Below are 60,948 nucleotides of genomic sequence, written 5' to 3'. Positions count from 1 at the left end.
TTCTCCATGGTTTTATCCTCAAGTAGCACCAACCATTTAAAATTTTCATCTTTCATATATATATACACACGCACCTTTTAATATTTTTCTATATATACACACATATATGTGGCATCAGTACGTTCACCACAAGAGAAACTTATATACAATTAGTTGGAAAAATTAAATTTTATCGAGTTACAGTATACCAAAACAAAATTGGCATTTGTGCTTTCTGTTAGTACAGGAGTCATTTTTGTAATTTCAAAAAAAGTGTATATTTTTTATTTGCATCAAGATATGTCATATGATGAAAAATGTTAGAAAAAGCTAGGATTGAGAATTACAGAGCATCGATTTTCCTCATATGCCCCAGTAAGTCTACAGAAAACTTTCTATAAAAATTCTCCATTCAAACACCTATGTGGTTACCCAAGCTTGCCTGAGTATCTTCTTAATAAATAACACACAGCAGAACCATGCATCCTGTCTTGCACTATGCACATTCACAAGATAAGTTTCTGCTTTCACTGAGTAACAGGTTATTAAAACAGCACTTAATCTTCACTTTTTACTCCGGACTTCAAAGTGCTTTTAAAAAGAAGGAAGTACCCCCATTCTACACGGTGGTTAAGAGGCACAAGGAATAAGGCTTGAATTACTGTCTTCAGACACTGACCAGGCCGTGGAAACCAAGGGTTTAAACTCCAGATTCTCCCCAATCTGTTTACTGGATTGCAGAATCCCATTTTTTCAGGTAATCTCTACTCTTGGATGTAGACGCTTGTTTATAATCTGTAACATGAACTAAAAAACCAGCAGCTCCACAGCCCAAACAGGCCCAGCTATACTTCAGTAAAGGTACTTTTCTCTTGAAAGCATGAAATAGTTTCATAAGAAAGCTGTTTAATTAAAAACAGAGCTAAGTTTAACCTTCACAGTGAGTTAGTAAATACAGGTCGTCTGATACAGCAGGCTGTGAGTACCTCTTTGACTGGGCTAACAAGTATTTTCTGGCCAATCATAATTTCTGCATGGGGCTACATAAAAGTGACCACCTGCCTCATCTGTTTACGCTTCAGTAACCACTGCAGGCCAAAAAATTTTTGCTAAAGATATACAACATTAAATAATCATTAAAAACTAATGGTAAACTTTATTTTGGAAGGGTTTTTTAAATACCAAACCTGTCAGGCTGGGTGCTGCAGACTGCTGCCATCCACTTCAGGAACTAAAATATACAGCACATGTGCTGTTACTTTGCAAGCACTTCAATTATTTTATGAGTAAGAGATCTTCTGTGTCCTAATAGGAAGTCAGAGCATTCACATTCATTTCAGGAAACATTCACCTCTGCTAAACCACAAATAACTCTTCCTTTAGCCGTTACCTATATGCACATCAGCAATGCTTTTCCACAGGCTTCCTGTAAATGGAGGTCTCTTCTAGTCCTCCATTTTGACAAACTACACTCTCAGAGATGGCTGCAGGATCCCTTTTTCAATAAGGTGAGATTTCAGGGTTTTATACACACTTAATTGTTGCTCAGGCTGAAGTATCAACAGCTGTTTCAGTAATTTGCTGGGATTTGGACCCCTGTCAATGAAAAAAGAAATTTTTTTGTGAGCAGCAGCTCTAAAGAAACTTTGACAGCTTTCCATTTTCCTCTTGCTGCACTAACAAATCCATCCATTTTGGGGGGACACCAGGTTATGGATTTCTCCCAGTCTATCTCCTCAGGATGCATGGCCAAGCATTACTGGCAAAGCATACTCCTCAGCTCAATCTGAACAGAAACTAAAATGCATTCCTTGTATTTGCTGTCAAATGTGGATATTAAGAAGGCTTATGACAAATAAAATTCACTGATTCATACTTAATCACTGTAATCAGCATTTTTCATCAGCAGATATTTTTTTTTAATTTAGCCTCTGTTGCCAGATAAGTTGTGTACTACTGAACTAAATGGAAAGTTGGCCATGTTGGTAAAGAAAACCGTAAATTAAACCACGCTTTTTTAAACAACAGCCTCATTTTTAGCTTGTCACTTATTTATAGTCTGCTTCTGAGACGGACTGAATAAAAGGCAAAGAATCTGTTGCTGATTAGGTATCTAATAACTATTGATCCATAAGCATTTACAAAACTAAAGGCATGTATCAGTTTGGACACCTACAGCCTCTTGATCCCTCCCTGCCTCAGGAACTGAAATGAACGTAAGACAATTGTCATTTCCAGGATTTCTTCTTGAAAGCTAGTGTGGTTGAGGGAAAATTGTTATTTTTAAGAAGTTGTCTCCTCTCTAACTACAGTGTTTTCATCTCAAACAGAAAATCCCAAGAAATATTGAAACGTACAGGAAGAACTGCAGTCCTGCAGCCTACAGGCTCTCCAGGAACCACACAGGGAAAGCAGATGCTGCTGCAACCCTCCTGCCCCAAACCCCGTCCTCACACCTCTGTGTCACCAGTAAATTCTAGTAAAACTTCTAAGAGTTTGCTACACAAAACTTGCTGGTATTTAGGGCACACAGGTTATTTTAACAGCAGTCACAGAAACATTAAGGCGTAGCTTGAATCTGACACAAATCCTAGGCAGGCATATATTTTCTTAGTAGTTCTGTATTTGAAATCATTGCATAGATCAGAAACAGAAACCTGTAATCTCCGCTGTGCTAACAGTGCAGAACATAACTCGTACAAAGTCACTACGGTACAGCTCATTAAGTAGTTAATATTGTAAAAAGCCCATACCTTATGAAACTGGTGATATAGACATGAACGAAAGTGGCCATCAGGTACTGACAATCAAAGCGATCCATTATCCCACCATGCCCGGGGATTGTGTCTGCGAAATCCTTTTGGTGTGAAGGATGGAAAGGGGAGAAAAAAACCAAAACAAACAACCAACAAAAAGTCATGGTCAGTGATTCCAACCACACACACTAATGACGCGTCTATCACTTGAGAGCAGCACATTAAGGCTGCAATTAAGCTACGGTTTCACTGCACTGAGCCAAAAGTTAGCCAGAGCCTCCTTTGCTAAAGGAGTTTTTAACTGCAAAGGTGAGCCAAGGGATGAGAAGAAAAATAAGACATGAAGCAACTCGTCCACAGTATCACACAAGAGGACAGCAGTAAGTCAGGTGCTGGTTTGCCAGTACCGAGTACACTTGCATGCCTATACATACTTCATTTTGTAGCCAGCCTCTTCAGCTAATGGCTGTCATTTCTTGCCTCTGCAGAATATAATTCTCCTCTTTAATTCTTTCATTGCTCTACAGCTGCTGCTGAAACATTTGTAACCAGGGGATATATATTTGCTGCAAGAGAAGCAGTAACCTGAGGACTCTTTCCATTGCCTAACACCGGCTTTGCAAGTCAGACTGCCCATTTACCTGCTGTTTTTTCTCATTGGGTTCTTGGTAACCACAGTTAAAAACCGTAATGTCTGCATACCATACAAATTTATTTAAGAAGTTATATATTATTAATAAAAATAAATTTATTTTTATTTATTTAATCAAAAAAACCTGTAGTGAAAAAATTATCATTACTTCAAAAAAAAAATTTCTGATGCAAACAAAACTCTATACACTACCTTTGTATTACCTGACCTTGTCTACCCAACAGAACAGCTTTATCAGTCAAACTATCTTCATATATCCTTTCTGTCAGCCACACTCACTTGTGTACTCGCTGGGTGAAAACCCTGACCTTAGACATGTGGGGCAACTGCCAGCAAGTTAAACCAGCCCCGTGCCAGTGCCACTCCAGCCCTGGGTAGGCATGGAGTGTATCACCTAACCCGTGCTGTCTTCCCGACAACCCTTTGGCCACCACCTTGGGGCCCAGAAGTATTTAAAAAAAAACAACACAAAAAAACCCCAAACCAGCTACTTTTTCACACTCTACTTTAAGAGGAAGTGCTGCTTTTTAGAAGCATTTTTCTCCCAAAAGCTTTTCTTCACAGAGTCTTTTGCTACGTGGATGTACAGGTACGACAGCGCACGAGGCTGTCACTAGCTAAGTGCTGAACAAGCTGCTCGGGCTGGCATGAGGAGGGGTAAGTCCAAGCACACGTACAGGAGATCAGCACAAACAGGTCCGTATGCTTCTGTGCAATGCCCACGCCAAAACAGGGAACAACAACAAGCAACAGGGTAAGAATTACAGCAGTCCTAGCAAGACATAAAGAAGGTCAGGTGAAAATCTGGGGCTGCCCTCTGCCCGTACTCCTGCTGCCGCTTAATACCAGCCAGGGTCAACACTGCCACAAGCGACAGCGCACACCTTGCAATAAACAGAGGTTAGCACATCACAGCATCTGTATTGTCAGGTGGCACCGTATGGGCAAAGGCAGCCAAACATCTCATGCTTTGGTGAACCTGACATGTCAGCATCTGTGTACGACACAAATACTACAGGTAAAATGGAGCCAGCCGCACTCTGAAGCGTATGCCACCATCAGTGCTTCCCAGGCATCTACAGATTGCCTTCAATATCAAGTATAATATCTCCTATCTTGCTCGTCTAACCCATTTCTGCAATGTGACTTGAAAAAGTAATTACCAACCAAAATATAAAACCAAATTATTCTTTGACTTCCAACACTAAAGTACATTGATTACACAAAGTTTTAAGAATAACACATACATATATCTGATAAAACTAAGTACGCTGCCGATGCTCAAACATCACAGCACGTTAGTAGAAACACTAGGTACTACAACAAACGATTAAAAAAATAACCAAACCAAACGAAATCCACCAATTTATCTAACGCAAAGAGAAAACCAAAACAAAACTGGCTTCTGGTAGCCATCACACACCTTGATTTTGAAAGCTCTTTTAAATCCACTGGCGAAGAATCCTCCAAATGGCCCAATTAACGAGGCAAACGTTGACAATGCAATGCTGTGCATCTGAAATGGGTACATATTCACAGTTTCCTACAAGAAAAATAATTAGCAATTTCAATATGTTTGATGGTAGGCATTTTAAGCTTTACTATTTTAAAATGGGGGTGTTAGCAAATATCAACAAAGCTCTAGTTTTCCTTACACAAATACTGTAAAGAAAGGAAAAGTAGACACACTGTAGAAAGCTGCTGAAAGGTCTGACCACGTGAACAGGATGAAGTATCAGGGGTTGCTAGAGCAGTTAACATTAACAAACTATGTGGTTTTCAGCCAATCGCTTAGTTGATCATAAGGAATGTAACTACTAATTCCATAATGTACCATGGTACTCTTTCATCTTTCCTGGCTCTGCTTTTCCAGCTCCATTTCCAGAAAAAAAGGAGCTTTCCACAAATTCCTAGTATCGCCCCAGTAAGTGGCCCAATGCTCTCCACCTTCATGCAATTCACTGTCACTTCTTTCAAGTGCTCTCACAAGACAGCTATGAAATTTGCACTGATCTGTCATACTGTCACCTTTGTGTACATATGGCAATAATAGGAGATTAGAGATTAAACTTTTCGGTTTGCATTTAAACAGATATGGGTCCCTTCAGCCTGTCCACAGACATTTTTTTGAGCCGTTCAAGTTCTTACAGATAAGAGAGACTTTGCTGGCAACAGGTACCTGTTTTCCTTCTTGACACAGACTAGAAAAAAGGGGGGGGTTTGGTTGGTTGGTTGGGGTGTTTGGGGTTTGTTGCGTCTTTTTGATTGGGATTTTTTGGGGGAAAATGGTTTTTGGGGTTGTGGTTTGTTGGTAGGGGTTTTCTGTAACTTAGCTTTGAGCACTTTCAAGTCAATGGTATAAGCTGCAGCCTCTGAGGGAATGCTATGCTGGCCTCATCCCTGCGAGAAGAGCATACCTCCCCTGGCAAGTCTTGATCAACACCATCTGTAGCTGAAAAATCCTGTACCTTGTGTTTCTGAATGGCATCACAGCTGGCCAACACCAATCTTGACTACTTTGTGCAGTTTCTGAAGACACCTTTCTTTTAGGATAAGCTATTCAATTTGTCAAACAGTAAAGTTTATGAGTTGGAATTAAGTCAGTTTTTGCTGGGAGAACACAAGGCTCCATATCTTTTGACATCCAGCAAATGTCTTCCAAACATAACACCTGGTCATATTTCTGAGAGAGAACATCAGGAATTGACTAACAGAAGGAAAATCCAAAAGAGGCTGTTGCCTGAACAAGTAGATTCAATTTGACTTTCTACAACGAGCCCTAAAGCTAATTCTCTCTTCAAAAGGCTTGTTAGAGCCTGGCAAAAATACTCCGGAAGAGCCCATGGAACTACTACCTCTTTTCAGGGTTAACTGATAGCTCTCTATCAGACTGGCACAGAGCTGGGCATTCCCATCTCCTTGCCCTTTACTAAAATACACAATATAGCTGGACACAGTAAGATTTGTCCCTGCTCATTCCACATTGTGTTTTTGTGCAGAAAAATCCTTATTAAATTTGCAATCAACCCCACAGTCCCTGAAGCAACAGTACATTCATTTGGTACGAAAAATATCAGAGCTCCTTCTAGATGCGATCTCGCTTTTCTGAGTACCAACCGTAGCCATTAATTACTTTTAGTCTTAGGTTTGGTTGCTACAGTTTTCAGTTTGTGCTTCCTTCTGGTAACCACATCAACTCTTCTCCTTCCCCTTACACCCATGTAAACATAGGCAAAGCCTGCTGCCTTCCCTCACGCTGTGCAGTCACCCTCTGTGCTGAGCCACAGCACAGGTGAGAGCAGCACTGCGGAACTTGCTGCTTCTCCATTTATCCCCATCACCTCCTCTTTGCCCTAAAGGAAAGACAATGACTGCTTTGTTTCTATCCAATATTCTCTCCCTGTTGGAGTGCGCCTGGAGCCTGGTGACTTCGGAGCACTGTTTTATACAGTAGAATAACTGATGACCTATTTCCTGACAGGTGAAGATACAACAGCTCACTTACACAAATTTCCAGGCTGGGCGTGAGGAAAAGGGTCAGTGACTACATTGCGTGGAACTATTACTGGTACTCCTTTTTCACTCAGCATGGAAGTAATGGCACTAATGTGCAAGATGCTATGTGGTGAAGAAAGTAGACATCCAATCCTAGCAACAGTTACACCCCAGCTGAAAATGGAATGAAGTTCTAGAAGAGTACTTAAGTTTGCTACTAATTGGGGCCATAACAAGCCTTTGTTCACTTTCCACAAAAATGTAAAGGTTGCTCTTCAACAACAATTTGCCTGCAAAATGCTGATGTGACATCCACTTCCAGCACAAAGAGAGCAGAGGCCACAAGAACACAGGTGGCTGTCCTTGGGTGACTCCAGCAAAGCATTTCAGTTCTGCTTGGGCGACCACCTCCCCTGTCTGAGCAACGGAGGAGCTCACAGCATCCATTTGGTTCTTACCCTTCAAGCCTTACCAGCATTCATACACCTTTCTAAAAGGTTTAGAAAACCATTCAGTCTGAGAAGCACACTTTCTACTTTATGCAAAGCCTTGGTTTTTTTCCTTACCCATCCCAACACAGCCTGAAGCAACGGTGGCACAGAGTACTTCGTCATCTGAAAGAGCTCTGAAGGTTCACACTCTGTCACAAATCTGTTGGTTTCACTGTTATATTCCACGGGGCAGACAAAGTATTGATGTTGAGCCAAAAAATAGGAAAACTGAAAAGCAAAACAAAGACTCCTGAAATAGGCACTTGTTGTTAAAGTCAAAAATCATACTGTAATGGATGGCTTTGTCATTGCACACTGAGGATAATGAAGATGTTTTTAGTAACAAAGAGACCCAGAATGGAGTAAAATTGGCCTGTTGGCCAAGTTGGAGAACGCCTCAACAAGGCAGACAAATGGGGACATTCAATGGACTTAGTGATGATTTCCTAACTTGTTTTCCTTTTCATCTCTCTCAGGTTCACATCTACTGGACGTTTTTGCATTAAAAAATCCTCAAAATGTTAGCCACTCATCGTTTCTTTGCAGTTCACTTCTCCACTGAAACTTGAACTATTGCTTCTACCAAGTTTGGCAGTTACAAGTTCTGCTGACCTTGGTGATCTATTACTTATCAGACCAGTTACTGTATGCTGGTATTACCATCCATGCATATCATCAGTATAAACTACTTCTCAGGAGAAATGTCATTATACAGTATGTAATACAAAAGTATTACTATAAAAAGCATAAATAATGCTATCAATAAACTTCAATTTCCAAAAAGAGATGCAACTAATAGATAAAACAATTCCAGAGATAGTAACAGTAATGACAAAAATAGTCAATATGACCTACTCAGGAGAGGTGCGAGCCGTGCCTGACCTGTCCAGCAGAATTCTCTAACCAAAACCCTAACTCTTAGACTTTCAGCAGTTTGAGATGAGCAAATTTGTCAGTAATTTCACTTCAAGTGAAAACAAGAAGTTGAAGACTGAACCTATACAAGGAAAGTCCTGTGGTTACTTACAATAAATCCAAATACAACTGTGGAAAAGAAGCCTCCAATGAACCCTTCCCAGGTCTTCTTGGGAGACAGCTAGGCACAAAACAGATAGCATTAGCCTCATCATTGCATCATTGAACCCTTTTTACTGGAACTCATTTGTGAAAATGAACTTTCTACTTGGGTTTTTCAGATGTGTGAAATACCGAGTGTCAGCAGCTGCAGCCACTGAGCAAGATACACAGAGGAGTATGGCTAGGGCCTGTCCCAGGCAAGGAGGGAAAGTGCCACAGCTTGGTTAGTGCCACTGGGCAGCTTGAGGGAATGGAGGGCTCCCTTTCCATCCTCTGCTGCTGCTGTCCTGAGGCTGCTGCCTGCCCCTGGGTAACGCGCTGAGCTCCTCCAAGCAGAAGGCTCGGAAACCTGCACAAGTGCGTGATGGCTCTGCAGGGGACCTCTGCTAGCAACTGCACACTTAGATAGCAACGGAAGCCTGGGTGTTAGATCACTGCTGCTGGGGATGCTCCTCGGGAGACACTAGCTTCCTACATACAGACTGGCAAAACAATACAGTAAGTAACTGCAGGCCTGGAAAGGCCAGTGTAGCAAGCTATTTTCTTCATCAAATTCTATCACGTTTTCAATTTAGGAGCAGTTTAATATCAGAACCAACCAAATACCCAAAAGTTAATATTGCAACATCATGAAAATAATAATTTGTGGCTTTTTGTGGAGTCTGGTATATTTTAGCAGAATAGGAAGATTACTGCTTGAGACCCTGGTGCTACCTCCACGAGACCAAACGAGGCATAGGTATATATGACCTAGCAGCTTATTTCAAATTACAGTTTTTGTACAGTAAGCATGCAGTTAAACCAGCATATACCATCCAAAAAGGAAGCAATTATGATGTAATAGGCTTGAACTGTATTATACTGTAATGTCAATATCACATATACATTAATCCCAGTTTCCACGTACAAATCTTCAGACATAGGATAGTCAATTGTTTTTTCTAGCAAAGATGTGCATCACGCAGCACAGCGGAAAGTATTTTTTCCATGAACGTGTTTCTGAACAAGTATCAAAAATGCTATAAATTGTAAAAGCTTGTTAGTGAGGAAGTGCCTAAGTACCTACCTTAATTAATGGTGTTCTGCCAAAGAAAAATCCAAAAATGTAAGCAGTAATATCGTTGCAGATGACACTTGAAATTGGAACCAGAAACCTACAGAAAGACATTAAAAGTTTCACGGAGAAAAAGAAAAGCTGCCCAACCTAAACATAGGACAGAAACTGAAACAGCAGCATTTGTTTCTGGGAATTTTTTCTGTAGTATTTAGAAGGAATTATGTTTCATAATGTGTTCAGCTAGTTCCTGCATGAACAGCATATTTAGCTATACTGGTTTTAGTCTTCAGCCAATCCAGACCATTACAGATCCATGTTAGTTCAAGTTAAAATATGATTTTGGTGCATGAGATTAAAATGTGAGCGGGCTGTTTTTTTCCTATCAGGCTTGAAGACTGGTACCACAGTTAAGAAGAAATCAACAAATATAAACATGTTAATGTTTCTGGTAACATCAAAGCAAGCAAATTCCTTGTAAAGTGTAATGATACCTAAATTAAAAAAAAAAAAAGTTTCCTTTTTTTTTCCCCCCTCTTGTCAGCTTGGAGCAGTCTGGTTTAGCTTTCTAAGTGCTCTCTGCATGCAGACAGCATCTGTATTTGTTACTCAAGCCTGTTAACCTCTATTTTTTACCCTTTTCAAAGCAGAGATGTATTAATAAGCTAAAAGTCAGATTTTGCAACCATCTGAAAAATTGCCTAGCACCAGTGGAAATATAAAACAGGCTAGCAAGGCAATTAGGTTCAGATTTTGGCACATGATCACCATCACTATGAAAAAAATTTGTTTGCACAAACTTTGTCAAAGGCTTTGGGGTTTTTTTTCTATGAGCGCATCTTTTCTGCAGTAATCTCCCCCACTGTAAATATATTAGGAAAAGTAACAGGACAACATGCAGTTTTATGTCCTTAGAAGGACACAGATTATCTTCCATGTGCTTCTTCCTTCTTTCTCAACTTGTAATTTACCTTGTCCCTAAAGAGGTGCAGGGTGGGAAAACACACCCTCTCTTTGAGGAGCAGTTCTAAGTAATTGAGTTTAACTGCATCATCATAATTTAATATATCGCTGGAAATGGGGCATTAAGATGATCCAACAATATCCAATATTTAAACTCTTAAAATACTTTAAGTAATCTGAATTTATCTGAACAGGGAAGGTGACCAGACTGGGGATTTCAAATTAAATAGTCCAACTTCTATAGCTCTGAGCAACCTTAAGCTCCCAAGTAATTGAAAAATAACTGCTGGATAGTCATCCATTCAGCAAAATGCTATGGAAACTATTTCACCAAGCATGCAAACAATCCTCCTTTCAAGTAAATTAAGCGGTTGTTCAAAACTATCACACTTGTGGCTGCCAACCTAGTTAGAGGTTTCTGCTTCCTCTCCTGTATCCTTTACCTCATTGCTCCCAATTCCTCTGATTCCCCTTCCAACTAGACATTAATGCTCCTTCAATTTGTGCTCTTTGAACTGTTTCCACAATTATTGCTTAACCAGTTCTATGTAAAAGAACCAACCTTTCAATGCAACAGTTACAAACCAGTTTATTACTGTCCCCTTACCAGATCATGCCTTCAAAGAGATTTTGGATGACAAGATGAGATTGAGTTACAGTGATCAGCAAAGTGACATGAGTCCATGCGAACTGTTAACAATGCAACAACACAACAGTTAGTGAAAACACTGACCCGTACACCTCGGCAAATACTGGCTAAAGGAGATAGTTAGGAGTTCACAGGGAAGACCAGTTCTAGTGATAATGCAAGAGATGTGTGCATACAGTATATCACAAGTTAGCTGCCTTTCTGAAGCAAGTACTGAAACTTTAACAGGTTTCCCCATCACTTACCTCCACCCAGAAAGTTTTAACATGCAGTTTAACATCTGATTTAATAAAACATACACCTTCAGCGTGAAAGCAGCAAAGAAATGTAAGCAACGTGATATTCTGTATATACATGTAACAGACATGTTAGAACTGTAACGATAAAATGGCAATGAACTACTTATGAAAGAGTTATGTTACACAGATGTAGATATCTCTCATAACAGAATACCAGTCCTCTTATGAAACATGAATATTCTCAGGATTAGTGAAAACACAGTGTTAATTTTTACACACATGGTCATTCCAACAGTTGTTCTCCTCAGTATTACTGTATGTACTTGGTGTTTATTCTGTAGCACCAGTGCACAATAAAGTGGTTTCCAAACAGTTTACCAGTAAAGATTCTACAATAAGTTTTATTTTCCAAAAAGTTTTAAATCAAGAACTGGTAGTTTTTCCATGAAACACCAACTTTAAGCACTCTAAATGTCCTACTTCTTTCGATCTGTTATCACACGTGTTTTCCTATGGCAGCCAGCATCTCCTTCCAGTTAAGGCAACTCAAGAAGGCTGAAAGGGGGTGTGCAAGAACTGCCTAAGGTTTCTGAAAATATTACCTGCTGGTTAATTAAAGCGTCTTTGGAGCAAAATTTTTAGTATGTGTACAGTGATACTGGAACACCACCTAAAACCAAATGGCTAATCTTGTCTGCCCAAACACTGTGTTGTGTGGCTTCCATCTTTTTACTGCAATTCTTAAGTGGTCACACGTTAATGTTTTCTGGGCAGGCACCAAGTTTTTCTGCCTTCTTTCCAGCAGGGGGAAAAAATCATGGAAAATTAATATATTTACCTTGTGCCAATCTGATGATAAGGATTTTTACTGCAGATTAGAAGATAAAGACCACCTCTCCTAGAAAAGCTGCATCTCCCTGTCAGACAAGTTCTCCCACACACAGTAATTTTTTTGAGTAAAAGTGGTTTTTTACATGCTCATACAGGGCTCAGCTAAGTACGAGTCTAGAATTAGCGTTCCTCAATGGTGAAGTGCTACCTAAAGCACTGTATACACAGAGGGGTTAACTGCATCCCCAGAGCTTTAGGAAATCTTTAAGGTTGTGCAGTGCCCTGACTGCTCAAGTTCTTTAAAGACAGAAGCTGCATTACTGTTTTGTGTTGCTTCTTATCATTCCTATATTAAAGGGGGGGGAGGGGGTGTCTGTGGGGTTTTGGGGGTTTCTTTTTAGGTGTTTTTTTGGTTTTGTTTTTTTTACCGATGATGTTACAAAATTAGGGTTTGGCCTATAAGAAAAAGGTTCACACTCTTTGATTAGCTACTATGATGTTTATTAGGTGGACAAATAACAGGAGATGAGAACACTGGTCTCTTTTAATGGATTAATGATCTATGGAGGCACAGCAGAGCAGAAGACCAGAACTGCTTTTAAATGTCACAGAATAAACCTTCCACATAGGGGTTAAGATCAAGTTCCCATCACAGTACTTCAGTGGGCCCTCTAAGTAAGTACGTACTAAGTAACACTTGAGTCACAAGAACCACTTCCCACCTATGCTGAACTGTTTGGCTTCAGACCGGGGAGACGCACACCCCTTTCTCCAGGAATCTCTTTCACACCAGCCTCTCACCAAGGGAAACGTATCAGGCTGTACATGCACAAGGCCTCTCCAGTGACAGCCTGCACTGACTGAAAGGCCACATCCCATAATATAACAACAAGCTGCAAAGTGAACAGATGCTGAACAGGCCAACATGATGTGATTTCACATTACTGTCTGTTTAAGTGCATTTTCCACACCCCTCTTCCAAGCTATTTTACAAGCATAGGGACACGACTGCTTCTAGTGACATTCATAACATGAGTGACCACAGCAAAGTGGGTAATACACACCATGTAAAACTGCAGACGATAATGTTTCTTCACTAAACTCAAAACAAACATGCAGAAGCCTGTAAAACAAAGCAAGTGTAGTTTGTACCATCTTATATTTCATTACACTGAACTATGATATACCAGTAATTCTCTTCCCTTGAAGCAGTTTTTAATCCCTCTGCTGCTAGGAGTGTTTGCTTGTATTCAGTTAAGTGTGCATATGGAATTATTCTCATCGGAGCACAAGATTTTGTTAACATCAGTAAAGAGCACCCATTTCATTATTTACAAGGTCCCATTGTAGACATCAATTTTTAGGGGAGAAGACCATCATCTTTAAAAAACACACAAAAACCAAGTCAACAAGTGGGTTTTGAAAAATTAGCAGAAATAACCAAAAGGAAAAGACCATCTTGCCCCTTTGCCCCAGACAGCCTTACAGCTGCACACAACACAAGCATGAAGTGCAGGTATGGGAGAATTCAACTGACTAAAAGAAACATTCTGGGTGGCTAAGACAGCATCTCTTCTCCACTAGGGCAACGTCCTGCACCAGCAGGGGTCAGAGGTCCTTAAAAGACCCTTAACCTTGGGGACAGCCCCTCAGTGACCCCACAATCCCAATGTGACAGCCACCACGGGGTTCTGCTACCTTCTGTCACCTGCTTTTGCTTATGACTGGCTTGTCTCATCTCTCCCCTCACCATCCTTCAGCTGGCACGAGGCATTAGCTCAGTTAGTTTCCTCAAGCCAAAGGCAACTGAAAAAGGTCAAGTCTTGCAAAGTCAGTTTCAAGTTTGCAATCTAAGCACAGAGTAGAATTTTTATCTGGTTTAAAAAAAAATAAATTAAGAGTAGACAGACTGACAGTTCATCGTGAAGATCAGGTTTCTTAATATATTTTACAAGTATTTGTAGCATAGCAGTCTCCTGTCCCTTAGGACAATCTGAGTCTTCAATTGATTTAATTTTATGCTAAAGTAATATCAACTGCATCGCTGAAAATACCATGGACATGTGTATCACAAAGCAATACCCACAAGACTGCCAGCTTACATCTTGTCTTCCTAGAGAAGAGGCTTTTAAATATTCTTTGGATAGTGAGGAAAATCTATCCATGAGGAAAGCATCTGAGTATCTTGCATTCAAAATAAACCTTCAGGCATTTTGAATAATCAGTTTAAAATACATTGGTAAATCTTATTGCTGTAGACCTACTAGAACACTTGCAAAATAAAGCATCGGCCCAGCACAGCAATTACACATATAAGTCATCCCCACAGACTGCCAAAATAGTGTTCATGTATTCCAGTACTAGAGCCCCACTTCCTCAGCGATCAAAATTACTTCATGCCAACTTCTCTTGAGCACTATTAGCTCAACTTCCTCCAAATAATCTACTTGTTTAGGCTGCTTTCTTACTCTCGGTGAACACAAAATTAATATTCATCTTTTCACAGGAAAAATGGAACCACAAACACCTCATTTCCTCAAACATCAAGAGGAAAAAGAAATTGAAAGTGCATAAAGCTGGGGAGAAATGATTTTTTTTTAAAAGAAATAAGCAAAGAAACAAATGCAGCACAAAGTTCTTTCATTTTTGAAATTTCCTACACTTACCCGTTAAATAGAGTGCAAAAGATATAAACCTGTGGTAACGAATTAGGAATTGAAGCTGTTCTCTTCTCTGAACAAACGTAGCAAAGTAATCAGCTACAGTCTCTCCGTAAAAGAAGTAGTTCACGCAGAGCAAAAAGTACCTACAACACACAATAACTAGAAGTTATTTTAACAAGATAGTATGTATTTAAGTGTCATTCTTAAAAAGAAAACAAACAAAAAACCACAATAAAACACACCACACAAAAGGAAAACCAGAAGGGAAGAAAAGATGTGATATAAATAAAATTCAAGTATAAACCCAGTCTTATACTTCTGGGTTGGTGTCTCCTCCGACAAGCCAATCTTTGTAATTAATTTTTTCTAAAGCAACTGCACTAGAAAAACAAACACAGCAGGATACAGTTGGAAAATTAATTTCACCCTTAACTACAGTATTGAATACTCCACACCTATGCAAGTCCTTTTCAGATATCCTAAAAGCAAAGAACAAGTACCTGCTATCATCGATACCAACACAAGAAATTCTGCATATGCTTCTCCTGTATCCTAATAAGGATGGTTTGTAATTTCTGCCTTACAAACAAGAAAAAAGGTACTTGCATAACGAAACCGCTGAGGTTGTAACACAGTGCATGTGACAGAGCTGAAGGATCTGAATGTAACTATACTTTTGCCATCTGGCCTGAAGATTCACATCTGAAAGAGTTACTGCTGCATCTCCTGCTCTACTCCACCATGCACTTTGCCTTTTAGCTTTCTTGACCGAGCGTTACTCTGACCGGGTTAAATCCATCAACTAACTAGTAAATGCAGGTATTACTACAACTCTTCCAAAACAATTTTGTGGGACTATGTTCATACCCAAAGTTCAACTGAGGTGAAACGTCACCTTCAGCCATCTCTTTTTGCAAGATCTTCAAAGAAATTCCCTTCAGCCAAAGCAGTCAGTATGCAGTAACGCTGTCACAGGTTTTCATGCAAGTTCAATTACTTGGCTTTCTAAAGTCACAATGGGATCCTCAAATACCAAGGCAGCACTCAGTAAAAACCAATAAATAGCAAATCCGAAATCACTAAGAGATGCACCTCTCTGGGCAACATACTCCTCAGCTTACTACCAAAGTCAGCCACAGAAGATAAAAACTTGTGATAAACTGGATCTCCAGCTAGTCTTCAAGCAATTGGTACTCATCCTTTTCCCCCTAATAGATGTTGACACTCATTTTGCAAGACTTCACATCTCTGAGCCAAACAGTTGATCTTCAGACTACTAACAGGACTCTCTCATCTCATTGAAATGTCTCAGTGGCCAGATGTTGGACTGAAAGGAACTCTGATGTTAACTAGTATAGCAATACAGGGGAGTTGATTGAGCTCCACATATGAAGGTGACAGTGGCCAACTGCCAAAGTAGACTAAGTGGTAGAGTGCCTATATTGTCCTCTAAACATTTTGGTAAGGCTGTAGAATCATTCATGCCTGAGCGCCGTAGCTGTAGATCCAGAAGCTATGGAATAAAGCAGACGGTAGATCATTCCCCTGGATAATCCAGGTGTGACCAGAGGGGAACCGATTAGCACTTACAGAAAAGCCAACAGCAGGAATCGACAACATTACACAGTAAAGTTGCTTCTAGAAGTGAAGAAGCGATGTGATAAGAGACAGGGAATAACACAGATATTTCAATTCCTTAAAAAAGACAAACCCAACACAAATCTGAAACAACACAACACAGGCCATGTCGAAGAATTGTGTCCTTAAGCACCTTAGAGACTACATGCGCCCAACACCTTCCCATAACACTAATGCTAATCAAAAGCTTTTCTTTTTCCTCCCAGAACTCAGAAGAGTTGATTTCCCCAGTTCTATCCAGCCCTATGTAAACTGGACATTGTCACAAGTATCTGGGATTTGCCAGAAAAATTAATCTTATGTTTTGCCTTTCAGAAGATCCCCCAACACTACATGTATGCTGTCCTGTGATTAAATGCATGATTGGAAAGGATTTAAAGCTTGTATGCTATTATTTCAATTCTCTGCGTGCGTGTAGAGGAGCTTTTAAGGTACCTGTTCTATTTATTACTTGTGCAAGGTTAACAGCCAATGTAAAAAAAAAAAAAAAGCAAAGCAGTTCAGGTAATACATATCAGGTGATTATTTGGCTATGCACATTTTTAGATAGCTTACACATGCTCAGTTCTGACTTAAAGCATATACACATGCATACATATATATATTTACATATATATGTATTTCTATCAAGGGAAAAATTGTGATAGTAAAAGGCCAACTAACTTGTCCAAGTTCAGAGGTGGAAGACAGCTACAGAATCCTGTATTAGAGACAGATGTCAAGTTTTGTGTGTGCACATGACATACAAAGCCATCATTCTGCCATGAGAGGACATGAGGAACATGAACATTTAAGTTTCCCATCCCTGCTTATTGATGTTCTTGCTTGCTACTCACCAGCTGAGGGATCTAAACCATGGTAAATCATACGAGTGGTAGACTCTGTAACCTATAGTAATGATTTCGTGGTAACACTTCACTTGGATGCTTAAGACCTAAAATAAGAAATAAAAAACTATGTGAAGATGCTGCAGTTGTTTCTTAAAGGCAGTAAGCAGTACTGCAACCTGCACTAAGGGGAGAAATTATTACAAATTCAAATTCCGCACAGCAAACAGACAGGTTCAAAGCAAAGTCCAAAGAAAACTAAAGCTCTGCTTTAAACCTCCCCCAAAACCCTCAGAATCACTAGGCATGCTGAGAAAAAAATACATGGGGCTACCTACAAGAATACACTCGTGAAACAAAGGAAAGCTGCTGACTTTTACAGTTCGGCAGCAACAGGTCGAAAGCCTTTCCTCTACGGAAGGCACTTCTACTCCTTTTGGCTAAGCTTCATCCTTAAATTTAGCTTAAGAAATATTTTCTAAGACCCAATGGAAAAAACTAGCTGTGCAACACAACTTGGACACCCAGGTCTTCCACTTGCAAGCATCTCATTAAGGGCAATTAGCATTGATGATTAGAAGCAAAGCTTACCTAACCCAGGTCTGAACACAACACCCTCCACCGTTTAATTTTGTTTTGCTGATCTCACTACTCCCATGCTTGCCCGTGCAAGTCTGGTAGTATGTCCTGTCAATCTTTGGGCTCCAAAGGACTCTCCACCAGTTTTGGCTAACCCACCGTCACCAAGCAGGTGGCCCTGCCCAGCTATCAAGTATTGCCAAACACAGGTCACAAGTAACCCTGTGCAGAGGCAGGGGTGAGAACCTGCCCACACCAGCTGCACACGCCAGGTGCCAGGCTTTGCAGTATTCTCTCACCACCTGCATCCATGAATAAATTTTGTCTTGCTCAACAGGTGAATGCAGTTTAAAACAGTCTTACACCACCTCGGCGAGTTAATTTTGAAGCTTCCCTTTCTCGTGCCCTTATGCTTGGCCTACATTATAAAACTGAAATGCTACGTGCAAGAGCAACGTTAAAGGATTGCACCTCACAGTGGAAAAGGACGCTGGGATCCAAAGGCATGGAAGTACCTGTTACCTTAGTAGCAGGCAAACATCAAACATGCCTCCACACTTTTTAGAGCAGTCTCAGGTTTTGTCTTCCAAACTTCACTAGATTACCCTTCTTACAAGAAAATACTCTGGGCATTTTCAGGCTCAGTATTAAGATTTGGTTTTAACATGACAACTCTTGTTTAAATGTAAAGTATTTGATTCCAGTAAAAAGTAATAATTCATGAACAAAACTGGTCTTTCCCTCCATTCTTTTTTACAAAGTCTCAAATGTCAACTGTACGACCTGTTTATCATATTAGAAGACAGCATTATTGCTTTGCAGTACAACAGAGGAAGAACATTATTCCATTTCTATGTTTCATTTATATATCTGTTTTCCAATGAAACAATAAATTACTACTTTATTATGTCATTCACCTGAAAATAGGAAATAAAACTCAGACTAATTCAGATGTAAAGGCTGCAGTGCAGACCATAATACTGGTGAAACAGCATTCCAGTTCTGAAGAAAATACAGGGGAAAAAGGGGAGATTATGACCTGCGGAAGAAGGGGCAGGCAACTCTGGAGGATGACAAGGATGTCATGAGGTTAAGCAGGGAGACAATCAGAAGGGCCAAAGCCCAGCTAGAACTTAGACTGGCTACTGCCAGACAACATAATTAAAATGTTTCTATACATGCATCAGCAATAAAAAGAGGACTAAGGAAAATCCCCATCCTTTACTGGATGTGGGGAGAGACATATCGACAAAGGATGAAGAAAAGGCTGGGGTAATTACTGCCTTCTTTGCCTCAGCCTTTAATAGTAAGACCAGTTGTTCTCCAGGTACGCAGCCCCCTGAGCTGGAAGACAGGGAGGGGGAGCAGAATGAAGCCACCATAATCCAAGGGGAAATGGTCAGTGACCTGCTACACCACTTCAACACACACACAAGTCTATGGGGCAGGATGGGACCACCGAGGGTACTGAGGGAGCTGGGGAAACACTCACTCAGCCACTTGCCATCATTTACCAGCAGACCTGGCGAAACAGGGAGGTTCCAGTAGAGCAGAGGTTACCAAATGTGATGTCCATCTACAGGAAGGGCCAGAAGGAGGGTCTGGGAAGCTACAGGCCTGTCAGCCTGACCTCAGTGCCAGGGATGATTATAGAGAAAATCACCCTCAGCGCCATCACACAGCATGTACAGGGCAACCAGGTGATCAGGCCCAAAGAGCAGGGTTTTATGAAAGGCAGGTCCTGCTTGATGAACCTGATCTTCTCCAGCAAGTGACCCACTTCGTGGATCAGGGAAAGGCTGTGGGTGCTGTCTACCTGGACTTCAGTAAAGCCTTTGACACCGTGTCCCACAGCATCTCCTGGGGAAACCGGCTGCTCGCGGCCTGTACGTGTGCGCTCCGGGCTGGGTAAAAGGCTGGCTGGCTGGCCGAGCCCAAAGGGGGGTGGGGAATGGAGCCACATCCAGCTGGCGGCCGGGCACACGTGGTGTTCCCCAGGGCTCAGCGCTGGGGCCGGTCCTGGTTCGTGTGATCTGGGTCTGTGATCTGGGCGAGGGGATCGAGTGCACCCCCAGCGAGTCTGCAGCCAACACCCGGCTGGGCAGGGGTGCTGATCTGCTGGAGGGCAGGAGGCTCTGCAGAGGGGTCTGGGCAGGCTGGATCCACGGGCCCAGGCCACTTGGATGAGGTTCCACAAGGCCGAGTGCCAGGTCCTGCCCTGGGGTCACACCGGCCCCACGCAGCGCTCCAGGCCGGGGCAGAGCGGCTGGGAAGTGCCTGGGGGGAAAGGGCCTGGGGGTGCTGGTGGGCAGCCGGCTGGGCATGAGCCAGCACCGTGCCCAGGTGGCCAGGAGGGCCAGCAGCATCCCGGCTTGTGTCAGCAACAGCGTGGCCAGCGGGACCAGGGCAGTGACCGTCCCCCTGCACTGGGCACGGGTGAGGCCGCCCCTGGAATCCTGTGTTCAGGTTTGGGCCCCTCGCTGCAGGAGGGACACTGAGGGGCTGGAGCGTGTCCAGAGACGGGCAGCGGGGCTGGGGAAGGGGCTGGGGCACAAGTGTTGTGAGGGGCGGCTGAGGGAGCCGGGGTGTTTAGCCTGGAGAAAAGGAGCCTGGGGGGGCTTATCGCTCTCTGCGACTGCCTGACAGGAGGCTGTAGGCGGGTGGGGGTCGGTCTCTCATCCCAAGTAACAAGTGACAAGACAAGGGGAAACAGCCTCAAGTTGTGCCAGGGGAGGTTTAGACTGGGTGCTAAGAAAAATTTCTTCATCAAAAGGGCTGTCAAGCATGCGAAAAGGCTGCTCAGGGAAGTGGTCGAGTCTCCATCTCTGGAGGTATTTAACAGATGTGTAGATGTGGTGTTTGGGGACACGGTTGAGTAATGGACTTAGCAGTGCTGGATTAACGATTGGACCTGATGATCTTAAAGGTCTTTTCCAACCAAAATGATTCTATAAATACAACTGAAAAGGTGTTTCACAAAACAGTAGAAAAAGCACATTTTGACAGTTAAATGAACTTAAGAGTGAAATATCAAAGCAGTTACCCAGAAGTACCAATTTCAGTGTTTCAGAAGCCACATCCCTGCCTGTTACTTGCCACAAGTGGTTATGACACTTGAAACATTGTTCAGTAAAAATACCAGCAATAAAAATGATGGAAAGAAGCAATAAAGGCTGGCCGGGTATGTAGGGCATATTATTATTATTTCACTTCATGACATAAAAACGCACTTTATCTCTGTATGGGATGGGACCTAGCCCCATTCTACAAATAAGCCCAAGGCTGCAAGGCAGCCCCATAGAGAAGCAGAGAATTAATGGAGCATGCTTGAGGAAAGCCTTTAAGTGCCGGTCACAGAGAGCAAACCAGAGCTGCCTGCTTTCCTCAGCCTCAAACATGACTCTCTTGTGTCTTCATGGTTTTTTGTTTTGGGGTTGTTTTTTCGGGGGGGGGGGGGGGGGGGGGGGAAGGTTGGTGTTGTTCATTTCTTGGGGTTTTTTGAACAAACCTCAAAAAACATAACAGTAGGTGATGGGAACCAGACAAGGAAACGGATGACAGTAGTTTAGTTAACTTCAAGGCAACAATTGTTCAACTTCTTAGTTACCTTCATTCCTACTTTTAAAAAAAATTAATTATAGCATAGAAGAAGTCCTTAATCCACAAGGCCCAGTTGTGAATCTGTCCAGTGTTTTTCAAAGGCATTTACATTTAGACAAATAAGAGACAAATTGCTCTTAGCTGTCTGTTCGGTTTGCTTCCAGCTGTCTTAGGCACAATGAACAAAGAAATCAAGTAATTCTTGCACGGTAGAATGCATTTAAACAAACTTACCAGAAGCATCAGCATAAACGATCCCAGGTATATGATCAGAAAAAACACAGAAATCATAGCTAGAGTGAGAATTCCACGAATCCACCAATTTTTCCATCTATTAAAAAAAAAAAAAAAAAGAGAAAAAACCCCAAGCAGTTATAAAAGAAAATAAAAGCCACTTCCTTTACTAACTAGAGATTAAAGTGTATCAGAAACAGTGGGAGTTCCGTAAATTTTCACATTTAATAAAACACACAGCAAGAACCACAGATTCAACCAACTATCTAACTAAACAGGATACACAGTAAAAGAAATAAAAGTTAGTCACTTGTCTTATTCCCCCATGCTCCACACCCCCCCCAAACATCACTTGCAATTCAACCGATCAACCCCATATTGAAGATGCTGTGAAAATACATCAGGACGCTCAAAAAGCATCACATAATCAGCAAGACTGACAAGGGCCCAGCCATGTCAAGGCTTACATATGAAAGAAAGGCTGCCAAGTAAAAAGCATACAAATCTTTGAGGAGTAAGAGACCAAAATAATAAAAAAAAAAAAAAACCACAAAAAAAAACAGGTGATCACCAGCTTTCTGTAACAGCAAAGTAGCTATTTTTGCCAGATAGATGGTTATCTGCTGACAGCAGTCCTGTGTTCTCGTGAGCACTGGAATGAGGACAGGAAAACATGTGACAATGAGGGGTGATGGGTCAAATTAGTTCTACTATTTTCCCCTTGTAGACCTTTGCAGCTGTTTGTGGCTACCTAAGGAAAGCAGAACAGACTAAGGAAAGCAGAATAGAAATTCCTGATACCATAAAATCATTTTGGTTGGAAAAGACCTTTAAGATCATCAGGTCCAACTGTTAACCCAGCACTGCCAAGTCCACCACTAAACCATGTCCCTAAGCACCACATCTACACATCTTTCAAATACCTCCAGGGGCGGTGACTCAACCACTTCCTTGGGAAGCCTGGTCCAATGCTTGACAACACTTTTGGTGAAGAAACTTTTTCTAATACCCAACCTAAACCTCCCTTGGTGCAACTTGAGGACACTTCCACTTGTCCTATTGCTTATTACTTGGGAAAAGAGACCAACCCCCACCTGCCTACAACCTCCTTTCAGGTAGTTGCAGAGAAAAAAAAGGTCTCCCCTGAGCCTCCTCTCCAGGATAAACAGCCCCAGTTCCCTCAGCTGCTCCTCGTAACGCTTGTTCTTTAGACTCTATCAGCTTTGTTGCCTGTCTCTGGACACACTCCAGCACTTCATGTCTTTCTTGTAATGAGGGGCCCAAAACTGAGCACAATATTTGAGGTGCATGCTTGGGGAAGTCTTCTCCAACTCGGAAGTCTTTGCTGGATGGTTGGGGTTTTTTTTGGGAAATTTTAGTAGTTTCTAGAGTAATCAAAATGTTGTTTCTCACACTCCCTACACCCCCAACCCCCTGCCCCCAATGGCCAGTATCGGGAAAAATCAAGAGCCTAGCTCATTTTAAAAAAGAATGTTAAAAACTCTCATCATATGCTTCGCTCTGCCATGGAAGTGTTTCTAGTTATCAACAGTCTGTATTTTATTGTTCATATTACTTCTCAGTAAGTTTTCTCCTTTTTTGCCTATATTTTTCCTTTCAATAATTTTGCCTCTAAAAGTACACCAAGTCAACTAATCACAAGTTACTGCTAAACACAAGAATCCCTACCATAGCTTAAAGAAATTCTTTCTGATGTTTTGCTTTGTATTGGTCTTGTGTTTCACTGCTGCATCAGGATATACATCTGATTGAGAAGACACTTAGTTTTGTGTCATACTCCACTTTTAATGTAAACTTCAACTATTATTAATTTGATTTTCAAGGATGTTATTCATCAGCAAGTTAATAAAGCTAAACCCACTAATTGGATTTGCCTTAAGTATCAGAACAAAGGCACAACAGGCTTTATCACAACAGATGCTTTACATTCCTCTGTGATGTGGGTTATAGGGTAGCAGCTCACTCCTAGAGGCGTATCTACGATGAGCAAGACTCGTTTACAAGAACTCAGCGTCCCTTAAGAATAATGTTAAAATACCACAGAGTATCTTGAGGGTGTTGACAAGCACAGCACTGGAAAGGCAGCTTCAGTAAGACAGGCAACAAGCTCCATAATCTAGGAAGCCACCTGACAAGTTTATTTTATCTTAACTCTCCACTGGAAAGTTATGGATACTATTGCCTCTGAAGTCTAAACACAAAGAGAAACAATATTTCTCAGACTTCCAGTGCAACGCACTCACATAGGGTATTGTGACACCAGCTTTGGTGGGCCTGCCAGTTACTAAACTAACAGGTGATTTAAGACTATTATTCATAAAACACCATGAATTTAATTTTGCACTCAAAGCACCCTTGTGCACCTTTGTGCAAATACTCCAATAAAGAATTTCAATCATGTGAAACAGGAAAGGTTTTGCCTGTGCCCCTTATGAGGTATCACTGTGCAAGTGCCCTTTGAAACAAGCCTGAAGACTTCCACAACATTCAACATGGTAGGAGAACTTTGAAAGCGATAGGAACTAGATGCTCCTTTCAGTAGTGGTGTGGCAGTAGTAAACATCACATGCTGCTCGCAGCTGGTGCCGTTTAGAAACATGCTTTTTGACACCTGGGAAAAATACGTTTGTATATAGCTCCCAGACGTCACAACAGAAACAAACAACACCTTAGAAGAGCATCAAGTCAAAAAAATGTACTTTCACGCTGCTATTGGAAGATGTCTGCTGGAGATCAATTTTTTTACAAAGACTTCAAAATTTTTAATTGTAGCCCAGATTGGAGGTCCTTCTTTGGACTCCTGCAAGACCTAAGTTGCATCTAAAATATATGTTGTATGTTGCTTGGTTTGTTACATTGAGCATAAGGTAGGCACGATACACACATTCATTTTACCAGGTAGTTTTTTGGTATGTGATCTATCACCCTCCTAAATGCTCTTTCATTGCACTAGTGAAAAAAAGGTAATGTGAATTGCCACCTCCAAAAGGGTGTGACTGACCAAGTGTTGTAAAGGGACTGTATAAAAAATTATAGTAGGGACTTTATTCATTAGCCTCCATGAATATGCAGGTCCCCACCATTATCTGTCTATTGATACACATACACAAACACCCTCACACATTTGCTAACCATTAAGCTCCTGTGAACAGGGGTTGGAAACAGAAACCTAGGTTTGAAAAGAGGCAGCAGGAAAAAATTAAATGTTGCTTTAAAAGGTATGGAAATACAAGCTATATTGTATTTAACTGTCAGTAAAAAATATTTAGAAGTGGAAATGCTGTCACAAAAAGCTAGCAAAGTTCACCCAGAGAATTGACACTTCTTCCCTTTTCATTTATACACAAATACCTCCTAACCTTGGACATAGGAAATTAGTTTCTTATAACCCTCAGTAACAGCTATTCTGACTATTCTTTAGCCCCTTCTATTGCAATGCTCAGACTGAGCAAATATTTAAGCAAATATTTAAGCAAATTGTAGCGAAACATCGCAGTGGTTTACTTAGAAATGCATGCCATGGGCAACCTTCAGGTATATGCAAAAAATATCACACTGAAGGGACTATCAAAGCACAAATAAATTAATGACATCCACTAAAAATTTATCCTTCAGTTTTCATGTGTATCATATAAAAATTGAAACTGCAGTATAATCTGTAAAAATTAAAACTGCAACATAATTTGTAAGAATTTTAGCCAGCAGCTATTAAATTTGAGAGCTGTTTTTTTACTATACCTGGCAGATAAGCCCGACAAAGCCCTTTTGAGGATTTCTGGAGTGCTGTCTGTCGGTGGAGGAACATCGGGAACATCTGAATCAATTCTAAGATCCAACTCGCCAAGTCTTTCTTCCAAATCCACTTCCTATGACCAAAAAAACCCAACACAACATGCAAGATTAATTATTAGTTATGTCAGAAAACAGCATTCAGAGCCATAAACCTGTATTTAGGACCCAATAATACCTACATTACCTTCTAAAAAGACAACGGTGTACTAGTGACACCGTAGATGCTGTAGGAGACAAATGTATGCCAATAAATGTTTATACGCAGGCCAGTACTCAGATGTTGTGATGTTACCTGCTGTACTCAAGAAACCTCATATTCTAGGCACTTTTTCAACCCACATGCGTAAGCGTGAATTTATATGCTTCTAGAAATACTGCAGCTGACACAGAACACAGGAGTTTAACAGAAAGCTCTAACCTTCTAACACATTCCTTCACCTGCATCTCAAACTAACCCTTTATGGAATAAGGAGAAGGGTCTTCTAGAGTTGTAATGTCACATTAAGAATAAAAGAGGAAACTGAATGCATGAAAAAACCCAGTGCCTTTGCACAATGAAAAGAGGTTGCTGGCACAGTCTCATACATAGATCCACTAGGACTTGAACCCTTCAGCTTGAAAAGAACAATCCAAAACCAAACTGTGACGTGACCAAGTGTCCTATGGACACAGTATTACTCAGAATAATTTTTTGTATGACTCCAACACTGCAGTTGTTTCTTCAGTATTCACTAACGACCACTCAGGAAGACATCACCTAGACACTGTGTCTAACCCAAATGCAAAATAAGCAGTGTATATTTTGGTGACAACATACAAATTGTCACCAACGGTCAGAGTAGACTGTTAAGACTATTTTTCCCTCAGTTAAAGCTGGCACTAAGGGTGCTGATGACTGGCTTCACTCGTTCCAGTGTTACAGACACCACAACCCTGCGGAGCCAGGTGGCTTCGCTCGGCCACGGTGCAGCAGTAAGGCTGGGTGCTGTCTCTGGTGCAGTGTCTGGCTCTCCTGAGACCTAAACTTCTTCCTGACCCCCCGGCTTGCCTCACCTCCTTACAATTCCGAACAGCTTCCAGCCTGCCCTGCCACCTCAGGTTCATCGGTTCTTAACAGTTCTGGGGACTGTGTAGCAACTGTGCTTGAAAACCTTGTTCACCACCGCTATACTGCTCTTTCTGCCTCCCTCTATTCCCAACTCCTTCATCACTGGCCATAGCTCTTTCTCCTTCATCTGCATGAACATGACTGTTTTCTTTCCTACCTTTCCTTAATAATACTGCTTTCTTCCCTTGTTCTGAGTATTTGTGGCATTTTGGCAGCCAGGAGGTGCGCCTCCTCCCTCTCACCCCTCCGTGAGCCACCACAGAACCCGGGCAGCTCACAACCCCCCCCATCCCACGTTAGCCCCTTCATACCGCCTTTCCCTCGCCATCCGTGGGCCTTTTCCAGGAAGCCACCCTTCAGTGCAAACCCCTGCCTCAGCGACACCTCTGTGAGCAGCACAGTGGGAAGGGTGAGCCCTTCCCACACGGTAACCGAGGGCTGAGCCCTGCCCAGCGCCGCCGGGGTCCCGCCGGGGGTCGCGCCGCGGGCGGCCGGGAGCTGGCCATGGTGCTGCAGGGCGCCCCCCGCCGCCCCCACCCCGCTCCAGGGGCAGCGGGCCCAGGCCAAGCACCAGCCTTTTCCCTTTAAAATGCTTTTTAGAAGCAGAGACCGGCAGCTGGCACTATACACACGCGCATGGGAAACGGGTAACCACAGGGAAAGTCATTCTCTTCTTTCACACGTCAGCCCTGCGTTTCTCTCATTCGCTTTGTGTACCACGCACGCGCCCGAGATCCATTTCTTGAATGGATTTTACATCATTCACATCTTGGAAAAACATGGTGAATGCTTTCCCTGTTCCTTGAAAACCCACAGCTGAATAACTATTAGACAGATATTGTCTACAATTAATAGGAAAAGAGCAAATACACTAACTGCAGTCCAAACTTCATAAAGTCTGTAGAACAACTGGAAAAGCACATAAATAAATAAATACTGTGCTTGCAACCTCTGTTTCTCATAGTGCTGTACCACAGCTTAGGAAATCAACCACAGATGTGATTGCCGGGGATCACAGGTCTCTCCCAAAGCCATGTTCCAACTGAGGCGCAGCAAGCTCTCTGTACGGCTCCAGAAGATGCTGCTCACTGTGTATATGATGGGTAGGGGCAGTAACCCTGGCCCTAAGACCATGACTTAGTGTCTTTAATATTAATCCCTGCTTGCACATGGCTGAGATATTCTCTCTTTTTAGCACTCAGAACTCAGAAAACGCCCAAACTTTTTTTTTTTTTTGGCTTTTGGTATCACAGAAAATGTTTCCATATTCAAACAGTGTTTAAAGGTTAAAACAAAATATAAAATCATACTTAGTTTTACCCCTCTGATATTTAACATATAACTGTCACTCATGCACCTCATTAGAAGCAATGTTTTAGAGTTGCTACTTGAAACACCTGAATTCACAGGTGCATGGCATTTTTCAGAGTATCTGAACACCTTGGAGGAGTCTGTGCTTCTCTGATGTGGTTTTCAGTAGCTCATGGTTCACGCTGCCCCTACTGGAAGCTTGGCTGGTGCAACCTGCAAGTTGCATAGAACCTGGTGCATTTTTTAACTTTAGACTGCTACAATAACCAGTGGGAGACAAACCCCCAACCATTTTCAACTTCTCTTTGTAACATACCTCAAAAATTACCTTAAATACCTTATTTTCCAGTTAATTGCTAAAATGGCCACAACCATTTCCTGGGTAAGGCATTTAATGGGCTAAGTCAGAAGCCAAAGAGGAAGTCGTTCATAATTGTCTTCTGCATCATGAAATGCTCAAAGAACCCCATCACTGGGGGACAAGTCTTTCTTGCTAATTGTTTTCTCAATTATTTTACATGATTGATTATAAACATTCCAGTTTATAGCCATGAAAAACAGCAATCACTATGGAAGGCAGCACTAAGTTAATCACTATCAAAGTGCTCAAAAGAAAAAAAACAAAACAAATCAAGAGTCTTGCTACTTCAGCTTGACCTTCTAGAAGCAGTTTTGGAGTTCAGTATAAAACTACGCAGCCCTTCCTTCTGCTGCTCTTCAGGTCTGGGATTTGGCCAAGCTGAACACACAGTAACAAGGACCTGCGAGGGGCATTAATTGAAATACCGTGGGTTTTATACCATGAGCAGGTATTCACTAGGTTTTCGAAAGTTAATTGAAAACAGCAGAAGCTGTACTGTCCTAAGCAACTAAGACACCTTTCAACCCCAACGCCAAATTAAATGTTTGATCTGAGGTGTTTTAATTTCTTTCTGGAGTTTTCAAACTGCAGGTGACAAAGCCTTTTACACGCAGACTGTGTGCCACTCCCATCTCCCTGATGCACATCCCAAGTGTCTGTAACAGATAGATGTTGCTATGAGGTCACTGCTGTGTTACTCTTCATTTGAAAGCACATGTTCTTTGAACAGAACCTATCTGATCAGATCATAGAATAGAAGTCCAACAATGCTGAGATGATGCAGGCCTAACAAGTATGGGGAAGAAGGCAAACCTGGCAGTTACTCACGTGCTACAAATACCTCAGCACATAATAAACACGCCTATCCGACCACTACAACACTCACTGGTTTTCGTCATTTCCACAGTACCCCAAGACAAAGCTTTGTTTATTTATTTGTAGGGTTTGGGTTTGATTTTGGTGTTCTTAAAGACAAGACCTTCATCCTTAAGCTAAATCTTCTGTACAGGACCACAAACACTTGGCTATACAAAGGAGGAACTCCAACAGTCAAGATTCACATGGATGGACTGTTCATCAACAGTCAATCCACATGGATTTCTGCTTGACAACACCTACCAGGATACAGCTGTGTGTCATGCTGAAAAAAACAGACAAGTCAACCTTGCAGCATCTAAAAGGACATATGCATCGGAATTGCTGTTTTGTACCACATGTCCTCCACTACAATTAACACGTGCTGAGTGAACCACGCACAAGAATTATTCTAGTTACAAAGGCACTTGCAATGTTTTGCTTGTACAGCATTTTTTTCAAGACACAATAAGGAACTCCCAAGTAGACAGCAGCCACGTTTTTCTTGGAAGATGCAGCATCTATATGAAGAGCAACTGGGAAGACAAAGACATTTTCCAACAGCTTACGTGAAAAAAAGTTAGCAAGCAAAAAAATTTAATTATTGTCATTGTACTTGTATAAGCATTACTTAAAGGAAGTTTCCTCCTCCAGCTTTGACCTTTCTGCAGTCTCTCTCACAAGTTTTACAATGAAGTCAATAGTTCAGTTGGATCACATTGTAGCATATTTAATTAATGTACCTTGATACCTTCCTCTGCAGTCCAGATAGCAAAGTGTCAGAAGATCCTGAATAATGAAACCTTTTTTTCCAAACTGTTAAAGCCTGACATATGCAGAAACACAAGTGAGAAAAGCACACACACTGAATTGAACACTGAAACCTACAGAACCTTTACTATCTGCATTAGTACTACTTCACCATCACTTCCAAGAAAATAGAGGTTTGGAAATAGTCAGCCCTTATTATTATTATCATGCCTACAGCAGACAGCATAGAGGTCAGACTTCACTGCAAAAATTTAACAGATCCATTTTCTGGGTATTCCAAAAGACCTAAGTCAAATGAACTAAGCGATCCCTGACAGACTTCCACCATAACTCCTACTGCCATCAGTTATTTATCTTGTTTTAGTAACAAATAATAAATAACAACCCTAGGTGAACAGGCACTTGTTCCCAGGGCCAGCAATGCAACACGATTCCACCACCCTTTCCCTGCCTTACTCCAAGAACTCTGCACAGTACAAAGAGGAATAACTGTGTGATTACTTCCAGGGTACGCTGAATTTTTTGGAAGCATTTTAAAGCAGTGTGGCTTGTTTTTTAGTAAAGAATGCAGACAATAAGAATTTTAAAAGAAGCATGAACACACGCAGGTCCAACTGTAAAACTTTAACTGACCTATACAAAGTATTTGAATGCCAATAGTTTCTCTTGCTCCCAAAGGCCGCAGAGTATTTATGAAGGCGCTCTGACAAGACATTCTTAGGAAAAGAGCATCCAGGGCAAGCAGCAGCAAATACAAAAGGGACAACAACAACAACAAAAAAGTCACTCCTGCATGTCACAGGGCAATGCAAAGAAACAATAAACTTGTGAAATCGCAGAGCCCTACAGGGCAAAGGCATGTTCATAGAAATTTTTCAAAAAGTCATCAGCTCAACAAGCTAGTGAGCAACATAAGACACTGAAACCTGCAGTGCTTGAGAACTTCAGGAAGAAGCTTCACAAAGGGCATACCATATTCCTTCATACAAACTCAAAGAAGTGAACTTTTATTTGAAATTATATGGGCATAGAAATAGCTACCAGTTGTTTCCAGTTAGTGGTAAAAAAAAATATGCAAATGGGGGGCAGGGGGGAAGAGCTTCACTTAAATTCAGTGGGAAATTAGCATCTATAGACATCGTAAGCATAACGTGAAAAGTATCAGATTACATACTGAAAACAAGACTCAAAGTACAAAAGATAAAACTGTCCAGGTGTATTTAGTGTCTCAGGAGCTCTTCAGAAAACACAGAGCGCTTCTCCACTTTGGCACGAATCTGGAGGTCTGAATTAATTGGGTCAACACATCAACAAGAGCAGAAGCAGCACAAAGCAGTTACCATATAAAAGGAGACAACCAAGTTCTCTCCTTCATTACAAGTGAGGAAGAGGGTGATGTCTCTGAGCTGCATACTAGGAAGCAGTGGAAACCCACCACATCACGGCCATCCTGAGTGGTTGTGAACAAAAGAACAAGCTTTGGGTCCAAGTAGGCAATTAATACACCCATAATATGTCATCTCAAAATAACCAAAGAACAACAAGCTATCCACTTGTTGTAAAGGTCAGGCAAGAGGTAGAGCAGAAAGATAACCATCTAAGAAGGCATATAACATGGTATCTGTGAATGCAGATGACCAGATGCTTCCCATCAAATCACCTAACAGCAGACGATGTCTGCTCTAGAACAGAGACCCAGGCTATGACCTACTGATAGAAAAGCCAGTACAAAATGCTGGTATATCCTTACAGTTACCTTACAGTTATATAAAGCACTAAAGACAGCTTTACATGTAAAACCAATCCTTAACGTTGCTTGTGAGCCACGACATCGGGGCAGAGCATGCGCGTGGCAGACAGGATGAACAACTCTATTGGGAACAAGGAGGGTCCCCTAAATAATCCATCAAAAAGTCTTCTGTGTGGTGGAAAAGGCTTTCCATACCTAACAGTTCAAGCCATCATTGCAAATGTGTGCATCTTGAAATTTATCTCCTGTAACCAACACCCTAGCTGTATACATAACAGCAGAGTCCTTTCTGCTCAACATCACCTGCAACTGGACGAAACACTAGGCTGTCAAGCAGATAAAGTAAAAACCTAAAGTAGACCTACAGGCAAGAACAGCATTTTCCTCTCTGGAAATCATGCAAGTAAACCAAGAATAATATTAGTGAGTTTTAGCTGCACCCTTCTGAGGTCTGGAGAGCAGAGGCTTTGAACGGGAAGAACTCTCTGAAGGCAACTCCCTGCACACCTCAGAGATGAGCTTAGCCTACAAAATAAAGCAAACCTGAACAACTCCACAGAAAAACTACTTTTTAAGCGCACAACCAGTCGGGTTTAAAGGTTAATTCTCATCTACAGAGAAACACACTCTGCGCAGCTGTGGTCTAAATGTACCTTGTTTGATGACAGCTCTCAGCGCAGCTCAGCACTACACATTTTCAAGTTCACTGGCTTCGGGTTCACGCAACCAAAGTGCAGAATCAAAAGCAACTGTTGAGTTTCAGTTTCAGGGCGCGTTTCCCTTGCCACGGCGCCCGGGGCAGACGCCACGCTCCCCAACTTCCACATCCACCTAGGATTAAACAGGCACCAACCCCAGCACCCTCCACCGCGTACTGCACACTTAATTTAGCAATCAGAATGCTCCTTTTTTTAAATTATTATTATTCCAGTTACCAACATGAGAACGTCGCTTTCATTTTATTCAGACAATTAGCAAGCGGGACGCGCTTTGCTTTTGTGGGGATAAGCCTTAACGCCGCGGCAAACAAAAGAACAGCGCGGTGGCTGTTTTGCCGCTATAATGAACCCGATGCACAGACTTGGCAATGGAAAACCTCCTGCCTGAGCAGAAACGCCGCACGGTACGGCCTGCGGGGCCGGGCCGGGTGCCTGTCGCCTACCGGCCGTGAAGCAGGCGCACGGCGGGCGGCGCTGGCACGGCCTGTACCCGGCGCCCCCTCCACAGGCGGGACCGCGCCCCCCGCCCGCCCCGGCCGGGCCCGCCGCAGCGCGCCGCCCGCAGCCCAGCGGGGTGCCCCGGCCCGGCCCGCGGCGGGGCAGGACACGCGTGGGCCCCTCGCCCCCGCGCACCGGGCGGGGGGCGGCGCTGCCCCCGCGGGCGCCACCGGCGGAGTCACGGCGCCGAGGCTGGGCCCGCCGAGCCGCCAGCGGGGGCAGCGCCGCCCCCCGCCCGCGCACCTGCCCCAGCGGCCGCCAGCGGCCCCCGCCCGCCCGCCCTCACCTTGTCGCTCCCCGCCTCCGCCGCCTCCTCCTCCTCCTCCTCCTCCTCCTCCTCGGCGGCCGCCCGCCGCCGCCGCCGCGCCGACATCGCGCCGCGGGAGCTCAGCGCCCACCCGGCGGCGACCGGGAGCAGGCGGGGCCGGGCTGATCCGGACGGGCAGGGCGCGGAGGCCGCACCGCCGAGCCCGGCCGCCGCCGCCGCCGCCGCCGCCGCCTCCTCCTCCTCCTTCCCGCCTGAAGCGGCTGGCGCTGTACCCCCTCCCCGGGGAGGGGGCGCTCTCACGGCGGACGCCGCCGCCACGGCTCGGGGCCGCAGCCGGACCCCACCGCCCCGGCAGCGGAGAAACGCCCGCGTCCCCGCGGCGGCGGCGGCGGCAGGGCAGGGGGCGGGGCCGCGGGCCCAGGTGAGCCCGACGCTCCTCCCCCGCACTGGGCCCCGCCGCCGGCCGGCGCAGGGGGCGGGGCGGGGCCGCGCCAGGAGGCTGGTGGCGCGGCGAGGGGGGTGACCGGCTCGGCTCGGCCCGGCCCGGCCCGATCCGGCCCGGCCCTGTCCCCGCCCGCTGCAGCCAGGGGCCGGGGGGCCGGTACGCTGGGCCGCCGCTACCGCGGCGCACGCCAGGGCCACCCCCCCGCACACACACCGTGCCCCCTCCCCCCAACCCCCGCACCGCCGTGCCCCCAGGGCGCTTTCTCCTGGGTGTTGGCGTGGTGACATCCCCGGGGAGCCAGGGCAGGCATCCCCACACCGCCCCGGCACCAGCTCTGCGTGGGCACCCGCGGACACGGGTGCTGCAGCCGCAGGGGCATGGCTGGCTGTGGAGCGCTTTGCTTCCCTCTGGGGTACTTACGTCCACTTGCCCTCTGTCCATTTAAAAAGTGCCTCCAGCCTGTGCAGGAATGCAAAGCACCTGCCTGGGTGTTCGCAGCCCAGAAAAAGGCTCTGCACAGGCAGTTACATCTGCCTGCCAGCTCCATCATCCTCACCAAAGGAGCCGCTGCTTTGCTACAGAGGCTGCCCCAGGACAGGGCGCGGGGGGGGGGCTGAAAGGCGTGGGGTGCATGGACGCTCTCCACCAGGGCTGTAGTGTGGGAGGCGTGGGGGGCAGGCCTGGGGGGGCAGCAAAGTCGGGGGAGAAGCCAGACCCTGTTGGACAGGTGACCCGATGAGCTGTCTGAAAATCATCCCGGTCTGCTGAGACTTGCTACAGCATGGTGCCATCCCAGCCCTCTGGCCCCGTTCAGATGCCCGTGTTGGAGCGCCTCTCCACTCCAGCACACCGCTGTCGGGTGGTCAGGAGAGCAAAGACCAGCTTCTCCTCGAAAAGCCTGCTGAATTCCTCCAACTGCCCTGTTACTGAGCCTGTTCCGCTCCATCATCCTTGTATGGCTACTGACAGTCTGGCTGTGGGAACAGCCGGATGCCCCAGAGCATTCCCATGATGGCACCCATCCCAGATGTACCCCTCGTGCCCACATGCTGGCTTACGGTGCCTGCAAAAACCGGGCCAGCACCTCTTGCAAGGTAGTGTCCAGCCACGGCTGCTGTCGTTTGCGTTATCCCTCTGGTGACTGGTTTCACCAAGCTCGATTGGTTTTATTTCATGCTCTAGTTTTATTATGTAAACAACATTATTAGTAGTAGTAGTATGTCCAAAGGTACGGTCCCCACGTTTTTAATTACAACACCACGGTTCAGGAAGTTAGAGCAAGCTGCTGTGAGCAGATTATGGCAGAGATAAACCAGCTCTGACCTCACTGCCATGAAGCAGTGGACCCTGCAGTGTTCAGGAAGAGCAGTCGTTCCTGTGACATGTTTTACCCACGCACTGCTGCCGGGAGGTTGCACACCTGCATGCAGCATCCCCAAACACGTGCAAAAACCTTTAGCAGAGAAGGGCTGCTCCAGCAGAAGGCAGGCCAGGCAGGCCACGGAGGCACAGCTTCTGCCATCAGGTCCTTCACAGGCAAAGGTGACCGCGGCAGCCCACTGCAGATCAGTGATATGGCCATACCTCCTGGATCCTCCAACATTTCACTCTTACAAAGTAAGATTTAAAATTTATTTCTCCGTAAGTGAAATATTATGGGGGGAAACAGAGTCAAAATTCAGCTGTCCTGCCTCAGAATATGCAAGGGTGGGAAACTTCCCCAGCAGGGAAGAAACCCAAACCATACAGGGTAAGCTGGGCACAGAGTGGATCCCAATGCCTAACAAGGCATCCTTTCCACTTTCTCCTCTCCCAGTATGTTTCTACCATTGAGTTTTCCCTTGTCAGTGTTTCTCCAGCAAAGTTTTCAGAAGAAAACATGGTTTCCCTTACTTCAAGCACAGGACATGCATTTACTCTGTTGGCCCTGGAATAGGACTAGTCATCTAGGGAAAAGCACAAAAAATTATTTCCTCTGTCCAAAGAAAATAAGAAGTGGTTTGTCTGGTCTTCAGAGCTTTGCCACCTGTGGTGGCTGCAGCACATGGAGCAGACATCCAGGCTGTTCCTCCAGCAGATCCCACACATGGGTCAGTAGCCTGGGGTGGGGTGGACGCAGACTGCCCTACAGCCACCACGGAGCAGCTGGGTCTAGCTGAAGAAGTACATGCCTTGTTATAGACCTTCCTGGTAAACCTGAGCTAACATGTGCAGGGCTGAGAATGGCTAGATGCTGTGTTTTGGCCACAGAAAATGCCCTTCTGTGGTTGACATGACAGACAAAGCTTCAATACCTGCATAAAAATCATTAAGCACATCTTTACCTCCCATTCAGGAGTGGAGTAAGAGCCTCCATTTCTCCTACATCTTTGCTCCAACCTTAACCTAAGCAGGAAAGGGGAAAAGAATGCACCTAGAAAAGCTTGGAGGAAAAAAAACACAAAACTTGTTTAGCAAATAGTGTGATGGAAGAAAGTAACAATAATTGCGAAGGAAGAAAAGGTGAGGTACTTGAAACATTAATGAGCAGAGGCAAGGCGAGTGCAAGATGAGTCACTGCATTTTGGGAATAAGAAAGAGAGCAACCAATGAACAACTGGTGACAGTGGGGTGAGGGAATGCTGGGCAGGGCCACCAGGAGAGAGAATTAAAAACAAGGACCAGGCTCTGGCAGGATCAGGCGAGAACCCAGCCCCAACTCTGCTCCTTCTCCCTCCCAGCCAGATGCTCCTGCTGCTGCCACACATCTTATCACCCACGGAGTGCTCAGAAACACAAGGAGGGCCAGCAAAGCATCTGTATGGCAGCAAAGCATTTAAAGCCTCTCCAGCTTAGAGGAAAGTGGCAAGGGGCTCCCAAAAGAGCTGCAGGGCAGGGGGCTTAGGGAGCAAGCAGAGCATGGGGGCAGGATTGTCCTGCTCCTGGGTCACAGCCCCTTGCAGTCAGGGGAGCTCAGTGTGTCTCTGGAGTCGCATCTGGTTAGACTGGTCGGATAGGAATTTTCCAAGTCGACACCCTGTTACTCAGGTTCCTTTGGGGCAAGTAACTAGGCTGGCTGCAATGCAACATCACTTCTTCAAACATCGTGACCCTGCGTGGTTTCAAAATGTGTGGCAGAAACCTCCCCATTCTCTGCGCACAAAGGTATTAGCGTGTCAGCCACCGATTTTCTGATATGCAAATATTATCACCTCTCTCGTATAGAAGTTCAGTATCCTGATGTGTGAGGCCTCAGAGGTTTTTGTTGCTCTGCCTTGCCTTTGCCTTCTCCTCGTATCCCCACATGAATTTAGTGTCTCAAAGCTGCCAGCAAACAACTTAAACCTTGGCGACCTGGCCCAACATTTTCTGCAGCATGGGAAAGCCCCTGACAAGCACATTCCTGCACTTCCCCCAGGTCCCCAAAGCTAAGACCCATCACCTGCCATGGCCACGCTCCCCCCCTGCCCTGCACTCCAGTTATCCACAGCAGGCAGATCTAGCTGCCTTAAGCTGCCTCTCCGCTGTGTGCCTCGACCCATGCACAGAAGGGGGAGTTCTCTGCAGGCAGATGCAAAACTAAAGCCTTGACATTAAAACAGTTATATAAGCCTTGTGTTAAAGCACTTACATAAGCCTCTCGACAGAAATGCAACCGGCTGGAGGCTGCTGTTGTCTCTGCTGCCCAACAGAAAGCCCCTTGTGCAGGAGGGAAGCAGAGCTGGGCTCTTTCCTTGCCACTGCTGCAGGGGCAAATGGAAGGAACTGGTCCCCTGTCCGCTCGGAGGCTGAGGAATGGAAAGTACCAGCTCTGAATGCCTGCTGGGAAAAACAGCACATCTGCAGACATAACACTGAGGAGCCCTACGGCTGGCAGCCTTGGAAACAGAAGTTGTTTGCAGTTTTATTTCAAATGGATTCCTACTAAGGCGCAGAAGAAACAAGGCAAGTGGAAAATGTGGATACCGACTGGTCAGCATAGACAGCAATGTCAAACAATGTCAACAACGGCTCAGTATCCCCTCGGATAATATTAATTATGACCGACATTGTAATGTACTGCATTTAACTGATTTATAATCTTTTTGCATCCCTAGATCATTATAAAGAAGATAACCCCCAAGCTAGAAAGAAGCAGAGAGAACAGCGATACAGCAGCCTCAGATCACACTGTTTGTTCTCCAAAGCACAAGGCAAGCTATTAATACCCTGCGCTCCCCTGACAAAACCGAGAGCTGCAAAACACTGCCTGGTGCCGCCTTGAGACAGCGCGTGGGAGCAGGGAGCTGGAGCCCAGGTGGTTGGGATACACTCAGAGCTGAAACTCCAGGTCAGAAGCTTGTTATTACACAACCTGTACACTCTGAGATGAATCCTCCTCCAGCTAAAAGCACCAGACTCAGAAAAAAAGGAAAGCCCACACTGGAATATGGGATTGTATAGTCAATAAAGAGGCTGCTTTTCCCTCTCTGAATGAATACAGCACGGGCTCTAACACGAGTTTAACATAGGTCGAAAGCCAACGATGCTTTGCCAAAGCATTCTGAATAGATGATACATACCTATATTCTAGTAATTTAAATCTACTGACAGCACTGAATTATTCTTTTGTGTTTAAGTAACATGTCATGTAATCTGTTTACATTTGCTAGTCTGGCATAAAAACATCATAGTCCGTGGTATTGGTGGTCGAGAATTATTTGCTTATTACTTGCACATTGAAACTTTATAAAGCAGGCCACCTGTATGCCAGAAAAAAACAATACAACAAAACAAACCGACCTCATTATTTCCAAATTAAGCACCAAAGTCTGAGGAACATAATCTAGTGACCACTGTGAAAGGTCTGGCTGCAGAAACCTTTGCCCCAGGCAGCTGTCACCTTTTGTTTGATCCAAGTGGCTGAGTACTGCAGAGCTACTGAGTTATTCTTGATTCTTCCTTCCTACCGTAATACCTGGGATGCTCTTGCTTTTTCCCAAAAAATAGTTCATACGTGGTGGGTGTTTGGCGAGCTGCTGCTCTTTTCATATAGGATGTGAAATTAATTCTTGAACTTACTTGTTGTGGCTGTCTGAACACGCCATGGATCTGCAACACACCCTGCTATTTCACATGCTGGATGTTACATTACCCATGCAGATCCTTTCTTTTAATACAAGCCTCTGTTTGGAATACCATAATTTATTGACTTGCAACTCTTCACTGCTGGCAGGGGTACCTTTTGCAAGGAGTGTGTGGGCATGAGAAAGGAGGGGACAAGCCTGGTGAGGAAACAGACTGGCTGATGCCACAGGTAGAAGCTATACCGTTGCAACTCCAGCGGGTAAGGCTGAAGCAGTGATCCCTGGATTGTTTAAAGGAACTGATAGCATCACTGGCAAAACACAAGTGACTGCCAGAGAGAAAAGAGGGCCTGGCTCCATTCTAGACAAGTGTCGTGAAATGTAGCACTGACAGAATCATCTGTTCCCCACCAAATTCAGTCTAAAGTCTTTGGAGAAATCAGCTTGCTCTCCGGGTGTTTTGGGCAGGACTGCAGAGCAAACCACTCTCCACAAAGTTTTATAAGATGCTTTTAAAAAGGCCTCACTAAATGTACAATGGTTCCTTCGGGTGACCCCACAGCTGGGGCTGCTGTACGGCAGCTCACCAGCACCTTCAGAGTGGCACCAGCCTGGTGGAGACTCAGGGGCTGCTGGGGACACCTGATCCCTCCTAGGACAAGGTCGGGGACCCTAACCCACAGCCTGCAGCGGGCAGGGCAGGAGGGAGGAAGAGACCTATTGCCTCCTCCACAGCACCCACCGCTCTGTTCAGCAAAACCTCCCTGGTAGGAAAGATTTGATCAAGCAAACTCGCTGTGCCCAGCGTACTTCCCAGTGGTTTCACTGGAAGGGGAGACCATTTATGTCAACATATGCATGGCTGGCAGCAGCCTTAACACCACAAGTGTCTGCATCTAACAGCCAGCTGTCTTCATCTGCAAGCGGTAATCCCTTCTGCACAATCTCAAGGAGACTGTGCTTGTGCCCAGACTTTATCTTCCCTCTTAAGTCTCGGTTGTTCTGGTTCTTCCTATGCAACCGAGCAGACCACAAAGCCCTCTGATAGCTGGGCTTTCTGGAATTCCTACTGCGCTACGAGCAATCCCCATTTCACCCTGTTGCAACAGACACGTGCTCCCCCATGTACCAGTCCCATCAGTGGGTATTTTGCCATCTTCTTACGCCAAGGCAAAGCGGTTCTGCAGTTTCAGCAACATCTTCTCCCATTCTCAGGTCAGAGCAACCCTTCCACCTGAAGTATTTACTGTTTACTTGATTTGTAGTGCACAGAGCACAGCTTGTGCTCATCTCTGCTTTCTGTCACTGGATTTGCTCCCCTCCTTTTTATAATGCTTTCAAGAAGTTTTATGCCATTTCATTTAATCAGACTCTAGTATTACCCACCCTGTTACTTTCCAGTTCATAAGAAAAGTTCATCTAAGGTATAAGCAGGCACATCACCATTGATTTTTAGCAGTTTATGAAATATCATTCTTTTGCCAGCAATACCATCTTACTGTCTTATCTCAAGGGACAGGCAGAGCATTATGGCATGCTCAGAGTGTATTTTATAAGTGGCGAACAGTCAGCAGGATGCAATTAAGCCAAGCATTACAGTCACAATCTGGAAAGGTTGCCCTGTGAAGTCCTGGTTTGATGCCATTTTGTTGTGGTAGTCTTCAGGTTGATGTACATCTTGTGCTTTACAAAGGTGCTCCTATGTATTCACTTAGGTGAATACTCTGAGGGTCATCTTCCAGAGGTATGGTCATAAAAATACACTAGAAATTTCTAACTGGTTGTAACTTTGGCAACTTTGCCATCTTTCTCCAAACCCTGTGGACTGGAACTATGTTACACGAGACCTTGAGCTCTCTACTAGGGGGATACAGGTTGAGAGAAGTGTCTTCCCGTCACCCAAAAAGAGCCAGCAAAACGTGAGCTACTAAAGACAGAGACTCAAGGCCTCTTCTCTTTTTTAAGCTTTCAGATTTGTGGCTGAAAGACCCTCAAGAAAACTTGACTAGTGACTTCTGGATGTATGCCACAGCACTCCTGTTCCTCATCTCATTTCTGCCTAAGTCACCAGCACACACAGGGGCAGCTGTCAGCAAGTTCTTCTTACGCCTTTTTCTTACCTGGAGGTGCCAGATATATTGGAAAAGCACTTGATCCTGAACACACAGCTGCTTCTAGGGACATTCTCTGTGTGCTAAATGGGCCAAGGAAGCTGGGGTCAGTCAGCCTGTTACCTGTCCTCCAAACGCCGCAGCTGGCTGCCCATCTCATGCTGAGACCATGGTGAAGGAGAGATCTGCAGCACCAGAAGGACCAGGTACTGGTTGCCAAAAAGAGGGACCAGTTCTGCTTCTTAGCATTTTTAGCTCCCTCTGGGGCTCTTACCAAACGGGCTGGTCCTCAGTCAGGTCCGGCTGGAAAAGCAAGAGCTGAAAAGGGAATGGAGAGCGACCACAGCAAATGGCTTTTTGTTGCTTCTACTGTTGTGCCAGACTTCTGACGGCTCGCCTGAAGCTTGCAGCGCAGAGCCAAAACAAGAGAAAAGTCCAGAACCATATCTTCAGGCTCACTCACTCTTTGATCCAGGTTTTTTTGGTGCAATTGCAAACTAAACAAATTCCCTGTTTGCCAATGCACGAAAAGACACTTTCATCCAGCTGCTGTACCAACGGGCTCAGAAAGTGCTTTCTGAACAGCATGCTTCGTGCCAGCATGACAGTTCACCAAAGGTAGTACTGGAAGAAATTATTTCAAAATAGCAAAGCATCAAGAGGTAGAAGAGACAGAAGCCCTGGATATCTTACTGCAGCCAAGCATTCCCTGCCGCCCTGCCCCCAGTTCTACTAGAATTTCATGCAAGCTGCAGAACATGACTCCTACTGACACCACTGGTTATGACAGATGCGAAGGACAGTGTGAATGCGGAGTGAGAGAAGTTAGAGATGACTGAGAAACCTGTAGAAAAAATGAAGAAAAAGTTTCCTCTGTGAGGCAAGAAATAGCAGCATGCTTTATCCCAAGAGTCCTTGACAATGCCACTGCAAACTGAGGTGGGAAGTTGGAATCAGACTCTCACAGTAGGTAAAATTGCCCCTTTCTGGCTACAGGCTTTTAGCAGTCTGCATCTCCTGTAACTTGGAACAACTCACCTCTCCTAAGGATTCAGCTTATTACAGAAAAATCTGGCCATCAGTGTTCTGGCTTCCCTCCGCAGCTCCCAGGCTGCACAGCATTCTCCCTGCCTTCTCCATCACACCTCTGGAGAGCAGGTCCAGCCATCCCATGCTTCTCTATGGCCACAGGGCCAGCACAGCAGCCCCGAGCAGCTGCAGGCCTGCTGCCTCTGTCATGCCAGGCACTTTACCTGCTTCCCTGGAGAAGGGGTTGAGCCTGGTAGAAGCCACCACCTCCCCTGTGGCCTCTGAAGGTGCCATAGCACTCACAGCCCCTGTAACAAAACCCCACATAGTTGTCGGGGCCAGTAAGGTGACCTGGAGTTTGCAGGGCTGAATGGTGCCGTACATTGACAGGAGGGAGGGAAGTAACTCCCTGCTGCTCACGCTGCTGCCAGGCTGCTGTGCTCCAGCAAGTCCCAAGGAAAGCAACGGTGCAGCCTGCAGCCCTGGCCCATCCACGAAGAGATGCTCTTGCCCCTTCCGTCATGGCACAGCAGCCTCTGCTGGCACGGGGCAGGCAGGAGCGTTGTGTTCTTCATGACTCTACAAATAGGTTTGTATCTTCCCTTACTATATTCTAATAAAGTTACAAAGCAAGAAGCTGGCCTCTGTGCAGGATATGACGTGGAAAGGTTTTATGGTGGCGGGAAGGGGAGCTGCTCGGCTGCTCTGCTGGGGCAGGGGAATTGGCCCAGGCAGCATGTAGTGACTCCCCTCAGTATCTGCCTGTGCACTGTCCAGCTGGGCGTCCCCTTGTCACTGGCTTGCGCCAGGCCAGGCCCAGCATGGCCAAGACAGCAGGGCCTTTGGCCAGCCTGGCTTCAGGAAAGAAGTAAGGCCAGGGGCTCGAAGCAAGGGAAGCTTGGCGCGACCTGGACGCGTTAGGGTGATGCTTGGTGGTGGCAGTTCAGATGAGCTTCGTTATTGAGATAAAACTCCTCCTACAGATGAGTTGAGGTGTTTTTTCAGCAAGCTGTAAGAGAGAGGCTGAAAGCATCGTGCTTCCACCTTGTTCCTCGTGCCCTTCCCTGGGAAGGGCTTCTCTCTTCCAGCCTTGCTCCTCGGGCAGCTCAGCCAGGAGAGCCAGGCGCCTGAGGTGGTCCTTGCCGCTGCGGGGCTGGGGAAGAGCTTGCCACCGCCGCACCCCTGGCCTGGGCTGGTGGCACCAGCACTGGGGACGATGGAGAAGCCAGGGATGACCTGCCTCACCCCGCGGGCGCAGCGCTGCGGTTCCCAGCGGCCGGGAAGCCGGCGGCAGCCGGAGCCGCCGGCCGGGAGCGCTATTCGCCAGGGGGCGCTCGCCAGGGGCCGCTCGCCAGGGGGCGCTGCCGGAGCGGGCCCGGCCGCGGCCCCGGGTACCCGCCGGCCCCCGGGAGCCGCTCGGCCGCCCGCGCCCCGACGTGCTGCTGCGCTGAAACCGAAACCAAGCGAGGTCTTTGCTTCAGCAAAGTCGCGGTACGAAGCATACCGCTCTCAGGAATTCTCTCTTTGCCTGCTAATCAGTGCAGCCCTGTCAGCTTTCGATGAGACAGAAAATGCTGAAATATTATTTTCTAAAAATCATAAAAATATGCACATAATGATCGCTGCTGCCACCGCTTTCTCCCTCCCACCCCCATTTAGATCATCAATTTAACGATTTCCAGTTCCCTGACACTGGCCCACCCTGTGCCAACAATTTCTAAGCAAAGCTCTCTCTGCTGATTTCCAGGGGGGCTGCTCAAAGATCGATTGCTGGCGGTGGCCTGCCGTACATATATTTGTCTCACAGAGTGAAAGAAACTATATAAAAGCTCCAGCTATGCCAGTTAAATTTCCATACATTTTTGCTGTTGGTGTGAAACCAAAGTAAAGCCAGATGTTAGGTTTAGCCTTACAACATACCTGGTTATCCACATCAAAAAGGACATGGGTAGTACCTGGACCCATAGCCAACAACTGCAGCTGTGGGGACACCCACTGCCCGGCACCTGCTTGAGTGGCTCAGCTGGCCCATGGGCGCTAGGGGATAGCGGGTGAACTTCTGTTGGGTCTAAACTGGTATCTTTATCCACACCCCATGTACACATACACCAGACAGTGGGAAACCCCTGTGCAACAGCATGCAGTGGAAAGGAAAAGGAATGCAACTTTGGAAGGGTGGCACCTGCACAGCCCTTAGGCAAAGTAAGGGAGATGGAGCACCAGTGCTCTTTATCCCTGCTGTTACACATCTGGCCTATGATGCATACATTCCAGCATGACTGCTAATAGCGGCCTTCTAAGATAGTTTCCTTGCTCCTGTCTGATCAGCCACATGTGTCCGGTCCTCACATGGTTCCCCAAAGCCCAGCTGGAAATGGAGGAGGCCACTCAAAAGCAATCACAGTGCAGAATGAGGTGGGCAGAGGCAGCAGCAGTCCCCTGCTAGGTGCTGCTACTCCTGTTCCCAGTGGAAAGAAGGGCATCCCTACCGCAGGGGCTGCAGTCCTTCGCAAGCGGTGGCTAGAGGGAAATACCTTGTCTGAATGCCACGTCCCATCACAGGCACATCTGCCCCGGCTGCACCAGGAACAGACAAACATGGTGATGTTGAGAAACCTGTTGTGCGCTAATTAGTTAGGATAAATTAAGACCCGGTAATCAGTAATGCCGCACAGCTTTGCTAGCAGGGCTTCAGAGCCAGGCTGCCAGCGGAGCACTGGGTGCACCTGTAGCGGAGCCCTGTGGCCACATTAAATAATTAAATGTCACATCCACACCGCAGCGTTGACAACAGAGGTGGTGGGCAGTCTTTGGAGGTGTAAGCTGGACAATCTTCCCAGGCATAGTCTAAGCAGGGCAGGGGCCTGGGGGTGGGACAGGGGTTCAGAACAGGACTGCACCAGGAATGGTCTCTGCGGAGCCCCGAGAGAGGGACACTGCACTTGTAGTCAGTCCTCTCCTCCTGGCTTTCCCCCAGCAGGGGTCAGGCTGGTCCAACGATCACAAATCAAAAAAGTAGAAGCAGCGGCTCTGCTCCAGCATCAAATACTTTCAATGTTCCAGAAAGGAGAAAAATATTTTGCCTTGCTGAGGGTATGGAAAATACTTGGACATCTCATTTAAGACAACCAAAAGAAATATTGAAGTGGCAACAGAGGTGACAGTCTGCAACATCCTCCTTGTCCCTGCAGCTGTTTTAAAAAGGTCCTGTCTCCACTCGGTCTCGTTACAGTCTCGGCCTCCGTTCCCAGTTATTCTGCATACACCTCGGTGTAAATGGAAACAGAAATTCGGCCAGGATATGGGGACCGCAGCATCAGAGCAGCAAAGTGACGCGAACGTGTCCTCAGAAACGACTGGAAGCCCCCGGGGGAGGCAGAGCTCACAGTACCCACCACCGGCTGGGAAGGGGAAGCTGCTACCCACACAAACCAGTAACCTACCACACAAACACATCAGTAACACAAAGCGGTATCAGTTCTGGGTTGACATCCCCAGTACACTGGCCAGCTCGAGCTGGCAGCATCCCACAGCCCTTGGCACTCTGAAGAGCAAACCAGGGGGTCCACAGTGGGGTCGCCTGCAAAGTGACAGCTCTGCCTTTGGCTGTCACCAGAGGTCTGCAGGCAGACACTCTGGGACAAGAATGCTAAAAAGCAAGTGAGATGTATCCAAAGGCCTGGCTCCTGAAAAATTTCCTGGCCAGCTTTGCCTCAGTTTGTCACCTAGTGAGAGGAGTCAGAGGATCGCATTTCATTTGTGGAATTTTAACGATAACTTTATTATATTTTAGTGTATTATTGGCTTCCGATTTTGTACTCTTACAAGAAATTTCCGTTTCCACATCTCCATTAAATATCTGATTCATTTTCTTGGCTTGTGGTAATACCTCAAAGCTACATCACTAAAGAATCAGTGCTCTGCATTAGATAAATATAAAACTGAGTCTGATTAACCTATTAACTATTTTTAATTAGCTTTTACTGTTCTTCAGATATTGCATGTTTTTGAGGAAGCAGAAAGAGAATGAGAGCACACTGGTACTATAGAGCTGTATAGGGCTAGCATATGGACTGAGATTATTCATCATCATTGGCAGGAGCTCTGCTGTAGGGAATCTTGCAACAACATCACAATTTTCCTGCTAGAGTGAATGCCATAATGGACACATTTGTGGCATGAATTATGGGCAAGATAGAAAAATTTTAAATCTTTATAGCATTTTTATGCTCTGTCTTCCTTTTTGGTAATCAGATCTTGATTAAGAGTTGGAATTAGCACCCAGAAGAACATTAGGCTTTCCTGGCTCCGTTCCTTTCTACCATGTAGAGCAGGCAACAAATGATTCAGTGGCTTCACAGTGCTGCTACAATAACAAGGTGTCTAAATACCTATCCATCACTTTAAGAAAGTAACCGACTGCTCAATTGCAACCAAGAACTTACGGTAATGGCAAAGCATTTTATTTGCTAAATAAAACTATTACTTGACTTAGTTCAGACAGACCCTTTTCCCAGTCATGATGACTTCGTGGGGCAAAAGCTGGTCAAGGTGGGATCCCTGGCATCTGCCTCCGCTGCTGGAAGGCTGAAAGCTCTGGACAGGGCCGGGCCAGCCTGCCCTTGGCAGCACAGCCCCTGGCACAGCTGGACACCGTAAGTGGCACGGTGCAGCCAGCTGCAGTTCGGGTCGTCAGCTTGAAGAATACCTGGCCCCGCTATGCCAACGCACTTTGGACCTTTTAATTGTAGGTGTTCTCATGATTATTTTTTTTTCCTGTCAGATGCTGGGACGATTCCAGCCAAGGTGATTTTCAGAGGCGCAGCTGCTGGGGCACTCGTCCCTCCGCTTCAAACGAGCAAGCAAATAACTACAGCTTCTTCTGACAACGCTCCTGCTGTGTTCTTCTTAATTCACCTCTCCTTCTCGCCTCCCCTCTGTGTGACCGGGGTCTCCGTCGCAACTTGAGCCCCTCCCTGCCGCCGCCCCCGGGACCCCTCGGGACCCGCTGCCCCTGCCGCCCCCCGGGTCCCTCCCCGAGGCCCCGCGGCGTTCCCGAGGGAGCTGCTCTCCCTTCCCGGTTTCTCCTCCTCTCCGCCCGCACCCCCCGCTCGCCCGGCGGCTGTTCTCTTTCGTGGTTTAACTTGGTGGTTGCTTTATGCGCGGCAAGGACGATGAGACCATGTGAAAACGGTGCAAGCGGGTATTAACGAGCAGCCCCCGGCCGCAGCGGGCCCGTTCGGTACCCGCGGGTGCTCAAGGAGCAGCTTGGCGGCGGCGTTTTCCCGCTGCGGTTTGTTCTCCCCGTTAAGTTTGTTGTTGGGGCGGTTTTACCCCTACCCGCTGCCTGGGGTGCCGACGGAGCCCCCCACCCGCTGCCTGGGCTGGGTTGCCAACGGAGCCCCCCACCCGCTGCTCAGCTCGGCCCCCAGCTGCCGTCGGAGCAACTTCGCCTGCCTACGGCTGGGCTCAAGCGAACCAAAAACTGAGCCTGGAAAAGGAACTAAATATCACCATTTCCAAGTCTTTCTGCGTGAGAGTTATCAAAGACACAGAAAGGAGGTAATGCTGGCGTCTGCTTTTGAATCCGAACTATTTCTCAAGCACGGGTCAGTCATATTGGCGCCATCTCACCTGCGATGCTATTTTCAGGAAAGAAGTTGCGCGAGGCGGCCCCCAAATAAAAGCTCTTTTTCGAGACGCTATCCGTTCATTCCAGAAGGAAGGAAGGAAGGAAGGAGAAGCGGTTTGTGCGGGAGGGATTGTGTTGTTTTGCTTTCGCTAGAACACAAACCCCGAGGCGCTGGGCTGCCGCTGCGGCCGGGGAGGGCGCAAGGGGCGAGCGGAGCGGGCGGTGCTGCTGCCTGCGAGCCGCCGGCCGGGCAGGCTGAGCCCCGCATCCGCACTGCCGCCTGCCCGCAGCAGCCCCGAGCGGCCCCGCAGGGACCCACCGCAGGAGCAGGCCAGGGCGGCCGGGTCCCTCCCTGCGGGCTCGGGGCCCCGGGGTCCCCCCGCCGCCAGCGCGGAGCGGCGGCTGGAGCTGCCGCCGCTGCCGGTGGCCGCCCCGGAAAAGTTCCCTCGGGGGTCTCCGGGCAGGGAGCCTCTGGCCTCTCCATCCCCAGCCGCACCGACGCAGACCCCGGCCCCCGCACCATCTCCTCTGCAGGCGGGAGGAAAAGCAGCTCCGTTGGGTGCCGGCCCGCAGGGCACCGGCCTCTACGCCTCCAAACCCAGTTTCATTTTTCTCCTTCCAGTTAAAATGCAGGTGCCACACACACCACCACCCCTCCCCCCCGCTGCCCGAGCCGAGCCCTGGCGCGCCCGAAGCTGCGGGGCCGGCGGTGCGGGGCTGCCGCGGCCGAGCGCTCGCCGGCTCCGCTGAAACCCGCCAGAAAAGACTTTTTTGTTGTTGGTGGTTTAGTTTTAGAATATCTGAGAAGTGACCCAAGGAAAAAAAAAATAAAAATCGAAGCCAGGGACTTAAAGGCGAGCTTCTCGGAGGCTCGGTTCGGGGGGCCGGCCAAAAGTTACAGCCAGGCAAGACCGTGCCCTACGCGTTCTCCAAGTGTTTTTCGCGGCTTTGTAAATTAAACTAAACCAATTCCAAGCAACTGGGATATTAGGGATAGAAGGAAACACCGTCGCAGGTCAAGAATCGACTTGCTTTGGCTTTATCTGAAATCCGTAATTACCGTCCTCAAAAGAAAAGGGAAAAAAAAAAAAAAAGACTCGAAATTCCACACCCGAGGAAATGCAGCTCACCCAGGCACACGCGCTCGGGCGCAGCCAGCACCGGGTAACAGTTATTTACGGTGGGTTTGCACGTCTCTCCCCTCCGCGGGACGCTCGTCAGGGGCCACATGGGATTTTTTCCCTTCCAGCCCCAGGCGTCAGGAAGAGCCGGGAGCAGCCGGGGGCGCTGGGGACAAGTGTCGAGGGGGCTGGTTACCGCGGGCCTGGGGTGCGCAGCACCGGCCGGTGGCCGGGCGGGACCAACGCGCCGCTCCGGTGCGCAGGAGAACGCGGGGCGGGCACCGGGGCAGGGCCGCCGGGGCGGCGGCGGCTCCGCTCCCCGCAGTGCTTACCGGGCACAGGGACAGAGGGAGCGAGGGAAAGGAAGGGAAAAGGGGAAAAGAAGGAAGGAAAGAGGGAAGGAGAGAGGGAAGGAGAGAGGGAAGGAGAGAGGGAAGGAAAGAGGGAAGGAAAGAGGGAAGGAAAGAGGGAAGGAAAGAGGGAAGGAAAGAGGGAAGGAAAGAGGGAAGGAAGCAAGCAAAGGAGGAAGGAAAGGAGGAAAGGAAAGAAGAAACGTAAAGAGAGGGAGATGAGAATGAGGAGAGAGGAGAGGAAAGTGAGAGGAAAAGAGCGCAAAATTAAATGAGAGAGGGAAAAGAAAATGAGAAAAAAGGAAAAAGAAGGGAAAGGAAGCGGGAAAGGAAAAGGAAAACGGGGAAAAGAAGGAAAAGGAAACGAGAGAGGAAAAGGAAATGAGAGAATAAAAGAAAAAAGGGAAAAAAGGAACAGGAAACGAGAAAAAAAGGAAAAAGAGAAAAGAAGGAAAAGGAAACCAGAGATTAAAAAAGGAAAAGGAAACGAGAGAGGAAAAAGAAAACAAGTAAAGAAGGAAAAGGAAACGAGGGAGAAAAAAAAATAAAAAGAAGAAGAAAGCTTGGAAGGAAAGAGGAAAGAAAAAGGATACGCAAAGGGAAAGGACAAAGAAGAGCAAAGAGGAGAGGGAAAGGGAAAGGAGAGGAAAGAGGGAAAGGAAAAAGAAAAAAGGAGAGGAGAGGGGAAGAGAGAGTGGAGGGGAAAATGAAAGGAGAGGAGAGCGAGGCGAGACCGAAGTTGGCGAGGCGGGCGCGGCGCGGTGGGCAGGGCCGGCCGCCGCCCCGCCCCCGCCCGCCGCCGCCGCCGCCGCGCCCGCTGCCGGCCGTGCCCCCGCTAAAGGAGGCAGGGAGCGGGGCGGCGCGGCAGTGCGCCCCGAGCCGCGCCCGCAGCCCCGACAGCCGCGCCGGCAGCCAGCCAGCGGGAACCGCGCCGGGAGGGATGCGGGGCGCCGGGGAGGCGGCAGGGGCGGCGAGCGCGGCCCCCGCGCCGCTGTGAGCCCCCAGCTCCTCGCAGGCACGGGGAGAGGAGGCATATACGTGTATACGCACGGACACTGCGCATATACACGTACATAGGCACCCGCCGAGAGCAGCGCCGCTTTCCTCCCCGCCAGCGGCCGCCGAGGCGCAGCCCTGATGCCCGGCGGGGCGGCGGGGCCGCCGCTCGGGCGCGCAGCTCCCCGCTAGAGGCGGCGGCCCCCGCGGGCCGGATGCGCGGCCCCGGTGCGGGCGGCACCCCCGGGCCGGCCGCCGGGGCCCCGCGGCGCTAGGGGCCGGCCGGGCCTCCCGCCCCGGCCTGGCGGCGGCGGCGCGGGGATGCTGGCGCTGGGGCAGATGGACGGCGCGCCCCGGCAGGGCGCCTTCCTGCTGGGCAGCCCGCCGCTGGCCGCCCTGCACAGCATGGCCGAGATGAAGGCGCCGCTGTACCCCCGCGTACCCCCTGCCCGCCGGGGCCCGCCTCCTCCTCCTCCGCCTCCGCCTCGCCCGCCTCTGCCTCGCCCTCGCCGCCGCTCGGCTCCCCCGGCCTCAAGGCGCCCGCTGCCGCCGCCGCCGCGGGCGGGCTCTCGGCGCTGGGCTCGGCCCCGCCGCAGCTCTCGGCCGCCACCCCGCACGGCATCAACGACATCCTCAGCCGGCCCTCCATGCCCCTGCCGGGCGCCGCGCTCGCCTCCGCCTCGCCCTCCGCCTCCTCGGCGGCGCCCGCCGGGCTGCTGGCCGGGCTACCCCGCTTCGGCAGCCTCAGCCCGCCGCCGCCGCCGCCGCCCGCCCTCTACTTCAGCCCCGGTGCCGCCGCCGCCGCCGCCGCCGTGGCCGCCGGGCGCTACCCCAAGCCGCTGGCCGAGCTGCCCGGCCGGACGCCCATCTTCTGGCCGGGGGTGATGCAGAGCCCGCCCTGGAGGGACGCCCGCCTCGCCTGCGCCCCCCGTGAGTACCCAGCGTGGCGGAGCAGCGGAGGGGAGCGGGCCCGTAGAGCCCCGCCGGAGTCCTCTCCGGGCGCCGGGCAGCCCCGGCATCGCGGCGAGACCCTCCCGGCCCCCCAACCAGGGCCGGCTTTGCCTCGCTTTCTTTTGTTTTTGTTTCCTAAGTTTGCTCTGCCTTCTCCCTCCCCCTCGGTCGGCGCGAAGCCCTGTAAAATGCGGGTTCTCGCCGGCGCAGCGGGGAGCCTCCCGGGGTGGGGGGGGCGCCTGCTCTCCCCGTCCCCGCCCGGGTCTCTCGGAGCCGGGGCTGGTTTTCGGGGCGCGAACAAACTTTCCCAGAGCGGGACTTTGCGTTGCCGCCCGCTTGCAGTGGCTGCAGCTTTTCTAGAAAACGATATCGTTTGCCCGCTCAGATTTTCAATCCTCAAAGGAAAAATAACCAGGGGAAGCCGGGAGGCTGGCGTTGTCCAGGCAGCAGTTTTGTTACAGCCCCCCACCCACCCCCCCGGAGTGACACCCCTCCCCATCCCCCAGGGCCGCTTGAGAGCGAAGCGCTTTCCCAAATACGTAGATTAACGTGTCTGTCCGTGCCTTCCCTTTCTCTCGCCCCCCGCCAGATCAAGGCTCAATTTTGCTGGATAAGGACGGAAAGAGAAAACATACCAGACCCACTTTTTCTGGCCAGCAGATTTTCGCCCTGGAAAAGACTTTCGAGCAAACGAAATATCTGGCCGGCCCGGAGCGAGCCCGGCTGGCCTATTCGCTGGGGATGACGGAGAGCCAGGTCAAGGTGAGCGGAGCGGCTCCCGCACAGAGCGGTGCGGGGCTGGCGCAGCGCAAAGCGCCCGGCTCGGACCGGCCCCGCCGCGGCAAAGCGGGGCTCGCTCGCGCGGCCGGGGGTGCTGCGGGCCGGGGCGGCGAGGGCTCCCCCGGCAGCTACCGGCAACCCGCGCTCAGTTGCCTTACCGGCGGGGCTGAAAAGGATGCTTCAAAGCGTATTTTGTTTTAAAACCCGAACCTAACAAACCCAGGCAGGACCGAGAAGCCCGGTGCGTTCAGGCTGAACGCCACGGGGGTGGCCGCCGTGCTGGGGTGGGTGGGAAGGGGGGGAGGGGGTGTCAGGGCATAGCTCTTCTGCCCGCAGCCCACCCAAAGCGGGCTGGGGTCGCGCACCCCGCTCGGGCTGTCCCGCCCCAACTCCCCGTTGTAGTTAAACTCCGAGCTGCGGGCAAAGCGGGGATGCGAGGGGGTGGGAGCCAGGGCTGTGCCCCCCCGGGGACATGCCGGGGGGAGGCGTTTGCTCCGCGGGCGCGGGGACACGAGGCGGGCTGGGCCAGAGGGGCCTCCCGGCGGTGCTCAGGCTTTCAGACCCATCTAGAGACCCTCCTTTGTCACTGCAAAAATGTCCAATGGCTGCGAATAAATTATTGCAGCCTCTACAATGAAAATGACCCCCTCCCCTGCCAGCGCCCTGCCAGCGAATGAATGCATCTGGCGGGGCAGGGGCGGCTGGGGAAGGGCTGAGCACGAAATGCGTGTCGTGCCCCCCCACACCCCCCGCCGCGGGGCTGGGGGCGGCTGTTGGCCGGTCGGGGGAGGGGGGGGGACCCGTGCCGGGACGGGGGGCTCCGGCTGCTTTCGGTTGACGGGGGAACGGCCCGGCGGCTGGTGGAGCGGGAGCCGCTGCCGCCCGCTGGGGACGGGGAAGCGCCGGGCAGCGGGGCGGGGGCGGCCCGGTGGGCTCGGCCGCGCCGGCGGGGGGCGAGCGGCCGCGGGTGCCGGTGGTGCCGGTGATGATGACGGTGGCGGCGGGGGCAGGTCTGGTTCCAGAACCGACGGACCAAGTGGCGGAAGAAGCACGCGGCCGAGATGGCGACGGCGAAGAAGAAGCAGGACTCGGAGACGGAGCGGCTGAAGGGCGCCTCGGAGAACGAGGAGGAGGACGACGACTACAACAAGCCCCTGGACCCCAACTCGGACGACGAGAAGATCACGCAGCTGCTGAAGAAACACAAGCCGGGGGGCGGCGGGCTGCTGCTGCACCCCCCCGAGGGGGAGGCCTCCGCCTAGCCCGCCCCGCCCGTCGCCGCGTTCGGAGATGTACAGATCTATTTTTCTAGACTCTACGCGCCCGGCAGGAGGAGGAAGAGGAGGAGTAGAAGCCGGAGGGGGGGCAGAGAGGACTGCCGGCGGAGCGGACCCCCGCCCCGCGTGTTGTAGGGTGGGGAGCGGCGGGGCTGCCCCGGTGCCGGGTCCCGCTACCGGCGGGGCAGCGGCCGCCTGTTGCCGGCTCTTTGTAAATAAACCGTGAGTCACCGCGACCGTAGGCGTTCCTTAATGTGAATATTTAAAATGTAAAATACCTTCTTTTTTTGTACAGCGGGGGCCGGGGGCGCCGCCCCCCGCCCGGCCCGCACCGTCCCGCGCTCCCGGCACCGGCGGCACACCGGGGGCACCCCCGAAGCCCCGGGACGGGTGGCACCGGGGCCGCCGAGGCTAAAGCCGCCGTGGCCGCCACTGGCCCCCCCCCTCCGGCCCAAACTGCAGCGGCCTCGCGTGCTATTTATTAGTATTTTTGAAACACTTTCTGTTGCGGTCGTGGGGCGGGGGGGGGGAGGCGGGGGGGGAGGGCGAAGGGCGAAGGGACAGAGTTTGCTTTCACTTACACCGTTTCCAATCAACCGCGTGTTGGAAAAAGTAGCTGGTGGGAATTGTCACGACCACTTTCAGTCAAAATATAAAAAAATTCATTTAGTTGCTGTAATTGAATTTAAAGTGTGTTTTCTTTTGTATCATACGGAATACTATAGAATGTAAATTGTTTTCTTTTTTTTTAAGCTAATAACGATGATATATCGTGATATAGCATCTTAACATTTATTAATTTATATTAAAAAGAATTCGGTTTATAAAGAGAAGAAAAGCCCTTTGCAAGACCAGTTAAATGTAATGCACTTTCTGTTTAAAAAAAAAAGATAAATCAATTAAACCAGTTTAAAGATGTCTGCTGCCTTCACTAAAGGGTACAGATAATCTGATCTCGTCAGAGATTAAATAATGAAACCACGGTGCAGGAGGAGAGGAAAAAAAAAAAGGAGATAATTTTCAGGATCTTTTGTTTAATCTCAGTAGTAGGGGTTTTTGGGTGTGGATTGGTTTTTTTTTGTGATTGTGTTAGGATTGGGGTTTTTTTGGTTTTTGGTTGTTTGGCTTTTGTTGGGGGTGTTTGGGTTTTCGGGTTTTGTTGGTTGGTTGGTTGGTTTTTTTTAACGATGGAAGTTGTCCACTTTGTTGTGGGGGTTGAAGAAGGATACAAATAAAATAAGCGGCGGCTTGTTTGGGAACGGGGCTGGCGGCTCCTATCCGTGAGCGGGCAAGGCAAAGTTTCTACCCGGCCCCCGGAGCGGTTTGTCTCAGCCTAAATTAGGCTGTATTAACTTCTTTTTTTTTTTTTTTTTTTTTTTTTAAGCGGCGGGCAACGCAAGCTGTTATCGAGGGCAGAGTGTTACCATTATTATGGGAAAGAAACTGCTTTCCGAGGAGAAAACAACGAATAAAATAAGAGCCCTCCTAAGGGTCTAGAGTAAATAGTTAGACCCAATACCGAAACAACTGGTTTAAATTAAAACTCATTATCTAGACGCGATCATTTCCATATCTAAACAGACCAGAAACAATCGGCTTTTTTTTCAGGGCTGCAGCAGAGCAAACAGAAGCGCTGACATGAGGGAGAAAAGGGCCAGCTATTCTGGAGGAAAAAAAAAAAAAATTCGTATTCTTCCGTAAATTTGTGGATCATTTTCTACACGGGGCGGGGGAAAAAAAAAAAAAAAAAAAAAAAAAAAAAAAAGAGTAGAGCAGGGTTTTATTCCGCTTTCAATGACAATGCCGGGGCCGGGAGGAGGGAGCGAGCCCCGGCGCTGCGGCTGCGGCTGCCGGGGCTCCCCCAGGCCGGGATGCCGGGGCTGCCCATCGCCCACCGGCCCCCCCACATCTGTCCCGGCGCGTTGTGACGGCAGGACGGGAAAGGCCGGGCGGTTTGCAGAGTTGCCGTCTCGACCCTGCCGGCTCTCGCCGTTACGATTTCCCCGTGGGTTTGGCGGGGCCATGGGAAAGAAATGAAAACATGGCGAGGCCCGGACGGCCTGGGCAGGGACCGCCCGCTGCCGGCTTGAGCCCGGCCCGGTGGCAGCGCCCGGCCGGGGGTCCCCGCCGGGCTGTGGCCGCCGGCACCCCCCTCAGCGCCTTTCACCGGCGGCCGCTCCGCCGCCCGGCGGGTCCCGGCGCCCACCCGTGCGCCCCCGGGCTGCCGTGAGCGCCGCCCGCCCCGGCGCCCCCCGTCCCCTTTTCCAGTTGACTGCAGCACCGCCTGAGGTTTTCCAGTTAATTTACTTCTGCACAGAGACCCAGCTGGCCACCGGTTGAAGTTGGCACGGTCCAAGTGGAATCGCAGGGAAGAAAGCCCGGCTCTGATCGCTCGGTTAGGCCGGTTTTGTCCGGGGCGCTGGAGAAAAGAGCAGGTTATTCACATGAGCTCAGCGGCCCCCCCTTTGCGGGGCAGGTTTTGAAAACCAACCACGGCTCGGCGCAGCCTGCCTTTCCCCCAAGGAGAGAACTTTTTAGGAGGAGATCCAACAACTGACCGCGGGATCGCTGCCACGGACATCGCAGCGGGCAGTTAGGACGCAAAATGCCAGCGAGATGGACGGGGCGCGGAGCTCCCGCGGGCGCGGGGCCCGGCCCAGATCAGCCGCGGGGTCGGGTCGACCCTCCGCACACGCGGGGGTTCGCGGCGTGACGGTACAAACTCAGGGACAGCGACACTACCACAGCACCGCGCCGCCGTGTCGCCCTGCGCCGGGGCCCGGCACCCCCGCGGGGAGCGGGCGGCCGCGCACACGCCTGGGCAGCGGCGGGCGGCGGCTGCGCGGACGCGCAGCGAGGCGGGCGGTCCCGGGCTGAGCGCTGAGCGGCCACCGCGGGCTGATCCCCGCAACTCCTTTTAGATATTTCCGCGCCCCCCCCCGGCCCCCGACAACAGCTTTTCGTTTTCCTTTCTTTCTGTAATAGAGCCCTTGCGGTTAAACCCCGCTCCTTTCCGCGCACGGGTGCGGATTCCCCTCCCCGGGGGAAATACAGGCGGCTGTTCCTCGCTTTACCCTGCTGCGCTCCCTGCCACGTGCCTTCTGTAGCGCGCAGGGAGCAATTCCCGGCCCCGCAATCCCAGCGTGCCGAACGCATCCATCCTCCCTGCTTTCCCACCGCCCCTGCTTTGCCGCGGCACTTCGCGACGGGGACCCGCTGCGGTCCCTCCCCAGCCCCACCGAGCACCGCTGCGGGCGGAGAAAACTTTTTTGCCCGCGGAAAGGCACCGGGAGCGGGTCCCCGCTCCGCGCCCCGCAACAGCCGTCGGCACCGAGGGGCTTCGGGGGGGGAGGGGGGCGGGGAAGGCACGGGGAGGGAAAAGGGGGCCGGGGGCCAGCCCCGCCACCCGTACCCCGCTCCCGGCCGGCAGCTGCTGCCCGCGGGAGACATGCATATGGATGCGGGACATACGGACGTGAGCGAGCGGGATCCGCACCGCCGTGCCGCAGGGCCCCGAGGCCGGCAGCCCGCCGAGGCAGGCGGGTTGCAAGGGAAGCCCGGGCTCACCCCTCGTGGGGTAACGAAGTGGCCGCTGGCCTCGGGACACGTGCGTGGGGGTGGTGTGGGTGTCGTGGTCTGTGTGCCACCGGCACCCGGCCCCTGACAGGCCCTACGCCAGCGCCGTCACAACTCCCAGGCCTCCGGACTCTTTAATCCCGGCAGCAACTCCCCCCCAGCGCAGGCAGCAGGCGAGGCAACGCCTGCCCCCTGCCAAGGGGATGCCCACACCGCCAGCCCCGTCGGGGCAGCCCGGCCGGTTCAGCGAGTGTTGACCTCTCGCACCCTGCCCCTCACGCCTGTTCGCCTGTTCCGAGCTCCTGAAATGCCGTTATCATTCATCACTTCTCAGTGCTGTTAATTGGCAACGCTTCCCACAGCGAGCACGCGCCGGTTTCGCCCCCGCTCTCCCGCCGTTTGGCGCCGGGATGCCGTTTGCTGCAGGACTTTTCGTTCTATCCGTGCCAGCCGCCCCTGGGCTTTGCTTTCCTACACCCCCTCCCTCGGGACACGAGTCGTCCCGCATCCTAGAGAAACGAGGGGTTCAAATGCGGGTGGTGGGCTTTCAACCCCGGCCCGCCCCTCCCCGCCCCCCGGCCCCCCAGGTTCCCTTCCCGTATGGAGGCCGCCGAGAGCGAGACACCGGCGCCGGCAGAGTTATCCCGCGTTCAGAGCCGGCGTCGCTGCACGCAAATTACGAAGCAAGATGAACTGCTCCCTCCTAATTGCGGCTCCGCCTTTACCTTCTGCACCGATAGGTATTTTCCAGATACATGTTTCTAGCAGCGTTTACCAGCTGTCTCGAACAGCGGTTACAAGTCTCCGGGAGGGACGCAAACATCTGCCGGGGAGCTGGAGGCGGCACTGCCGCAGGGAGCGGCGGGCACCCCGCACCGCACCCGCACCCGCGGCTACGCGCCCCGGCAAACACCATCTATAGGAACAACGTTATCTATACCACAGCGGCGCGGGCTGCCGCACCGCTCCGCATCCCCTGCGGGTTTCACCGCTGCCCAGCGGCCCGGGGCTGCGGGTGGCTCCTGGCGCTGCTTTGCGGGGCCGGTGGGCTGCGGGCAGCGCCTGGCGCTGGCCTTGCGGCAATCACCCGCTGCCGCACACCCAAGTGCATCCCTGTAATAACGTCCTCGATCATTTATTAAAAGTCGTGTCAAGCGAGCCCATATAATTCATCTTTATGCAAATACATCAATGTCAAGCCATTAGTGTATTGCTCGGGTTTTTTATTAAAGTGCATTCTTTTTAATTCAGCTCAGTAAAATACGAGCCCTATTGCTCAAGAATTATAGCAACTATTAGAGTAACATATGGGCAACATGCACTCAGAAAATAAAAATCAACAGATAAAGTGGCAGGGTCACAACGGGGAGCAAACACTTAACAAAATGGCAGCGGGGTAATAGATTTTTCTCCGGCGCCCCCGGCTCTGGGGTGTCAGGAGGAGCCCTGGGGCGATGGCGGGGTGGCCCTGCCCGGATCCTGGATCCCGGAGCCACCCCCGCCCGGCCCCGGCCCCTTCCCCGCGGGAGCTGCGGGAGCGCAGCCCGGCCCCACCGACACGCACCTCCGCGCCGCACAACCCGCGCCCCTCCCCCCGCCCCCCTTCCCCCCCCCCCCCCCCCCCGCTATCCCGGATTTAATGAGAGAGTTGCCCACATCCTCATCACCCCAGCATGGTAATTGAGCAGATCTATTAACTTGTTACACTAGATTTGTTTAAAGAGACTATTACACAGTCATTTAATCAATTTGTTACACTGGAGGTCCTGACTTATGAGACACTTGCCGTATGATTCCTTAATGACTGAATTAATTTGTTTTAATAAAACCAACATTGTGTACAAGCACATTTCGAGAAATGTAATTTTGGAGACGGAACAGTCCAATGCTTCATCTGATTAGGTCTTTTCTATGGTTTATCAAAGTCGGGAGTTGCCGTCATAAACTGCATGTATGGGGTATTTTTCTTTTTTATAGCGTCATTAATTTAATATGGATCATTAGTTCTTTATACACATGCATGTTCTGACAAATGTACCCAATGAATAATGCACCTAATGTGTTTGGGCTCAAATGCATCACGCCATAAACAGAAACTGCCGGCAAAATAAATAAAAATAAATAATAATAACAATAATAACAACAATTAATAGCAGAGGTGCCCTGCTCCCTCCCAGCCCCGCTGCCCTCGAGGCCGGTTCTACAGCGGCGGAGCCGGGCGCTGCCCCGCCACGGCGGCACCGGCAGCTCGGGCTCCCGGCCGCGGCAGCGCCGGTAGATTTACGGTGAGTTAAGGTTATCCCGGGAGCAGATGCAGGACAAGAAAATCGGTTTTGCTCCTGATGGAAACTGACGTGTGCGGAATAAATGTAAATAAACACGAGGGTCCCCCAGAAAAGGAACTTGATGGTATCGATTATGCAAAATAATCGCCACATTGCAGATGTTAATGTACTACAAACAGCCGGCGTTGGAGCTCCGGCTTCGAGCAGGAAAAGGAAGGAGCAGCCTGGAAAAACGCGCCGGGAGCCGGGACGGCAGCAGCAACGCAGACGGCGCTAGCGGCGGTCACAGCGCTAGCGACGCCGGCACCGCGGCCGGTGCCCGCAGCCGGCGGGGCACCCAAGGGCGCGCTGCGCTGCCGGGGTTGCGGTGCGGGGTCCCCCGCCAGAGCTGCGGCTGCGGGCTGCGCGCCCCGGCAGGGCTGCGGCCGGCGAGCGCAAAAACGACTCCCGCACAGAGCGCCCCAGCGCCTGCACGCCGGCCCCAGGGCACGTCTGAGCAGGGTGTTTCCATCTGATTATTGTATATTGCCTTCGAAATTCTTTGCCTCGGCGGTGTATTTTTTTTTAAAGTCATTTCCACCAGTCGCCGTGTGATCCGGGAATTCAACAGGGCATCTACTTTTTACACACGAGCAAGTATTTTCCGGATCCCTGTGGAAAAACACGGCTTAGCCCCAAAGGTGACACTCTGGGCACCTCCTGCCCCCGGGGGGGGCAGCGGGAGCGAAAGCTGCAACGGCGGGTTGCATTGCGCGCACCGCGGCATTTTGCGCGTAGCGGAACTCCAAAGGAAAACCCGAAGAGGCTCACTGCCGGGGAAGGAGAACGAGACGGTGAAAGCGCATCTTCAGAGCAATGTTTCATCCTCCCCGCACCGTTTCTCACAGATCGGCTGCCCTTTATCCTCACGGCTCCATCCCCTATCCCACTTAAAACCGTAGGCAGCACATCCAGCAGCAGTGCATGCAGGGGGTGCATTTAAGTAAATAGATTCGACCTTTTGCCCATTTTAACAGATGCTGCTCCTGACCACCCCAAAAAGCTTGTTTAAAGTTAACAACATTAAGCATTGGAGGTCACGAGGCCAATTCAAGGTCATTTTAATTCTGGCTAAAGGTTAATTAGATCACTGCATTAAAGCAAGAATAGACTACACTCGACTTTACTCTAACGAGGATGGACAGGTTTTTTTATATACCTCTTAACTGCTCCCTTTATGATAAGGCTATAGGGTATATATCAGGGAAGATATCTTGCTGTCACTTCAACAAATCGAGTTACAGGAGCTCCTCTGGCTTTACGCCGGTGAGGCATAAATGCAGCCCTTGGTCCGTTTTAATTCTTTTTTCGTTTGTGGGGTTGGGCATCTGGGTGTTCCTCTCAGAGCGCCCGGGATTGCTCTGCTCCGCTTTGAGGAACACTGACCTCAGTGTCCAAAGGTGCGCGGCGGAGGCGGCATCACCGGAGCCACCAGAACTCGTGGACAGTGAAGTGCTTGCCTGGGAATGATACTCAGATTCCAACTCACAAAGCCAACAAGCCTCGTTTGAAAAATATCACGGGACTGTACTTACGAGTGCTGAACCAAATGGGTAAGGAGTTTCCAATCTGGCAAGTGTTACTGAGCTTTCACAATACTTCGCACCAGGGCAAATCCATTTTTTTTTTTTTTAAGACTTTATTTACGAAAAAAAAAAAGTCCGTGTAGAAAAGACCGTGGAGATGAGAGACTCCAGTTCAAGCCTGATGATCTCTTCTTAGGAAAAACCAGGACCTCTACCTGTGTCTCCTTCCTCCCAAGCAAGCCCCCCGCTGCTGGGCTGCAGGTTGCTCTGGTGTGGACTTCTCTCTGGATGGAGCTGTTCAGCTTTGAGTCAGTGACTACACCAGAGCTGAGCAGAGGCCAGACATCCCTTCCTTTTAGGTAAATACCCATGCTGCTGGGCCTCTAGCTAAACACAACTCTTATCCCTCATGTCTCCTGGAATTGGATGTGTAATTCCAATCTCCTCCGGAGAAATTTTCTAGGGGAGAGCTTAATCAAAATTATGGTTTCTAGAGGAAAGATGTGGCTTGACAGATATTTTCCCAGCAAAAATCTGTTTTGTAATGAAAATTCCTGACCAGTTCAACATTTAAAATCACACCATAACACCAGGCAAGAAATCA

General features: G+C 48.7%; 2 protein-coding genes across 2 annotated transcripts; one reads left to right on the top strand and one right to left on the bottom strand.

Annotated features, from left to right (window-relative positions):
- Nucleotides 1-1,091: 1,091 nt before the first annotated feature.
- On the bottom strand, nucleotides 1,092-33,571 carry CDS1 (CDP-diacylglycerol synthase 1). Its single transcript, XM_056326539.1, has 13 exons — nucleotides 33,200-33,571; nucleotides 25,487-25,614; nucleotides 21,728-21,824; nucleotides 17,324-17,421; nucleotides 14,853-14,992; nucleotides 13,251-13,309; nucleotides 11,075-11,157; nucleotides 9,517-9,604; nucleotides 8,401-8,469; nucleotides 7,449-7,601; nucleotides 4,811-4,930; nucleotides 2,733-2,836; nucleotides 1,092-1,575 (listed from the first exon to the last, which is right to left on the bottom strand). The coding sequence occupies exons 1-13, from the start codon at nucleotides 33,284-33,286 to the stop codon at nucleotides 1,446-1,448; spliced, it is 1,356 nt and encodes a 451-aa protein (XP_056182514.1). The 5' UTR covers nucleotides 33,287-33,571; the 3' UTR covers nucleotides 1,092-1,445.
- A 16,195-nt stretch (nucleotides 33,572-49,766) lies between these two features.
- On the top strand, nucleotides 49,767-53,430 carry NKX6-1 (NK6 homeobox 1). The gene is given in 4 exon segments (XM_056349913.1): nucleotides 49,767-50,349; nucleotides 50,352-50,840; nucleotides 51,451-51,623; nucleotides 52,652-53,430. Coding segments are annotated over 4 exon segments (1,032 nt in total). The 5' UTR covers nucleotides 49,767-50,231; the 3' UTR covers nucleotides 52,904-53,430.
- Nucleotides 53,431-60,948: the final 7,518 nt, after the last annotated feature.

Source organism: Falco biarmicus, chromosome 1 (assembly GCF_023638135.1).
Source record: "Falco biarmicus isolate bFalBia1 chromosome 1, bFalBia1.pri, whole genome shotgun sequence".
NCBI classification, from domain to species: Eukaryota; Metazoa; Chordata; class Aves; order Falconiformes; family Falconidae; genus Falco; species Falco biarmicus.
Note: the sequence above shows the minus strand (reverse complement) of the source record. Positions and strands in the feature narration are given on the sequence as shown.

What these genes read in the sequence shown, in the direction of transcription:
- CDS1 (XM_056326539.1), bottom strand. Translation starts at nt 33,286, where the DNA reads ATGTCGGCGCGGCGGCGGCGGCGGGCGGCCGCCGAGGAGGAGGAGGAG. An exon ending in TTTTGCACTCTATTTAACGG is followed by an intron (nt 13,310 to 14,852) that starts GTAAGTGTAGGA and finishes TTTGTTTTACAG; the next exon opens with GCTTCTGCATGTTTGTTTTG. An exon ending in AAAGAGCTTTCAAAATCAAG is followed by an intron (nt 2,837 to 4,810) that starts GTGTGTGATGGC and finishes TCACACCAAAAG; the next exon opens with GATTTCGCAGACACAATCCC.